A 72,089-nucleotide genomic window follows, 5' to 3' on the forward strand; every position below is an offset into this window, starting at 1 on the left:
ACATCCCACTGATGTAAAAATGATGTTTCCTGCCATTAAAGATACGAAACTTATTCCAAACACTGATGTTGCACTCTGTGAATATCATACTACATGATCTTACTACTAAATCATGCTACACAAAATGATCCAACAAAGCCCCTGAGGCAGGCAAAATACAATAGGTATGCCTAAAATTTGTTTTTTTCTTTTTCTAAATCTATATAGTTGTTGAAAACGTAGCTTTTCCTATGAATCTGTAAATCTAAATTGTGAAAGAGTTTGCTTCTCTAGCTTTATTTTCCTGACCCAAAGATTGTTGTCACAAGTTTTTTTTGTCATGAGTTTATAGTGATTCTAATGCTTGACTTTTTTAGTATTTGTAACCTGTGAATGATGTTGTACAGAATATTAAGACATATCTTTGAAAATTGCTTTGTAAATAAAATTTAAGATCATGGTTTTTGACAACCTGTACCTGCTAAAACACCAGGCAACGGTATGTAGGAAAATGCCATTTGAAATTTTTATAAATTTCTTAGTTTTGCCTCAAAAATGAACTTTTGATGTTACAAAAATACCAATCTTTGCTTTCATCCACCCATAAAACATTGCTCATCATTTCTCTTCAGTCCAGTCCGATGGTCAAATTTCTTAATTCAATTCAGTTGATTTATAAAACGCTAATTTACAAAACCATTTACAAAAAAGTCATTTCCATTCTACTTATCAAACAACGTAGCGATTTAAATGTATTAAAGTCAGTAAAAAAACAAAACGTTAAGTTAACCGAGTTAAAAATGCAGAATGCATCATGTCATTGACTCGTCATTGACTTGTTTATACGCTTCTCCCTCTTCAAATTACTTTAACCCTACAATGACTGAATTTATCCGTATTTTCAGGGGAACCAACATGTACATTTGCTGCTTTCTTTCTTTCTTTCTTAGACTAGGACCATCACAAAATGAATAACCTCGCTGATTGAACTCTGACATGAATAAAAAGTCATTCAGTTACTCATTCAGTTACTCAGAATCAGCACAACATTGACTCTTTCCATCTTTAAGATGACTAGAACAAACTTCTCACTGTTGAATCCATGGTGTTGGCATCACTTTATTACAAATGATAGTAAATAATTGGAAATATAGAAATATAATTCTACCAAGATAGAATTTAATCCGTTATTACCGGACACAACTAGAACTGCATAAAGTCTCATACTAAAAGTCACATTAAGACACATTCAGAGCGCATCATGCTAAACCGATCCTCCGCACAAAACTATCCTCTAACGTTTGTTTATCACGTCAGAGTTTTAACAAGAAAGAAAAACACAGAGTACAAGCGGTAAAATAGTTGTGTTATTAGATGCAGGTCACAACAGTTGGGAGTGAACATTTTATCTTTAGGGTTTTACGTAACACCGTAAGCTACATTATTGTTGGTGAATAATATCACAGTGAACACAGATCCTAATCATCCATCACTAGTGGATCTGTTCTTCTCTTCTTCCGCAGCCCCTGGATGATCAGGAACAATTGATGTTTGTTCGTTCTGTAGGACACAATTTCCCTTTAAGGAGAAAAAAATCAGAGTTTAGTTTGTTTTACATCGTTGTTTTTCAGCACACGCAAATGATAGAGCGCTTAATAAATTAAAATAAAAGTTGTTCATTTACATTCATTTAGACCAAAAAGGAAAGTTATTAGTTATACTCTAGAATTCAGAGTAGAATTCAATTTTTAACGAGATCCAAATTTTTTAAAGTTTTTGACCAACCTTAAAGTGTCTTCAGCTCGTGGAGCCGTTTCAGTGACGTTAGCGTTCCTGGAGGGAAACTTGCTGCTGCTGTTCTGCTCTGTCAGAATGTTGCTGATGTCAGAAAAATCTGCTGTCATGTCATGAGCTGCATAAAAAATAAAATTAACAAACATGTTTGCAAAAAGAAGTGGCAAGACCGTGTTTTCACTTAAGACTTATAAAATTGTTTCATGATTTTGGTTATGCCTGTAGAATTTAAACTGAGGTAACACTGAACAATGAATCGTTGGGTAAATAGTTTGAAAAAGAGAAGATATTAAAGACACGCTAACCTAAATGGCTGCAAATGCAACCATTGCTGGAGATGAATCAGACTCATGTAACTTAGTGTAATGTTTCACCTCTCTGCAAAACTTTGAGTCACTAAGCTTTATTCTTTTTAAACCTTTGCTATTTGATCAGTTTGATTTTAGAAGGGGAACAATGACATTTTTTATATAACAGAAACATAAAATCTAGTCTTTAAGATGACTAGAACAAGACTCACCGTGTACGCTGAGGGCGATGAGTTCAGCCAAAAGTAAAACATTCAGGATTCCCAAACAGACAGCCGCACGGAGGCAGAGCCTCTCTTTGGAGATGCTCCAACCTTAACAAAAACCTCAACCTTAGCAAAATTGAATTCAATACATGCTAAATTTCTCTGTAACTTTGTTCTTACCTGTGTGATTAGATGCAGTTTTTCCAACAGGTTCCATATTGACGTAAATTTCCTCCATCGCTTCAGACTCTGTTGGCTTTAAACATTGACTATAAAATCCACAGCAGTAGTGGAACTAAGTGGGAAAAAAACTGTGGAAAAGAGATGAGATGTCTGGTGTTCAACAAAACAAAAGGTAAACGTATTTTACCAAATAAAGAAATTCATGAACGCAGATTCAATATTATTTTCTTAAATATCTTACACAACGTAAAATTCTTGAAGGTTTCAATAGTTTCATAAGTTCATATTTGCTGATTCGGTTCTGTATCGATGAATATTTATTTATCCTTTTTCTTCGTTTTCCTTCAGCTTGGTTAATCCTACTCATAATAAACACATTACACTTTTCCATGGGTGAAAAAATAATTGACTCTTTCCATCTTTAAGATGACACAAAATTAAAAATTGTTTTAAATCACGGATAGAAGGATGAAAAAATACATCTGATGTTGTGATGTTCTTGCTTCATCTTGCTCCTGCGGATGGCTGTGTCCAAAAATATTTTACAGGTCTCATTACAGGTCTCATGCTGTACTGATAACTAGTCACAGCCTTGCTCTCGGTAAAAACAACTATCATCTTTGTATTTTGCTTTCTAAATCCTCTTTTAACCCTGTTTCTTGTCCAGTAGCAGAAACACTTACATTAAGAAACCACAGGTGTTGAACTGAAATCCTCCTTTAGTCCAGAAAATGTAAAATACCTGAATTGCATTATTACAAAACTTCTATAACCGTTGGATCGAATAATTATGGAATTGTACGTATTTATTCATATTTTAAAGATATGTACTTTTAGGACAGCCATCTAGTAAAAACAAGCTGCATGAGCCAGCTAGTACTGTCTAAAACTCAGTCACCATATCTTCTAAAACAGCCATGAGGCAGATCAACAGTTTGACAAACAGTTTGCTTTGTGAAGCACCGCCTCGCTGGGAGGGAATCAAAAGGCTAACATGCCAATCAGGTGCAAGTTGGGCGGGTTAAAGTAAGAGAAACCCGATACTGCATTCAGAGCACGATGAAGACCAGCGAGCAAAATATCAGAGTTCAGGAGATACAAGATAGAAAATTTGACTGAATCAAGACATTGCCCAGAAGTTCAGACTGGGAAGCTAACTGGCAAATTGCTAGCTAAGTATGTGGAGCAGGAAAATAGACCGTATTTACTTTAATTTATGCAAACCAATTGCCTGAAAAAGATTCAATTACTGCTACATATAAAAAACAAGTGTAGCTACACCGTGTGATTTTGGCAAACAATATTCTTAAACTCATCCAAAATATTATTCTCCATAAAACTTATTTTATTTTCTGCTTACAGCAGCAGCAATATATTTGCTACATAGATTAAAGATTCACGGTCTCATTATTTGACATGGTTGTTCTGTTCAAAACCTTTTGGTTTGCTTGAGCAGAAATGGTGTAGTGTCTGGGTTTGTTAAAATAGTTCCACTTTTACCACCTAAAATCCTCACTACTTTCAAATAATTCACTTTTTATTTTATTTTACTTGTTACATGGACTCAACTTAAATAGATTAACTTATAAAGCTTTTTTTATATATATATATCCAAATGTCCCTGCCACTTGTTTAAGATGAGTACAAACAACAAGTCGATGATAATTAAGTGATGTTCTCTTGAACTTTTTGTTTAAGTCTAATGTTTTATTTTACAGTGAGGAAGGCCGGAGTCTAGCTTTAGCAAATGGCTGAAGGCGTCTGATCCGCTTCAAACTCAGTACCTGTTTGCTCCAAGGCAAAACTTTGGTAAGGTTAAATTTAGTGGCTAAAGAAAGTCAGACGGTTTATTCTCCAATGTGAGAAATCCCTTGAGGTAGTCAAGTTTCTTGTTTGATCAGATCTTGTTAGTCAGTATGATTACTAATTATCGGTTGATTCTTTTGTATCTAGATGCAACGTAATCATTCAATTCACAATTGAAGTTTTATTATCGGAATGCAGCAGATTAAATATTTCATAGTATATTTCACTGATTCCTTTCATACAGTCTAAGTTCCCTGAGAAAAAAATAGACCTTTCAGAGAAATATAATTTTGATTGCTTTGAGTATAATGATATTTTACTTAATCTGACTGATATGATCTTCTTTAGCGCATACTGATGCTTCGCATTGATCATTTATAAGCTTATCAATCACAAGAGATGTACGGTCTGTTAGTGAACAGACAGCATCAAGGAACAAAAGCTGCAGATCATTTTAAAGGTAACAAAACAATTCACCATGTTATGAGCAACTCTTGGAGCATGGTTGTGTAGTGAGTATGTTTAATTTTTAATTTTAGGTAAAGTGTACCAATAGCAAACTTAGTCAATGTTATTATAAGTGGGGTTAGTTGTCAGAAGATGTAAGTAAGTCTCGGTGAGAGGGAGTATTTAAGAAAAAACACAAATTCACTGATTGAATTTTTGGCTGATAGCCGGCATATATTTGAATTTGTGCAACAAACACCAAAAGAATAAATACTATATAAAAAAAAAACGGAATGGCTATTCAGTTTGATAAATAAATCAATATATTATATTGAATAAATCAATATAAATCCAAGGGCACACATTAAAACATCAAATCTAAATAAATAATATGAATTATATTAATTATTTTAATACAGACTGATGGTTCACGTTGATCATTTAAAAGTTTTAATAATGAAAAATTTAAAAAATTAGAGGTGTACTATATTTTGTTAGTGAACACACTAAAGTGTGTAAGATAATAGGTGGAGGGAAAGCTGAAAGATACATAAGAGCCACCTGACCGCGGCCTGTTTAGTCCCTGTCAGATATTGTTCAGAAGTACGAGTACAGATGAGGAACTTTTACTAACATGTATTACACTAGCAACTGTTACAGAAAAAAAATCTATGAGTTTAAATGTATTTAAACCAAGATTTACTATTTTGGAGAAAACATGAAGCAGTAGGAAGATCAGTGTTGATTCAACAGCAAGAAAAAGATTGAACAAAATCATTCACAATGATGCCGGACCAAATTCTGGAAAAGTCTGGACAAATTCTTTAACTGCGGAAAGATATAAGTTAAATTTGAGCAGCCTCACGTAGGCCTGTTTACTGTCTGTCACATGTTCTTCAGAAGTACGTGTACAAATGAGGAACATTTACTGAAATGTTTCACACTAGCAAGTGTTACAGAAAAAGAAAATCTATAAGAGTTTAAAATTTAAGCGATGAAGGAAATCACAAACTCATAGTCAGCACTGACTAATCGTGCTGCCATAAATAATATAGTAAAACAGTTAAACTGTAGGTTTTCTTTAGAGGTATGTGTTTATTATTGTACCTGGACGCACACACCCCCACACGCCGACACACACCTCGCACGCATACACACATACACAGATGGCATGGATAAATCTAAACTTATCTAGGAAAGGTGACAATCTATGTATTAATCTTGATACTGATGATCACTTATTATTTTTTGTGCTCTAATTGTACTGTGTTTTTTAATTTGCTCACAAGTGGTCACATGTGCCACTGGCACACAGATGGAGTGCTGCAGATCCTGAGAGCTGATAGCTGATAGTCAACCAGTATGGTGATCAGAGGTCATCGTCCTGAGGGGCTTTTAACCCACCTCACACTTCTGTTTAAAACCAGAGGTAACTACAACAATGCCTCACACAGATGGTAAGATCCCCTCTCGGGCGTAGAATCTGGGCGCTGATAGCTGATAATCAATAAGCATGGTAACTAGAGAACGAATCTGTGATGTTTTAAATTGTACCTACCGGATCTATATCCAGACTGGATATTACTTGTCCGGAGACAGAGTATCACGCTTGCCACGTGTGGTGACCAGAGGTCATGGGAACCATCCTGAGGGGCTTTTAACCCACCTCACACAGATGGTAGGACCGTATCTCCCGCTTCACATATCAGGAAGATATTCTGTTTAAAACCAGAGGTAACTACAACACCCCAAATCTATTTAAATATACTATAATGTTATATTATTCTAGATTATCTAACACTTATTGTTTTTCATACTTTAATTGTATTATTCTTAAAACTCAATGTTTTTTCATACTTGTACTATTTTTAAAACACATAGCGGGAATAACAGATGGCGGAACAGATGGAGTGGGGGATGGGTGGGAAAAGGGGGGGGGGGGGGGGGGGATATTAATAGCAATCAATTAATTAGGGTCTTTAATTACTCATCCATCAAACTCCGATTAAATTTTGACAGAAGGGTGCCTATAGAGTCTCTTACATCAGAAAATAGTGAAGTGAAAAAGTATTCACTCCTCCTGAATTTCTTCTAGTTTTTGGATTTTTGTCACACCTAAATGTTCCAGAATATCTAAAAAAATATAAATATAAATGCTAGATTACTAGAAATAATCCCAGAATTAAAGAATTTCTTGGTCAGAACTTGTCTGACAGCATGAAGTAGGCTTACAGTTTGCAAAAAGCAACATGAAAAATCTAACAGACTAGAAACAAAGTTCAGTTCCTGCAACAATGGAGGACGGAAGATGAAGAAGAGCGAATGATGTCCATGAAATACCTGGAAATGACTCCAGTCGACCTTGGCTTCACCTTGGAACCTGGAAAGAGTTTCAGGTGGAAACGTTTACGGTGTTCCTGCACGGAGAAGAGATGGGAAGAATGTGCAGAACTGGGAGAAACATCTGGGATGAGTCCCTGGAGAGAAGACGATCTGAAGTCAAAGGAAGATGAAAAACTGAACTACGCTGTACAAAAGCTGCCGGATTGTGATTCTGGAGGACCAGAAATAAAAACCAGGCCTACAGGATTCACAGCACAGATGTTGAGGAAGATGTTTTAGTCAAATAAGACAAACTTTTTACTCGGGGTTTCTAACTACTAAAAATGAACAAGTATAAAATGATCTAACTACTAAAAATGAACAAGTATAAAATGATCAAACTACTAAAAATGAACAAGTATAAAATGATCAAACTACTAAAAATGAACAACTATAAAATGATCTAACTACTAAAAATGAACAAGTATAAAATGATCAAACTACTAAAAATGAACAAGTATAAAATGATCTAACTACTAAATATGAACAAGTATAAAATGATCAAACTACTAAATATGAACAAGTATAAAATGATCAAACTACTAAATATGAACAAGTATAAAATGATCTAACTACTAAAAATGAACAAGTATAAAATGATCTAACTACTAAATATGAACAAGTATAAAATGATCAAACTACTAAAAATGAACAAGTATAAAATGATCAAACTACTAAAAATTAACACAATAGGCTCTATGCTGCCATATAAAAGTGTCATTATGGACACCAGCAGAATTTAAAGAACAGAAAGATCGATGGGAAATATAAAATATACTAACTATACTAATTCTTCCTGAGTTTCAGGCTTTACATTTGGCTGTAACTCATTTAGAGCCAAATGTAAAGCCTGTGTTGGTTCTCTCGAAGGTTTTTTACCGCTTCCCTGAGAGCCTTTCTAATTGAACTGAAGGTCTTCCAGCGCGGCTGAAGTCGGCTTGCCATTGTTACCAGGACATTTCTCTCTAGTATCGGGGTTCCTGCCTCCAGGAGAAGGAGGATGTTCTCTACCTTCTTGCACTCCTTCATCAGGTCTTTGAAGATGGTGTTCCCCTGGAGTATAATCGTCTCTGGGCTCATTTTGAGAACTCTGGTTTCGGTTTCCGCCCAGAGTTTCTCAAAGAGTCGATCACAAATAGAATTATATCGTATTAGAGGGTAATGTCTCTTTCCTGATTTGTCAATAATCTGCTGGATAACTTCCCTGACCAGACTTCTTACAGCAGTTCTTCTCATGTTTACCTCTTCGGACTGTTCTTCCTCTGGCTCGCCGAGGGACTGGTCTACCTCTGGCTCACTGAGGGACTGGTCTACCTCTGATCAATATTAGGCTCCTCTTCCTGTAGCTCTGCGGTTGCCTTGACTTCTTGAGGAATTCTCTTTCTTATTTCTGAATCATGAGGCTTTTCACATTCCTGGGTAAAAGTTACTCAAGACATCAAAATGTACAAATAATATGAATTCTGATTTACTAGAAGTTACCTATGGAAAACCACAAGGGTCAGAACTGGGTCCTAAACTTTTCTTACTTTACATAAATGATTTATGCAATGAATCTAATTTGTTAACATTTACTTTATTTGCTGATACATTATTTTGATCTGGTCAGTTTGGAGCAGCAACAGTTTAATGGAAGGAGAATTACAAATATTAATGATGTGACAAAAATTTCAGGTAGAAGTTCTGAATGAAACAGAAAATATGAAGATTTTCCCACTTTAGGCTTCAAAGCATTGACCTCTGACCTTCATGGGATGGGAATGTTTTACTTTAAATCAGGACTTTCTGAAAGGCAGAGTTGATGAAAAAATCTTTTTAATGCAAATATTTAAATTTGAACAGGAAAAGAACAGAATGAGCAGCAAATGAACCAAACGCAGAAGAAAAATGTTTTTATTTAAAACACATGAAGAAAAACTGCAGCAAATTTACAAAAGGAAGATTTAATATTCAAATCTGACATGTTGAGAAAAATAGGAGCCGATAGAAACAGAAAATGATCAGTGATTGAGAAAAACTGATCAACATTTCAATGAAATCTGATGAATGAAAGGAAAAAATAAGAGAAACAACATCTTGATATTCAGTGTGAAGCTTTGACTGGAAACAGACAGAAAACATGTGGATCCTGGAATAATCCTGGAATAATCCTGGAATAATCCCAGCTTCCATCTTTAAAGGACTGGAAGAAGAAAAAGTTTCCAAGGACTCAATCAGAATTGTTTCACCAAGAAATAGATTGTAGAGACTGAACTATCTGTTCAACAGTGAGAGAGTTTCTCTGACAGGAGGAAAATCTTTAGACTCTTTAGACTCAACTCAGCACAGAAACACTGAGGAACCAGAACTGGACCTCCAGAACCTAAATCCAGGAATCAGAGGTTCAGTGAATGTGGTGTTGAAGGTGTGGAGGAGGATCAGTGAGTCAGAGGAAACTCTGTAGAAGGACAGAATGCCAGCAGGACAGTCCACATACACTGCTACTCTGTTAGAGACAGAGGAGGAGGAGAGACAAGTTTTTATGTCATTGTGCCAGACAGAGTAACCATCATCAGAGCAGCTCAGACTCCAGGAATGATTATTACATCCAAACCAACAGTCTCTACTGCCTCCTTTCCTCCTGATTCTTCTGTAACTCACTGATATATAAACATCTCCTCTCCACTCGACCTCCCAGTAACAGCGACCAGTCAGACCAGTTCTACACAGCAGCTGATTCCAGTAATCAAATCTGTCTGGATGATCAGGATATGACTGAAGCTCCTTCACATGTGTCACCTTCCTGTTGTCTTCAGACAGTTTGAGGTTTCTGCTCAATGTGTTTGTGTCGATGGTGAGTTGACAGGAATCTGATGGAGAGAACAAACACAATCCAGCTGCAGTTATTGATCATTTATTGACACTTTGATGATGACTCCTGAATGAGTGATGTGACAGTTTGAAGATGGTTGAATGTGAGCTGCTTTGTTGTCATGAATCAGATGAAAAACACACTTACACTTCCTAAGACCTGGTGTCAAGAATGGGACTCCAGCAGGCTCCACCCTGAAAGGAGGAGGGGGGTCAGACCATCAGTCTCTATCAGCAGCAAACATGGACATTACATGTCTCTCAGACACACATTGTCCTCCACTGAGACAGGAACAGTCCAACATTTGGATTGCAAACTGCAGTGGATGTAGGAAGGACAGTTGGTGCTGCTGCAGCACAACTCATTTCTCCAAACACAGGAAAAGCTCCAACAGAGAGGAGAAAGGAAATCCCTCAGTAACAACCTGAAGAAACTCACTGAAGCCTAAAAGGACATCAGGAAACTAAGGAAACATTTCTGGAAGCTCAACCTGATTTAATAATCAGCATTAAAATACAATCAATCTAAACTCTGACACAACACCTGGATACCTGTTCCATCCACACTCCCACACACAGATGAAGGAATGAAACACTAAACAGCCCTGCTGCTGAAAACCTGCTGTGGCCTCACTGTAATATCCAGAAATACAAACATTAAAAAGGAGAAGCTGCATCACATTCAACAAAGAGTTCAACAAGAATCAAAGATTTGATCTCTGAGCTCAGACTCACAAACCAGGGAGAGGCTTCCATCATCACACACCTCTGACAAACACCTCCAACCTTTCAGCACTTCCTCTACCAACCAACACCACCAGGTGGCGCTGCTGCACACATTTACAATGAGACCAAGAAGAAGAAGCAGCATCCTGAATCCAGCAGCTGCAGTAATGGCTTGTGAAAGTGTCCAAGGAGCATCTGGAACCAGAACCAGCAGATCCAACAGTCCAGAGAGTCTTTGTTTGCATCTTTCCTCTCAGATTTCCAAGCTGCTCTGAGAGGGAAATGACATCATCATTCTACTGATGATGTCACGCTCTGATGTCACTGATCAGGAGCTGCTGGACTTGTACATTTCCAGCATGGAGGACAGAGAAGATCTCAGCTCTGATGAGGAGCTGGCCTGCCTTCAAACTGATTCAGGGTCAAAGAAATATTTCCAGATGAAGTCAGACTAAAATGTTGGATTGTCCTGCTGTTGCAATCAGAGGCCAAGAAGAAGCTTCAAGTTCTTCTCCTGTTCAGCTCTACGTTCCTGTCAGAGACTTCAGCTCCTCATGAGGAGAACAACTAAAGCCTGGAACAGACTGACACTAACATCCTGACATCTCATCCCTGAACAAAGCTTTGCAGCATCAAGGTGACTCTTAGCGCCATATATGGACAGATTTCCTCTAAAGGGGGCGGAGCCTGGATTGGAGGAACCAGCAGCAGCTTCCAGGAACAAACCTTGGGAACCTCTGGAGGAGAACATGGAGATGAGATTCCTGCTTTAATCAGTGGATTCATTGATAGAAAACATGATGACTGAAATATCTGAGAGCTGCAGCTCCATTTTCTACAGATCTGCTGGAACATCAGATAGAAATGAAGAATTTCATCAGTTCACATCAAATCTGTTCATCTTCCACAGAAACAACTGAATTATTGACCTGAACTGGTTCTAAAGGTCTGGATGGTAAAAACATCCATTGTTTTTATGTCTCATTAGTTTCCAGAAAGAGTTGAAATGTTTCAGAAGCTTTTATCCAGCAGCTCAGTAAAGATCTCTCCTCTTTCCAACCTGATTTAGTCCATGAAGCAGAACATCTCTGCTGCTGCAGCAACAGGAGGAAACTTCTCCAGCTCTCAACTTCTACACTCTGACTGCTTGGAAACAGATCAGGGAGGAACAGCCTTTTCTCCAGGCTGCCTCCTCCTGACTCTAGCGCCACCTACTGGCTGTTCACCAGAGGTGGAGAAAGAACTCAAACAATGTACTGAAGTAAAAGTACAAATAAACAGACAAAAATGTTCTCTAGTAAAAGAACCACATTAACATTTTTACTAGAGTAAAAGTAAGAAAGCATGAAAAACATGTCTAATATCTGCTGAAGTTGTTTTAAAATCTGAACAACGAGCCTCATGGGAACCAATATTCTAATTTATTGAATATGACTGTAAATGTAAATATGAGATGGAGATTATTCACATTAATTCAGTAACCAGGATGTGGAGGAGTTTAACGTTACTGGGACATTCATGGCAGGAGACGCTGCGCTCCATGCGCCCCGACCGCAGTAATCAATGTTACTGCCAGTTCAGCTGCTTACAACTATTTAATTGTTTTATTTATTGCAGTCGATTTAAACTAGAAGCTTGGTAAGATTACATAAAACTTCTCTAACCTAAATCAGTTTAATACCCAAAACTCAGACAGCGTTTAGCAGCTTAACTTTCCTCCATAAGTTTTTCAGATTTGATGGTGAATTTTTGAAAGCTAGCAGTTCATGATATCAGGGAGGCAAAGGCGGCACCAGAATCATTGATTACTTTCAAACTAACCAACAAATCAAAAAGAGCAAAGCGACTTGGATGTAACTTGTAACGCAACGCTTTATAGAAATGCAGTGAAGTAGAAAGTACAGATACTGTAAAATGTAGTGGAGTAAAAGTTCCCACCATTAAATCTACTTACGTACAGAAACATGAAAAATGTCCTTAAGTTCAGTAACAAAGTTCTTGTCCCAACAACCAGGATCAGGTGAAGGACCTCTGCAGTCCCATGATGCTTCCTCTCCCTCTTCTAAACCATCTGATGGGCTGATATCATCCCTCTACTTTATCAATAAAATGTTTTTCTTTCTCTTATTACGACTCCATTATTTATCCTAAATGTGACGTCAGAGCTGTGGATCTGGAATCTGATTGGCCGGATGGATATTTCCCTGGTTTTCCAACATGAAGGGTCTCTGCCTTTTTCCAAGACGTTGGGAATTTTTCCCAAACTTTATTGAACAATCCCAAAAGCTTTCCCAACTACTGAAAACCTAAACACATTAGTCTTTTCTTGGATCTGTCTAATAGGTCTTATTATTGTTATTTCATTTCTACCACAGTCAACAGAGCACAATTCTACTTTTTTACCATCATTCACTGCAATTCTTCATTTCCTCTGGAAAACAAGGGATTTCCATTCTTTCCTGATTCCTTTCATTCTTTGGATCATTTTCCAGATGTCGCCCCCTGGTGGAGATCAAACTACTAAATGGATGAAACTGTTAAAATTCTCACTTTCTTTCTTTGCCTCATGAATAGTTTTCTTCAGTTTTTATGTAATTTAATTTTTTTTAAATCCTGAAAGTTGTGAGTTTTGTTTAAAATCTAAAGTTCTTTATTTTTTTCTCCCATAACTTTTAAACATCCATCTGACCAACATGGAGTTACTTTTCTTCTCATCTTTGCTTCTTGGGGCTGATTGGTCTGGAGCTCCATCAAATATTGTTTTAAAGTCCTTTCTGCCATCAGTAGATCATCTGGAAATCTAACTGAACTTCTTTTATTAATTTAGTCAGAGTCCCTATTAAACTATTAAACCCATCCCACTCTTTAATTTTCCTTGTGAGCCATTCTTAGTCTGGAGAATATTCCAGAAAACTGGGTAATGATCTCTGCCTCCAGATGAGGCGTCTAAATATTTAATTATCAAATTAAACATTCAGCTTCAAACTAAATGTTTCCCAGCAGACTGACTAAAGACATTTCTCCCTCTTCCTCCTCTATCAGACCTTCTCTGCTCCTGCAGCAGGTTCCTCCATACCTGAGAGCTTCCAGTCTCCAGTGTGGATCCTTCAGTCCAGCCCACAGCAGCTTCACTCCTGAGTCTCCTGGATGATTGTAGCTCAGGTCCAACTCTTTCAGATGGGAGGGGTTGGAGGTCAGAGCTGAGGCCAGAGAAGCACAGCCTTCCTCTGAGACCAAACAGCCTGATAAGCTGCAGACACACAATTCATCACATGATGAGAACATTGAGGTAGAACCCAAGGTCTGAACTGATCATTTTCACAAGAGGAAAAAAGTCAATAAATTAAATTGTAACTAAAATGAAATAGTAATAAAACTCTAATTCCGTTAAATGAGTAATAAAAATCAACATTTGTCACTTATAGAACGGATCAGAATAGAAACATCCTTCATTTTTCCACAGCAGGGAGTTCAGGTTTACCAGCAACAAGTTTAAGGTAAATGTAAAAATAAAACATTGAAGAAAATGTAAAAATAAAAAATAATAGGAGGCTGTAGAGTAAGTACACATTTACAATAGATGGATAATAATGCTGTACATTTAATAGAAACATCATAATCAGTTTAAAAAATGTGCAGCTGAGTAGAGCAATTTATAATCATATGTAAGAGTTTTTTGGGAGCAGTTCTGGTTAGAAAGTCTAACAACTCCTGGGAGGAAGGATCTGCAATAATGCTCTTTTTTCTTACAAAGCTGGATTGCAAGAGTCTTTGTTGCTCTGATCGTTTCACTGGCCTGGTGGAGCAGATTTATTTCTATAGATATTTTTATAGTTGATGCATTTAAACCAGGAGAGTGGACCAATCACACAGCTGGTGCCTCTACATGTTGCCTCGTGCTGCCACTGCTTGATCTCTGAAGCGTGGATCACCTGCACCTCTTTTCACTCAAACTGGACACAGGCTGACCTGTATGGACATGGGCGTAAATCCCAGGTGGGTCGGGGGGTCCAGACCCCCGCAATCTTGGAATTGTCCCCCCAAATAAATCATGAAAGAAACCTTTGTATTTAAACAATATCAATATAAAAATGTAATAGTAACAAAGAAAGAAGTAAATCTGCCATTTATCTAAGAAAAGAACAAGAATTAATTTTAAGGAACCCCCCCACCATTCTTAGAACAATGGTTCAGTCCAAAGTGTAGGAGGAGCAACAGCAGCTGAGTGGCACAGGCTCCGTTAGAGCCGCTGAAGTGAGGAGCTAGCTGTTAGCTGTGGCTCTGCAGCACAAACAAAAATCCCTCAGTAAGTAAATACTTAAAGCAAAAGATATACACAGTGAACCTTCGCTATTTCGCGGTTCACCTTTCGCGGTCTCGCTTTGCATCGTGTTTTGTGTTCTGCACTCTGATTGGCTAAACAGTCTCTCCACTTCTTCTCTACCTGTGTGTCAACAACGATGCGGTTTAATATGTACACGTACGTAAAACAGCTTGCCATATTTAACATAATCGATGGTGGCATGTCAGTTTATAAGAATCTTTTTGCCCAGAAGAAAAAAGAGCGACAACAACTAGATAACTATGTTCTTCTCTCGAAAAAACACACCTGCACCGCGGGCTTTAGAAGAAGAAAACCTCGCTACAGAGCGGAGTCAGGATGCAGTGGCTCAGTCAGAAGAGCAGTGAAATACACGAGAGTCACTATTTGTCCTACTGTACTTTGTTTTGTTTTTTATCATAATCATTTTTTATTTTCTCCCGTTCTAATCCAATGATTCAGGTCACGGTGGGGCGGCGCTGATCTCCGCAATTCGGGCACAGGAATCCGCTTTCAGTTCATATTAAAATTATTATTTTACAGTACAGTAGTTATTTGTAAAAGTAAAAACAAATGTTTATACATTACTTTTTATTTATTAAACAAATGTTTGGGCCTGTAAAAAGGTTTTGTTCAATGTATTATGGAGTATTTCATTGTATAATAATTGTAATAAAAATAAAGGTTACTATCCGCGGATTTTGATTATTACGGTTTCTTTTTGGAACGTAACCTGGGCGAAAAACGAGGATTCACTGTAACACATTTTATTTACTTTCGCTGCTCAATAGGAAAAAACACACTAAGAAAAATCAGACCACATTTTGTTAATTTCATTACTTCAGCTGAATCATGATAAACTGCATTATTATGCCTTAAATCAAAAGTAGCAAAACTGGCTACATTGCTTTCATAGACTTAGCTCCTTTTTCTGTAGAATGTTGCTAATATTTCAATTATGTTTTGCTCTCATCATCTTCAACGTAGAGCCTTTAAAACCACAAAATAAATTCTGAACATTTTTCTAGGAAACTCTGGTGCTCAGCCTTAAGTTTAAGTTATGATACTTCCAAAATATTCAATTTCTACATATTTATATGTTCTCAGTTGTCCAGGACATAAAAACCCACTTGTTGCACATCCTATCACAGTTCCACTCTGGAATTCACTGAGTTTCTGAGAGCAACACATTCTTTCACAAATGTTTTAAAACAGTCTACATGCCTAAGTGCTTAATTTCATACACCTGTGGCCATGGAAGTTATTGGAACACCTGATTACAATCATTTGGTTGGGTGGTCAAATACTTTTTTCAATCTCTGCTAGCAGCTAGTGGATAGATATAACTAGCATCGAGAAAATTTTACCTGAGAGTTTCCAGGTTGCAGTTTGGACTCTTCAGTCCAGCAGAGAGAAGCTTCACTCCTGAATCCTGCAGCTTGTTGTTACTCAGGTCCAGTTCTCTGAGACTGGAGGACTGGGAGCTGAGAACTGAGGACAGAGCTTCACAGCTTCTCTCTGAGAGGTTACAGACACTCAGTCTGAGGAGACAGAGAAAAATCTGTTATTAAACAATTCTTCAAAATTTATGTTCTTTCAAATCAACAATGTCCTTATTGGACAGAGAAGGAACTATCTTATTTTACACAACCTTTGCATTTGTTGTGAACTGGTTCATTCTATAGTTGGACCTCCAGCCTTAAAGGACTGAACTACAGGTAACAAGGAGGTTGGAAATAGCATTATAAATTTTCATAATTAACTATATTAATCTAATTTCAATTTTAACTGTGGAGAAGTTTTACTGCTTTAATATGTAACACTATTTCCAGCTGCTGAAGGAAGTCTGTTTATTTTTGAGCAACAGCCCCAATGAAGAGACAATGCACCAATATATAAACTGCAACATGAATATTTACCTCATAATTAGCAGATTCCTATCTATAAAAACTAGTGTAACAATCTGTGTCCTTACAGAGCTTTGTTGGAGGCTTTAACCACTGGCAGCAGCCTCAGAAGAGCCTCCTCTGAAGCAGAGTATTTCTTCAGGTCAAACACATCCACATCTTTTCCTGATGACACTAAGATGAAACCCAGAGCTGACCACTGAGCAGGAGATAGTTTATCTGTGGAGAGACTTCCTGAACTCAGAGACTGTTGGATCTCCTCCACTAGAGAACGATCATTCAGTTCATTTAGACAGTGGAACAGATTGATGCTTTTCTCTGCAGACACATTTTCATTGATCTTCTCCTTGATGTACTGAACTGTTTCCTGATTGGTCTGTGAGCTACTTCCTGTCTTTGTCAGCAGACCTTGTAGGAGTCTCTGATTGGTCTGCAGTGAAAGTCCCAGGAGGAAGCGGAGGAACAAGTCCAGGTGTCCATTTGGACTCTGTAAGGCCTGGTCAACAGCTCTCTGATGGAGAGATTTTAGGTCAGATTTATTAAGTAATGAAGATTCCTTAGATATTTGAGTTTCTTTCATCACGTCAGAACCAGAGTTGATGAAGGTCAGATGAACATGAAGAGCAGCCAGAAACTCCTGAACACTCAGATGGACGAAGCAGAACAGCTTGTCCTGGTACAGACCTCTCTCCTCTTTAAAGATTTGTGTGAACACTCCTGAGTACACTGAGGCTGCTCTGATATCGATGCCACACTCTGTCAGGTCTGATTCATAGAAGATCAGGTTTCCTTTCTGCAGCTGATCAAAAGCCAGTTTTCCCAGAGACTCAATCATCTTCCTGCTCTCTGGACTCCAGTGTGGATCTGTTTCAGCTCCTCCATCATACTTGACCTTCTTCACTTTGGTCTGAACCACCAGGAAGTGGATGTACATCTCAGTCAGGGTTCTGGGCAGCTCTCCTCCCTCTCTGGTCTCCAACACATCCTCCAGAACTGTAGCAGTAATCCAGCAGAAGACTGGGATGTGGCACATGATGTGGAGGCTTCGTGATGTCTTCATGTGGGAGATGATCCGGCTGGCCTGCTCCTCATCTCTGAATCTCTTCCTGAAGTACTCCTCCTTCTGTGGGTCGTTGAACCCTCTGACCTCTGTTACCATGCCAACACACTGAGGAGGGATCTGATTGGCTGCTGCAGGTCGTGTGGTTATCCAGAGGAGAGCAGAGGGAAGCAGTTTCCCCCTGATGAGGTTTGTCAGCAGAACGTCCACTGAGGTGGACTCTGTAGCATCAGTCAGAATCTCCTTGTTGTGGAAGTCCAGAGGAAGTCGACTCTCATCCAGACCATCAAAGATGAACAGAACCTGGAAGTGTTCAAAGCTGCAGATTTCTTTGGTTTCACTAAAGAAATGATGAACAAGTTCCACCAAGGTGAACTTTTTCTCTTTCAGCACATTCAGCTCCCTGAACGTGAATGGAAATATGAACTGGATGTTCTGGTGGGCTTTGTCTTCAGCCCAGTCCAGAGTGAACTTCTGTGTTAGGACTGTTTTCCCAATGCCAGCCACTCCCTTTGTCATCACTGTTCTGATTGGTTGATCTCTTCCAGGTGGGACTTTAAAGATGTCTTCTTGTCTGACTGTTGTTTCTGGTCTGTGTGTTTTCCTGGATGCTGTTTCAATCTGTCTGACCTCATGTTCATCATTGACCTCTCCAGTTCCTCCCTCTGTGATGTAGAGCTCTGTGTAGATCTGGTTCAGAAGGGTTGGACTTCCTGCTTTAGCAATTCCCTCAAACACAGACTGGAACTTCTTCTTCAGACCAGATTTAAGTTGATGTTGACAAACTGGAGCAAAATGTCCTAAATTAACACAATAACGATAATCAGATATGAAAAAAATCATTTTTTGAATTTGATTACATCACTTCTGAAGATGTTTTGTGATTCCATCTCTTCAAATTTCAGTAAATGTGTAATTTATCTATCATTTCAAATCTTTGAAGAAATCGTCTTACTGCTCTGCAGACAGTCAGCCAGCTTTTCCTGCTTCATCCTCCTCAGGAAGTTCAGTGTGATCTTCATCACTGCCTCTCTGCTGCTCCTCCTCTGTTCTTCATCATCAGCTTCCAACACATCGTCATCTCTCTGACTCTCTGAATGTTCTGGGTAATCTGGACTCAGATCTTTCTGGATCTTCTTCAGTTCTTTCTTCACAAAAGTGACAATATTGTCCTCCAGCAGCTGGAACAGAATTATAGATGAAGGAAACATCATAAGCCAAACACCAGATGGATGTTGGACAGACTGACAGTCCTCTGGTCTACAAAGAGCAGCATGAAGGTGACTTTGAACAGAACTCATGGAAAAGTAGTTCTTGTACAGACCATAAATATGGAGTCAAACACAGCATGAAGCTGTGTTTGTTTCTGCTGGGCAGACAGACCACTGGGAACCTCTGAGCTCTGCTGGTCCACTCTGTGGAGGAACCAGGAACAATTAGGAAGTCAGGAAATATTCATTCATCAGTATTCACAGATTGAATCACCAAGACTTTGACATTAAAATTCCATAAAGCAGAAAAACAGAGCATCACATAAAAATAATACAAAGAAGTTAGGTGGAATATTAACTACAACAATGGAGACCAGTAACACCAGAAACACCCAGTAGACATTTCAAAAAGTTGGTACTGAAAGTGGACTTCTAACAGTCCACACTGTCAGCAGATCTGATGCTGGTGGAGACATTTTCCCAGAGGTTGGGGACAGTGGAAATGAAGGCTCTGTCCACACAGATCTTCAGGACAGTGTGGGACATCCATCAGGTTCCTATGAATAGATCTGAGGTGATGTGGACATGGAGGAGGTCATGGAAATGTCTTCCACAGTCTGACATGGAGCCAGGAAGCAGCAGAACATCATCATCAACACCCCAGTGATGAAGATAAGATGGTGTTTTCATTAAAACAGAGCAGCTGATTTTTGTAGATAATAGATCAAACCTCTCTGTAAATATAACTGGGAACATCTGAGTTCTTACTGGTTCTATTTCTACAGTTACAACAATTAGTAACGGTGCACCTCTCTGATGATGGCGGTCCAGGAGATTTAAAGTCAATCTTATGATCCATTGAATTGTTGCTTTTAAAGGACACACAGATGGGTTCTGGTTCTTCTTCTTGTGTGAAACTCTGATGGAACCTGGTAAAAAAAAACTCTAAGAACTTTCTGTGGAGTTCTGTTTTAAAGATTAATTTTATTGTGACCGTTTGTAAAATAAAGAGCTGTGAGACACAACAGAACCAGACAGATCATGAACCTGATGTTCTAAATGATTCCTATCAGAACCGGTCCAATCCTCCAACATGTTCCTGATCATTGATCCTCCTGAATAATGTCCAGCCTTCTTTAAAGAGCAGAAAGATTTGTTTCTGAGACCAATATGTTGGTTTGAAATGACTGAGAGAAGTTTGGTGATCTTAGTGTTGAGCTCTGATATGGAGAAAAACCAGGAATCATTTCCACTCTGACCATCCAAGGAGGATCTGATGGAGCTTCAATCAGAACCAGATGGTCCGTTAGAGACACTGAAGCCCACTGCTCAATCACATCTACAAGATAATTTATTTAGTTTAACTGCATTATATTGGATGATGTTTGAAACACGGAGATGTAATTATAATCATGAAATTAATTCATAGAAACTGTTTTGTCTTAATTTTAATATTGTACAAAATAAATGAATAAATTTGTTTTGAAAAAAATAAGTTGATGCGAAACAGAATAAAATGCAATTAAATGTTTGTTATTCAAAGGTCATGTCAACATAATAGTTGATGGAATTGTGTCCTGGTTTAAAAGTGAGTTTATTCTGGTTCATTTTTTCCGGGATTCATCAGCAGTAATTGCTTATGTATGGTGTCAATAACTGGCCAGTAGGGGGCAGTGTCATTACCTGAATGATCGTTAAATTGATCTCAGGGAAACATCAGATCGAATTTTAAGACTTCTGTAAACTAGATGGACGTGTAGAACCTCTGGGTAAAGATTGTTGATCTAAATGGACCTGATTAATACTCAAGTTATTTAAATAATTTTTGCAGTAGCAACAATCCATTTGGACTTTACTGTCTCCATGGTATCACGTTATTATGGAGACATCAATGTTATTTATGTAATGCATATGAACAAAAAATAACCTGAAATTCAGTCCAATGTTTTCATGACAACAGAACCCAACAGAACTTGTTATCATCACATGGCCACAATAACAGATATAAACTGAACAGTTACAGCAGTTAGAAACAGCTCACCTCTCTGATGGTGGAGATCCAGGAGATTTAAATTCAATGAGATGACCCTTTGACATGTCGCTCTTAAAGGACACACAGCTGGGTTCTGGTTCTGGTTCTGGTTCTGGTTTGAGTCTCTGATGGATCCTGACAGAAACATGATGATTAAAACTTAATCAGCAAAGAGGAGCAGCAGCAGCTTCATCACCACGTCTGTTCTGGCCTGATATAGTGAACGCTGTGTGAAAAGGGCTGTGGACAGTTAGAGATGGTGACCTCACCTCTGACCTTTGCTCTGGCTCTCATCTTCCCCACACAGAGTGGTTTTAGAGGGAGGGACTCCCTCCTCTCTGTCCTCACACTGATCCATGCTGCAGAATTCACATCAGCTCACACACACTTTCTACCTTGACCTGCAGAGGAAACACACATCATTCATCTGCACATCAACTCTGATCATCCTTTACATCATTAGAGCTGGAAAAAGATCAGCTGCTCCTCCTCTGATTGGCTCTTCTTCTCTGCTTCATATCAGTGTCAGGTGAATGCAGTCAGACAGCAGAGAGGCAGAGGAAGCTGCCATCAGCTGCTGCACTTCTACTATCAGTCCACTAGATGGAGACATGGAGCAACATTTACATTCACTGATTCAACCTGAACAGGAAATATTTTAGTTAGTTATTAATCTCTACAAGTGGATTATCTGCTCTATCAAATATTAACTATTCAATAATCCAACTGAATTAAACATATTTTTAAAATAACATTATTTTATTTTGAAAGGAAGCAACAGGACTGTCTGACTTTAATGGTGGAGACCAGAGTTTGATTTCAGGAAATAAAACCAAGAAGCAGTTAGTTCAGAGAAGAAAATAAATAAAACCAGCTGTTCAGCAGAGAACTTCAAACAGCATATTTTAGTTTTTTAGCTGAAATCAGAAGTGAACATTTTCTCCAAACATCAGAGAGCAGAAACAATCAGGAATATCCTGATGACAAAGTTCAAGTAGGAAACAAAGCAAACTTACAGTTTGTTCAAATTATCCAAAGAGTTGATGAAGAATATCTGAACAACAAGCTGAGACCCAACAGAACCACGGTAGATCCAGAGTGGTGCCACAAATAAACAGGTTAGTTTAAACTGAAAGTGTTATGAGGAGAAATGAGCCCAGACTGGTCTGACTGGTCAGACTGACTGGGAGTCAGAGGAAAGTTATTCTGTTGACGTCTGAAGACAGGATCACTTCTCATAAATCTGGATCCGCTGTTATTCTGCTGATCCAGGTTCTGTTCAGCACCAACTGAACCAGAACCTTTTTTAACTTGGAACCAACTGAACACTTTATTAGTGGGGGTTTGTCTCCCTCTGCTGGTGAAACTCTTACCTGCATATTGTCTGGTTATTAATAACAGATTAAGTGATTTTTAAATGATCCAAATACAGCTCTTGAAAAGATTAAGAAACCTCTTAAAATGACCAGTTTCTCTGATTTTACTTTTTTATACATACATGTTTGAGTAAAATGAACATTGTTTTTTTTCTATGTGTAGGAGTTATTTATCTATTTTCAGTTAAAATTTAGATTATTTAGTTCATTTTTATTTGATTATTTTCTAGTTGATTTGTAGTTAGAATTTTTGTTTAATTTGTTATTTTAAATAAGTTCTTTGGTTAGTAATTCACTTAATTAGTTAATTAATTTCAGTTTGGGAAGTGGGTGTTTCACCGTATAAATAGGTCTTAGGCAGGCAAGTACAGAGGGGGGGGGGGGGGGCTTGAGCCTCTGCCCTTTTTATCCTTTTTTAAAAAAAAATTATTTTTAATCTGTATGTCAGAGGGTCTGTTTGTGCCCCTCAGCCATAATATTTAGCTAAATATAATAATGTAGTAAAAATAAACTATTCTGGCTGCCTTCAGTCTAATAATGACTCTCAGAGCCTCCATGTTGTTCAGACTCCGGGTCCATGGTGAGGAGGAGGAGGATCTGTGTCCTCTAACTATCAAGTTATGGGCAAGAATATTTCTTCATGCACTGGTTTGTGAATAAAAACGTAGGTCTGATGTTGACGTTAGAAAAGCTGTTTCTATTTATATTTTCATAATCGTCCTTGCAATAGTGGGACAAAACCCGCCTCGCCACTAAACACAGAAATGCTGCAGAGAAACGTCTGACTTTAACTTCATCATTCTGCTAAAGGCCCGGTTCACTACAGGCAGCTTGAGTCGGTCCACTGACAGATAGAAAGAATATCTGTCTTTATATCAGACATCCTGATATAAGACACGGTACCGACTGTCACCGCGAGTCGCAACGCAGATCAAAGCCCTGGTACCACCTGGTACCAGCCGGTACCACCTGCTCTCTGCTCGCTCTGCTTCTCCTTAACGTTTCTACCAGGCGAGTTAAAGCCGCTGCTGACAGGATCTGGGCTGAAGGTTCTGGGCCGTAAATAGAAGTTACTGCAGAACCTCAAGTGTTAAAGGAAGATTCGGCCCATTTAGAGTCACAAAATAAACATCAGAGAAAATATTGTAGCAATAATTAGAACCGCAGCAAAAAGCCAAACATGCCACAATGAAAAGAATCAAAATATCCCCAAAGCATCGGGGGACTGACAGGGGCCACCGGGATTCCAGGTAGATTCCAGGTGGATTGCAGGTAGATTCCAGGTGGATTCCACGTGGATCAGTCTGCAGCCAGGTTGTTCTAGAGGTTAAATAGATATTATTAGGGCTTAATTAGTAAAATGGCAGCAATTTTGCTTATTTCATAACTTCATAACCTTTGACCTTCTCTCCTGTGGTCTGTTTAACAGCTACAGTCTCAGATCAGCTCAGCCCTCCAGGACTGTCAGCAGCAGAAACAGAAACTTTATACCTGTTGGGGAAAATATAGACTATATTTGCTTTGCATTTCCCAGCATGATGGCAATGATACAGTAGGATCCAATTAGATTCTTGATTAATTTGGGTTGTTGCTATGTTGTTGTACGGAGTTTTTGTTCAATGTGCCATTTTTTACATTTGAGCCCCTGCCCCTCCATAGGTCTCTGCACGGCCCTGCTCATCGGCAACAAGCACCAAACTGTCATGTCTCTCATGAATAACCGAGAGTTTTTTTGTTTTTCTGCCAGGTAGAGAGAAATATGGGAATGTGAGATGAGAAAACGTTAGACCAACTGCCAATGATTTAACAGGAACTAAAAGGAAATCTTAAATATGAGATCAAAAAATGGACAAATGGGTAAATGTTCTTCCTGCACCTGGATTGTCTCCGTTTGTGATATTTATCACAACATTCTTGCAGTAAAACATTTGTCCACCTCAACTCTGACCTGCCTTTCAGAACCCAAACTCAGTGCTACAGTACTCCGTTTTCTCAAAGTTACCCTGACATCCTAGTTCATTTCTTCAAGTCTCCCTTTATGCTCAGTCCTGTAAATAAGACAATAAAAGCAACAGCTTACTATCTGCAACATATAAAAAGTTATAAAGCAATACAGAAGATGTGTATTTTCTGAAATGTAGCAGAGAAGTTTTACAGATTCCTTCCATATACATGATGTTTATTGCTATATAAATACAAAAAAAGCATATTTGAGTGAGTTCTGGTAAAATTGTACTGTACAGAGTAAGTGCCACATTCAATGCTCAGATTTATCTGGATTTCTTTGTTACTTTGGAACCAAGTATGAGTTTGTGTTACTTGTTTGCATTAGCAGCTTGGTGTTGGAGTTCGTTATCGTTGGCCAATGGGTTATGTTTTTACCAGTGGAGTGATTGTACATAGTTTTGCTCTTTTTTTTCTGAACACTTAAAATGCAAACTTCTGTGTGTTTTTCTGCACTTGTTAAATTTGTTTGTTTGAACAAGTTGAGGAAAAAGGTGCTGAACTTGCAGGAGATTTTGATGTGGAAACATTTCCAGCAGACCTTAAAATGCACAAGGAAGAGCAGTTTACAGGAACATGTGGGAAACTGATTTTCTCTGTTACCGTAATTATTATAATAAAACTTGAATTGTTGAATATATGAAACCAAGTGAAACAATTAATTTAAAGTATTGCAAAAACATAAAATGTAAGGTTTATTCTTTATGTTTAAATGAAACAAAAAACAGTGACTAAGATGATATTTGGAGGAGCTAAGATAAGATGTTAAATCTACAAACACTGTACCAAATATCAAACATGGCAGTGGCAGCATCATTCTGTGGGTCCGTTTTTCTGCCACTTTCATCCACTTTTATAAAGTGGATGAAATAATAAAGGATGATGCTTTTATATTCTTTAATATTACCTCAGCGAAGTTCCCAAATTGTGATTTAAAACACTCATAACCTTTGCATAAAGCTTCCTGATGTCAAGCTTGAAGAAGCATCCTTACCTGAAACCTAATAGAAACATGTGCACAATGTTTCAAAAGCAGTTCTGTTTAAATAAATAAATAAAGGTCCGGGTTTACCTCCAATGTATTTTTCCTTCCACATTTCATTTTGTTTCTCTGTATGTTCACTTAATCTTAATGTTTTTTATTTGTTTATATCACAGTTTAAAAGGTTTACTGTACCTGGAATCAGCATGTTTTAAAACATGTATTGGTGCTTTAAGAGGACAATGATCTCACACACACTTCTAAAGTGGTTTTGATATTAATACTTTACATAAGCAATAAGCTCTTGGAGAGCCATGAACTCTGATACTGAAAATATGCCGTTGTTTAATATGCCAGTGACGTTTACATTGGAATAAACCTATGTTGTCATCTGTACACGTTACCAGGCAACACCAGTTACCTTCAGGTGTCGTATGTTTCGTACAGCTGACAGTGTTGGACTGACCTGTTCCTGTTATTTTTACTAAATGACTAAAATGTCTGAAATATAGTCAAGTGTTTTTTATTTCACATTTTGTTACAATAAAACCACAAACTTCATAGCATTTTATTTGGAAATTTATATAATAGACCAACTAAAGTTGGTGATTTTATACTTTTTTTTACTAGGAAACATAAAAAAATGTGTTATGCATTTTTGTATTCAGGCTCTTTAATACGTATATGATCCATGCATCTTAACTGTGAATAATAAATGTGAATCACTTATTTCTTTATTTTGGGAACTTGGTGTCAAAGCAATTTTCTGACTTTTCTTGCATGTCATTAAAAGTATTTGATTGGAAATGGTTTTAAATGTTTCATACAGGCATAAATAAGTAAATGTTTCATGTTTTATCTCTAAACTTTACCTTCAGTATAAATTATGTTTCGCCTTTAATTTCCACTTCTGCCTTAATGTTAAAGAGAGTTACTGGTGTTACAGGAGCATGTTTTCTATAAGTTTATTCTGCCCCTTCAGCTCCACCAGCACACATGAAACTTTTGGTGCAATTTGACGAGCATTAAAAATAAATGGTATGGTGAAGTTTTAATGATTTAAAAACATTTAAAATTGCATCCAGCCAGAGCCAGGGAGACGATCTGTACTTGGAAAGCTTTTGTTCATTTGAGCTTGGATCAAAGGTAAATGTTTCATACAGGGGAAAAAAACGTGATTTATAATTTATAAGGAAGTTGTGATTCATGCTGTGCTTTTATAATGTTTTCTACCACTTTGTCAGCTCTGAATCCCATGTTTTATGCCTATTTTTAACCTTTTTCTTATTCAGAGCACTTTGAAATGAAAGTTACAATCTTTCTGTAACTTTTACACCGTTAAACTTGCTATAGTAACTGTTTATTCTTGCAAGGAGTCTGTTTTTAAGCTACATTTGAGATGTACAAAATTAATAAGTAATAATTAGGTGCATTTTAAAATTGGTGTCTGAATTTTCTGGTTAGTTTTCTTAGTATGTATCATATTTCTATATATCTTTATCCTGATATATATTGATACTGTTTACTGGTGGTTATATGAGTGTAATTTATTCAGGATTAAACTATATTAGTTGTTCTACCTTGTGCTTGTCTTTATTGATCTGTATTGTTCCTATAGTCATAATCCTGCTCTAGGAAGATGTTAAGATGTTCTGGTAAAGTTGTTTCATTCCCCAAATGACATATTTATGTTGCATTTAGCAAACAGAAATTGTTTTGGTTATCCTAACTTAATGACTTAATGTTTGAAAATGGCAACAACTTTTTATACAGTTTGTAAATATCTGGTTTCTACTGTACACTATCTATGGGTGAGTAAAAACCCAAATAACTCAAGATGTGGATCAGAAAAATCTGCCATGAATAGATTAAATTTGGTCTCAATGAATGTCAAAAGAACCAAAAAAACATTTATTTAGACCAGAATTAATCACTTTGTTTTGTACATTTAACATGATGCTACCATTATAAAGAATATTCCTTCAGAGTTAAAGAATTTCTGCTATTTTTTCTTTCAGTAAGTCTCTCCATGAGGATTAAAATATTGCAGCAGAGTTTCTGACAGGAGTTAGAAAGACGTCAGTACGCGCAGTCCCAAAGATCTTATACAATCTTATTTCAGCACTGCACATTGAATTAAATCCCCAAAAGCAGGACTGGAACCAGAACCCTCAAGTTTTTGCCTCTTATAGAACCAGCTTCAAGTTTAGATGGGAAGATATGAGCTTTGCTTCTAATTTTGCTCTAAAATTGTTCCCCAAAGCTGCTCTGTGTTCTCTCAGTGTGCCTTACTGCAGCCATTTCTGTGTTTATACTCACCCTCATACTGTTGGCTCTGTTTTTCTCTTCTTTCTTCCTGTGCCCTCTCTGCAACTGGTCCAAACAGACGGCGGCATCTTGGTTTTTTGGCTCACTTTCTGTGAGAAGTTTTAACTTTAGGGATGAAGTGAGAGCTAAACCAGGAATAGATCATTACAAGGTAAAAGACATAATCTATACCCAAGTTTTTAAGCACACGCTTTATGCATGAGGCCCCTGAGCTCCATGTTGGCTAATGATGGCTAACTGTTTTCCTTACAGTACGACGGTTTCCGTGTAGCAAATGAAAACACACATTGAGGTAAGACAGCTTGGTTTATTGTACTGCACTGAAATGTTTAATTTGTACATTTTACTTGTGGTTTTGGGTCGGCTGTAGTTTTTGGTCTTTGCTGTTGTTGACGTGTGATGCTAACTGAGCTAATTTGCTGATTTTAGGGGATTAAAATGGCTGAAAGCAGATTTTTAACGCAGTACTTTGATTTTATAATACAGGCATGTAAATAACGAATGCTTTGAAACATTTTCACGTTATGTTTTAACCTCAAACTGAAATGTTTGTCTTGGGATTTTATGTGATAGAGAAACAAAGTAACACATAATTGTTGTGAGGTGGAAGAAAAGTAAAATAATGCTGTTGTTTTTTAATTATTTCGTTTTTGTTATGTATAAATAATCTGAAAAGTGTGTTGTGCATTTAGTTCAAATTGTTTCCAGGCATGCATAAATATGGAAAAACAAAGCAAAAATACAAAAATATATTATTTCTTTATTTCTGTCCATCCTTTCATTCTAGTGTCTGCCCTTCTTTCTCGTTTGTATTTTAACTTTTCTTCCTCTCTTCTTCCCTATGTGCCTTCACTGATTTTCTTTCATGTTTTTTGTTAGAAAAATGTGCAGCAACCTTGTTGACAGTTTAAAGTTTTTAGCTGCCTCTTTTCTTAGTCTTGCAAAGCTCTGTCCAATATTTCAATAAAATATATTTCAGTTTGTGGCTTTAAAATACAGATTTGAATCTAAGATACTGGATTGTTAATTTACTCTGGGCCGTATTTTGAATTGTAACGGTTGAATGTTTTCCACTTGACTTTAGGTGAACATTTGACAAAAATTTAGTTTCTTTTTATCTTTTTGCTGTGATTATTGAAGCTATGATTTTAGTCATTAATGCTTGAATAATTAGAGTGAATTCGAGTAAAACATAATGACTATAATGAATCTTAACCTTCTGAATGGTTTGCTATAAAATATTTTCTTCTAAATGTGCAGGAAGCACATTATATATGATTTGCTGGGTTTCCTATAAACTAATGTTAATTAAATCAACTCCTATTAACTGCTTGTAAAAGATGGGAATCAATGACAAACTACTAAGTTGGAGCTTAAAATGTTGTACATTTTTGTTTTTAAAAAATCAGTCATAAGAAAATGAATCCGGACTATTTCTGTAGCGTTGTTCCAGGGTAAAACATGGCTGCCATGACCTTGCCTCCTGTTTTCTACCAAGAGAACCAGCTAAATAAATAAATCAATCAATCAATCAAATTTTATTTGTATAGCACATTTCAGCAGCAAGGCATTTCAAAGTGCTTTACATCATAACAAAGACAGAATCACAATGCAATATAGAATCAATCATTAAGTCAAGTTACATCCATAAATTTGTAATTGATTACATTTCAAATACAATTCTAAACAGGTGGGTTTTCAGTTGAGATTTAAAAGAAGTCAGTGTTTCAGCTGTTTTACAGTTTTCTGGAAGTTTGTTCCAAATTCGTGGTGCATAGATGCTGAAAGCTGCTTCTCCTCGTTTGGTTCTGGTTCTGGGGATGCAGAGCAGACCAGAACCGGAAGACCTGAGAGGTCTGGAAGGTTGATACAACAACAGCAGATCTTTAATGTATTGTGGTGCTAAGCCGTTCAGTGATTTATAAACTAACAACAGTATTTTAAAGTCTATTCTTTGAGCTACAGGGAGCCAGTGGAGGGACTTTAAAACTGGTGTTATGTGCTCTATCTTCCTGGTTTTAGTGAGAACGCGAGCAGCAGCATTCTGGATCAGCTGCAGCTGTTTGATTGATTTGTTGGACAGACCTGTGAAGACGCTGTTGCAATAATCAACATGACTGAAGATGAACACATGGACGAGTTTCTCTAGATCTGGCTGAGACATTAGTCCTTTTATCCTGGAAATGTTCTTCAGGTGATAGAAGGCCGACTTTGTGACTGTCTTTATGTGGCTCTGGAGGTTCAGGTCAGAGTCCATCACTACTCCCAGGTTTCGGGCCTGATCGCTAGTTTTCAGTTGTAATAACTGAAGCTGTGCATTGACTCTAGATCTATAACTCTAGATCTATAACTCTAGATCGTTCCTCTTTAGGTCCAAAAATAATAACTTCAGTTTTGTTTCTGTTCAGCTGGAGAAAGTTTTGGCACATCCACACATTTATCTGTTCTAAGCATCTGTTCAGTGATTGGATGGGCTCTGAGTCACCTGGTCACATCGTAATGTAGAGCTGTGTGTCATCTGCATAGTTGTGGTAGCTAATATTATTTCCTGTTATAACCTGAGCTAGTGGGAGCATATAAATATTGAATAAAAGGGGTCCTAGGATTGAACCTTGGGGTACCCCACATGTGACCTTTGACCTCTTTGATGAAAAGTTTTCAATTGAAACAAAGAAATCCCTGTTCTTTATGTAGGATTCAAACCAGTTAAGCACTGGACCGGAGAGTCCGACCCAACTCTCCAGTCGATTCAGTAATATGTCATGGTCAACAGTGTCAAAAGCTGCACTGAGGTCCAACAGAACCAGCACTGTGGTTCTCCCACAGTCCATATTTATATGGATGTCATTGAACACTTTTACGAGGGCGGTCTCTGTGCTGTGGTGAGCATGAAAACCAGACTGGAAGGAGTCAAAGAGGTTGGTTATAGTTAGGAAGCTAGTTAATTGTTTACACAGCTTTTTCAATAACTTTGCTGATGAATGGGAGGTCAAAGGTCGGCCTGTAAATCTGAATTAGTGATTTGTCCAGATTGTTCTTTTTTATAAGTGGTTTGATTACTGCTGTTTTCAAAGCCTGGGGGAAAACGCCTGATGAGAGCGATGAGTTTACTATTTGGATCAGATCAGCAGCAATAATAGGCATGTTAGGAAAATTATCCTCCTGTTCATTTACTCATGAGTTTATTTTACAAGTTATCTTTTCATATTACTCTCATATTATTCTTCTTTTTATATTTACTTAACTTCTCTTTCTTTTGTAGTATGTTATTAACTTTGTTTAGGATGTTTGCTTGGAAGCTAAAAACGTTAAACATTCATGTGTTATTAGTTCCATCTGTAACTGATTAGTTGTGGTCAGCCACATGCCCTTATAAGGGCATGTCCACAGAGGGTTCAGAATGTAAAGACGGTTGGTCAATTCTCTGTGTGACTGTGTGAAGAGAAGCCCAACCTCCTTTTTCTATACAATAAAGAGAAATGCAAAGAAAGAACTGGCAGAATTGAGTCCAGACAGTGTTTGACAGCGATTCGTCGCGTCTGTTCTCAATTCTCCTATTCTGCAGAAAAGAAATCAAAAGAAACCTAATCTCTGTCTCTGGCTGATTCTTTGCAGGTTGTGACAAAATAAACCTATCAAGGCAGGACTTTCTTAAAGAAATGTGAGGGTAAAACATCCAGACAGCAGGAACTGGAGCTTAGTTGACTTATAATTTCCTGTAGGGTTTTATAATTGAGTAGTTGAAATTGGGTCATTTTTCCTGTATTTGTTTTGTTTGGGCACAGCATTGGTACTGACTTTATAGTGGATGTACAGATTAATAATCAGATTTTTTGAATTTTCTCTGAAAAGAAGCTGGAAAACTGGTTGCAGGCGGCAATACATTGGAATTCAGGCGGTAACGTCACAGGAGGGTTTGTGATTCTGTCAACTGTTGCAAATAAAGCTCGAGCATTGTTAATGTTTTTGTTTATGACATCTGCAAAGAAAGCCTCTCTTGCATGTTTAGTGTTAAATGATAGTTACGTAGTCTTTCTTTATAGATGTCACAATGAACGTGGAGTTGAGTTTTACGCCATTTTCGTTCTGCCCTACGGCAGAGTTGTCTTGCAGATCTAACTGTTTGTGTATTTCTCCATGGAGATTTCTTCCTACCAGACACAACCTTCATTTTAATTGGGGCAATGGAATCAATAATATCTGAGACTTTAGACTGAAAATCATTTACCAACTTATCTACATCATTACAGCTCAAGGGTGAGGAAGAAGAGTAGATTTGATTAAAAGTTTCTGCTGTGTTTTCAGTGAGAGAACGTTTTGTGATGGTTGCTGTTTGTCCAAGTGGGTTAAAAGATAAAGAACTTTCAAAGATAACAGGAAGTGATCCGACAGGCGACATCAGTTACAGAGACATTGGAAATATTCACACCCTTACTGATAACCAGGTCCAGTGTGTGTCCTTGAGTGTGTGTTGCTTGTTTGACATGTTGTGTTAGACCAAAAGTCTCTAAAATATTAGCGAGCTTTTTTGCCCCTCTGTCTTGGGGATTGTCAACATGAATGTTGAAATCACCGACAATTATTAAACAATCATAATCAATACATATGAGAGATAGAAGTTCATTCAAGTCAGTAAAGAAATTTTCCACAAAAGTTGGAGTTTTGTATAGAGTTACAGTCAAAGTTCGTTTGTGGCCTTTAACCTAAATTCCAAGATACTCAAAAGAGGTGAAGTGACCCAAAGAGATTTTACTACAATTTATGGTATTCTTAAATATTGAAGCCACGCCTCCTCCTTTTTTATGTTTTCTATTCTCACTGAAGAAATTGTAGTTAGGAGGCGCAGATTCAATTAGTACGATCGATTCATTATTATCATTCAACCATGTTTCTGTCAGAAACATAACATTGATATTATGCTCAGTGATGAAATCATTAATTAATGGAGCTTTAGCACAGAGAGATCTGGTATTTAAAAGAGCTAGTTTAAGTGACTTGGAGGCCAAGAAATCTTCAGTCTGAGGTTCCTTTAGGCAGGGGATCAGTCTGATGTTTGAATTAGGTCCCCTATATTTTATGTTTCTGTTTCTTGTAGATTTTCTTGTAGTGATCCGGACAGGTAATGTCCTGTTCTGCAGTGCCGAGGGGCCAGACACATTCTGGAGCAAGAAGGGCGTAAAGATTAAGTCTGGACCCCGGCCTCTGACCTCAGAAACGCAGAGTGATGGATCCTCTGGGACGTTAGAGTCAGGTGGCTTAAATGAAGTGAGGTCTGCTACGTGAGCGCTAAGGAGAGACGTCCCAAGTACAACCTGTTGATTCATTCCATCTGTAAATTTAAGAAACTCCGGTCCAGAAGACATTTCTTCATGTGTATCTTGTGAATCCTGTGAATAAGTGGGTGAGCAGAGAGGGAGGGGAGAAGGAGGAAGGGAACTAGTCGCTCCGTCTCCAGTCGATGTTATATCAGCTGTTTTTGCCTGATAAGCCGACGGTTCCTTCCTAGTCAGAAATCCTTGAGCCCTAAATCTGCCCTAAATCTGTCCTGCATAAATTTAGAAAGTCGATGAGCTGACACACACCCACACACACCCCCCCACACACACAGCGGCAGTGTGTGTTATCTGGTCAAAACAGGACCACATTAGTTGCCTACTCCCTGACACTGAACTCGGAGCCATTTATCTTATGGGGTCTCTGGTTACTGTTGCTGCACTTAGAGCATTGCGACTGTCAGGTTTGGGAAACTATCAGCCACGGTGCAGCACTCTGAGCAGATATATGATGGGGGAATGAAAAGTTGATGTGTGTGTCGCTTTATTTACTGTTTGTGGAGTGATAAATAGTCATGACTGTTATGCTGCGTTGTAGATTCGGTGCGATACACTATAGGATTAAGCTTGAATGATTCAGAGTGCTGTGATACTCAGACTGATACTATGCACTTGTTTTTTTTCAGAGGATTTTCTTTTCTAAGTCCATTCACAAGGCAACAGGAGAAATAAGTGAGAATGTTTACTTGGTTCTGATTAGATCTTGTTTGCTGTTCACACCTTTTGTGTGATTCTAGTTTTTTCTTTCTATAAAGTTGGAGGAATACTGATTTCTGCAACTTTTTCCCCACTACTTCTTTTGTCAGTTTGCCTCAATCATTCAGTCATTCACACACTTTGAAATCTCAACAGAAGTGGTTTTCAGTTTCTAAGGCCTGGCTGAGGTGTCTGTGCTAACCTCATAAATTCAGCTTATTCTGGCCTAATTAATCTTTGTCAAAGTAATTACAGCTATCTGGAGTTAGCGACATAGATGCAGCAATCTCAGATGTTTGTTGTGGTGTAAAAAGCTGATCCAATGCGAATTCAGTTTGCATTTAATTGTGGTGCAGAGGAGATTAATATCTTAAAGTTACAATTTGGTACTTTTAAATATTGATGCACCATATTATCGGCATTGTATCGGTATCTGCTGACATTAGCTGTAAAATTTAATATAACTCACAGATATAAAAGCCATTGTTCTGATGAACCAGTGACAATGAGTGTTTGAGTGTTGTCATCGTCTTAGAGAGAGCAAATGTCAAATAAAGGTGACATTAAACACAATGCAAGTTGAAAGTGTATCATTTTAGCATTTGCATTTGGTAGCTTGCTAAATTGATCAAATTAATGCAGTATTTTATTTCCACAGTAGAGAAAACCATATAGTTTCAGTAAGTAGGTATAGGACCAAAATATTGGCATTGGTATCGGTTATTGGTTATTGATTATCTGCCAAACGAGTTTTAGTAAATCAACATTTAGGCCAAAAATCCAATATTGTGCATCTCTAGTTTTAAATTAGATTTTGAGATTTATTTTAAATTCAGATTATAATCTCCACCTGGAAAACATGTTTATTTAAAAAAAATACTTCAGCCAAGTTAATTAGTCACTGGAGCAGCAGTGAGTTTTCAGAAATGCAGAATAATGGAAATATGAATCTGTAGTCACATTGGGACTAAAGAGGATTTAAAAAGGTTTTGTTTCCAGCTTCCTGTCTGCTGTCTAACACCTATTCTGCTCTCTTTTTGTTCCGCTCACTCACACATTCTCATTCATTTTTCACTGTTTGCTATCTCTCAAGCTGGTGGCTAAACAAACTACTATGACCCAACTAACGGTCTGAAGCCACACCTGAACAGGTAAATTCAAACCTAAAGTCAATGTGACTGATGTTGCATAACTGATGACATCACAGCTCACCTGGTTTGTAGTTTTTTCCTTCAGAGCAACAGAACCAGGAAGTAGAAGCTCTGAGGTGAAATCAGAGGCAGGTTGATAAAATCTTCATGAGGAAGGAGAGAAGTTCTGATAAAAATTTGGAAATAAAACTTTAACTAAATATTTACCTTCAAAATAAATATTTATTTTGCAAACTAAATATTTATTTTCCAAACTAAACATTTAATTTTCAAATCCAATATTTATTTTCTACATATTTAATGATCTATTTTCATGTCTAGTTGTTCAGTCAGACGCTCCATCATGTTGTCATGTTCCAGTTTTTCTCCACTCAGCAACAGTTGGTGAACAGGATTTAATCCAGTTTAGTGTAATTGTCTTTCTTGCTACTAGTAGCAGAAGGTGCAACAATATGTAACATTGATCTTTAGTGAGTAAATCCTTGGTGTTTATGTCCAGCAGAAATAGAAGAGGCTCCATGGGGAGATCTGTCCTTAGAATGTCCTCAATCTCCTGTTTCATTTCCTCCCAGAAGGTCTTTATTTGTGGTCAGTCCCAGAAGACGTGTGTGATGACCGACCATTCCACAAATTCCTCCAACATCTATCTGTGGTTGGAATCCTGGAAATGAAACTTTTTAATGGAGTTCTATTAAATCTGGTTTTTACTTTCCAGTCAAACTCTTTCCAGATTTGGTTTCCAATCCATTTATGGCACAAAAATGCACAGAAGAAAACTCCACTCCGTGTTTTATCAATCTCCAGTTCAGTCCAGTAAATTGATGCTCTCAGTTTTCCCATCAATCCACCAATGGAGACACCAAACTGTGCAGTAAGAGACTGGTGTATTCAGTGTTTCTGTGCTTTGAACCCTCATCCATTTTACTTCTATGTCAACGGTGGAGCAGGAAGTGGAAAATCCCACCTGATTAAATGTATTGACTCTGAAGCAAGCACTGCTCTGGATCATCAGATCCATCAGTAGCCTCTTCTACTGATGGAGAGGAGGCTGACATATCAAATCAAACTGTCATGTTGACTTCATTTACAGGAACAGCAGCTTTTTCTATCAATGGCTGTTTGTTACATTCACTGCTCAAACTACCCAGGAGTCTAAAACCTCCCATTCAAGGACTTGATACTCAACTAGATGAAGTCAGATTTGAGCTTTTAAATGCTGAAATTATTGCTACTGATGATATTTCAGTGCTTTCAAAACCTCTTTCTGCTGATGTGGATGCAAGACTGAAAGAAAAGGAAATCACTGAGATTTTGGAGGAACGTCTGTTTCAGGGTCGTTGACGTATCAGGATTTCCATCAGGGGAAATTAAACATTTAAAAATATGTTTATCCATTGCAATTATTAGAACATTTGAAATGTTGTGCACACAGAAATTATAATTAAAAATTAAAATGAGACGTTTTCAGAGGTTTTTTATCAATATGATTCGGCTGTGGTCTTAAAAAATGTCATGTGGTGCGACCGTGATTTATCTTAAAATAAAGTATTTTCCATCATTTATTAAACATTTTTTTATAAGTTTAATTTTACTGAAGGTGTTTAAAAACAAAGTTTTTAATTTTCTTTGTATTTTTCTGACAATTATGACAGTTTTTCCCCAAAAATGAACCAGTTCCATTTATAATTGTCTTATATTTTTCTTCACCATTTCATCAAACTGTGTTAAAAATAAATAAACTCCAGTCACTTGAGGAAACTGTATTAGTGATTAATATTTCTGCTCCAGAAATTAGATATTCCATTTTTAGTTCAATACATTTACTTTTTAATTGGTCACCAAATGATTTATAGAATAAATGTCGGCCAGTAAACGGGTCAAAATCCTTTAAAAAATAAAAATAGTATTACATCCAGTAACAGTACATTACAAAAAACACAAATTAAACACACCAATTTAATTCACATCAAAATTAATGCAGTAATCAACTTTGTAACAAACATTTCAAACAGATCCTCATAAAATCAGAAAGTTCAGTAGATTGATTTTATTTTCTGAACTTTTTAAAGTTTTATTTTAAAAACTTAATAAAAACAGAAATGTTCAATCTCCCAAATGTAAGAACAATAATGACAATAGAATAATTCAGTTGAATTGAATTATTTTAAGCAGAACCAAGTATGATAAATAATGTAATCATTCACAAGTTCCCCAAATGTGAGCTTCTTTCAAAACGGAAAAGATTTCAATGAACTTCTAAACCATCATATTACTCCTGGGTAGAGACGCTCCCATCAGGGTTTTTCCTGCCGGTTCTGATCACCATGAGGTCCGATCACTGCCGATCACAGATACCGATCACATGGATTGGCTGTTAATGTTTGGCTTTAGGTAGAAATGCTACTATGTGATCTGGCAAAATGGAGCCATAAAATCACCTCATTTAGACAAAAACATGTCCAATACTTGCAGGCTCATGGCTAATTGTTCTGGTTCTGATGGCTTGTTTCTGACCCAGTAGAGTAATTCAGCAGAACACAGGGAGGAGGCAGAGGAACTCCATTTGTTCTCTCAGATTATCTCATGTTAGGACATAGAGAAAGTTACATTAAAACTTTTATAAAGTTTCCTCCTCAGTACCGCGTAGCGATGGTCCAACAAAGAATTATTGTGATGATTAATCAGGTTAAAAATTGGCTCATTCTGAAGATTTTTAACCATTTACACCTTTTTTATACAGTTTTATACATTAAAAGATACAAAAAAAAGATAATTAAATCACTTGTTAGAATATATTTACAAAGTTTTTTCCATCTATTTTTAAACTTTCTAACTTCTTTTCTGCAGTTCCAGGGTGAGTCTTTCTTCATGACTCTTTAAGGAATGAGAAGCTCAGCTCAATGTTTTTATCCAACCTTGTTATTAATCAGTGAAATAAGTTGGAGGAGAGACGTTTGGTTCCTGTTGCAGCTCAGTGTTAATCTGGTTAATCTGAGAGATGAGCTCCAGTCTAACACTGCAGTGAGGATTAAAACCGGCCAGACAAGGTGAGGGACGGAGGAGAGGTCACCATCAGGAAGTTTGAACCTCTGCAACAAACTGCATTTTAATCACAACCAGCTGCTGATTTTACTGGGTTTTGCTTTTTCCAGTTAAATCCTTTATTTTCCGGTTTGGGTTGAATCAGGTGTGGCCCACGTTGGCGCTGTGGCGGGTCATATCCATGTTGGTTTATTCACTAAAAACAGGTTTACTTTTTGTTATCAGATTTAAATGTAAAATATAGCAGAGATGCAGCGATCAGACCTTTTCTGTCCAACACTGATCTCCAGTTTTCATTCTGCTCTGATCTTCCAGTTCCTGGGATTTTTCCTCCAAAGAGAAAAATGTTCTGCAGGTTCTGAGTTTCAGGTAGAAGTTCTGAATGAAACAGAAAATATGAAGATTTTCCCAATTTATGCTTCAAAGCATTGACCTCTGACCTTCATGGGATGGGAATGTTTTACTTTAAATCAGGACTTTCTGAAAAGTTTGACTGGAAACAGACAGAAAAACATGAGGATCCTGGAATCATCCTGGAATAATCCTGGAATAATCCCAGCTTCCATATTTAAAGGACTGAAAAAGAAAAGGTTTCCAAGGACTCAATCAGAATTGTTTCACCAAGAAATCGATTATAGAGACTGAACTATCTGTTCAACAGTGAGAGAGTTTCTCTGACAGGAGGAAAATCTTTAGACTCTTTAGACACAACTCAGCACAGAAACACTGAGGAACCAGAACTGGACCAGAACCTAAATCCAGGAATCAGAGGTTCAGTGAATGTGGTGTTGAAGGTGTGGAGGAGGATCAGTGAGTCAAAGGAAACTCTGTAGAAGGACAGAATGCCAGCAGGACAGTCCACATACACTGCTACTCTGTTAGAGACAGAGGAGGAGGAGAGACGAGTTTCTACGTCATTGTGCCTGACAGAGTAACCATCATCATCAGAGCAGCTCAGCCTCCAGGAATGATCATTATATCCAAACAAACAGTCTATACTGTGTCCTTTCCTCCTGATTCTTCTGTAACTCACTGATATATAAACTTCTCCTCTCCACTCGACCTCCCAGTAATAGCGACCAGTCAGACCAGTTCTACACAGCAGCTGATGATAGTAATCAAATCTGTCTGGATGATCAGGATATGACTGAAGCTCCTTCACAAATGTCACCTTCCTGTTGTCTTCAGACAGTTTGAGTTTTCTGCTCACTGTGTTTGTGTCGATGGTGAGTTGACAGGAATCTGATGGAGAGAACAAACACAATCCAGCTGCAGTTATTGATCATTTATTGACACTTTGATGATGACTCCTGAATGAGTGATGTGACAGTTTGAAGATGGTTGAATGTGAGCTGCTTTGTTGTCATGAATCAGATGAAAAACACACTTACACTTCCTCAGACTTGGTGTCAAGAATGGGACTCCAGCAGGCTCCACCCTGAAAGGAGGAGGGGGGTCAGACCATCAGTCTCTTTCAGCAGCAAACATGGACATTACATGTCTCTCAGACACACATTGTCCTCCACTGAGACAGGAACAGTCCAACATTTGGATTGCAAACTGCAGTGGATGTAGGAAGGACAGTTGGTGCTGCTGCAGCACAACTCATTTCTCCAAACACAGGAAAAGCTCCAACAGAGAGGAGAAAGGAAATCCCTCAGTAACAAGTTGAAGAAACTCACTGAAGCCTAAAAGGACATCAGGAAACTAAGGAAACATTTCTGGAAGCTCAACCTGATTTAATAATCAGCATTAAAATACAATCAATCTAAACTCTGACACAACACCTGGATACCTGTTCCATCCACACTCCCACACACAGATGAAGGAATGAAACACTAAACAGCCCTGCTGCTGAAAACCTGCTGTGGCCTCACTGTAATATCCAGAAATACAAACATTAAAAAGGAGAAGCTGCATCACATTCAACAAAGAGTTCAACAAGAATCAAAGATTTGATCTCTGAGCTCAGACTCACAAACCAGGGAGAGGCTTCCATCATCACACACCTCTGACAAACACCTCCGACCTTTCAGCACTTCCTCTACCAACCAACACCACCAGGTGGCGCTGCTGCACACATTTACAATGAGACCAAGAAGAAGAAGCAGCGTCCTGAATCCAGCAGCTGCAGTAATGGCTTGTGAAAGAGGCTGCCTCCTCCTGACTCTAGCGCCACCTACTGGCTGTTCACCAGAGGTGGAGAAAGAACTCAAACAATGTATTGAAGTAAAAGTACAAATTAAGAGACCTGCAATTTGCCTACCAGCCCCACTTAGGAGTGGACGATGCCGTCATCTTCCTGCTGCAACGAGCACTGTCGCACCTGGATGGTGGAGGAGACACTGTGAGAATCACATTCTTTGATTTCTCCAGTGTCTTCAACACCATCCAGCCTCTGCTGCTGGGTGAGAAGCTGCGGAGGATGGGTGTCAACGACTCAGTGATCTCCTGGGTGACTGACTACTTGACAGGCAGGCCACAGTTTGTCCGTCTGGGCAGTGTCCAGTCTGATGTGGTGGTCAGTGACGTAGGAGCTCCACAGGGAACTGTGCTTTCTCCCTTTCTCTTCACCCTGTACACCACTGATTTCCAGTACAACTCTGAATCATGTCAGCTACAGAAGTTTTCTGATGATTCAGAGGTTGTCGGGTGTATAGGGGATGGAGGGGAGGGGGACTACAGGACACTGGTGGACAGCTTTCTGGAGTGGTCTGAGCAGAATCACCTGAAACTCAACATTAGTAAGACCAGAGAGATGGTGATTGACTTCAGAAGGAAGAAGACACCTTCACGGCCACTGAAGATCAAAGGGGAAGTGGTGGAGGAGGTGGAGGATTACAAATACCTGGGAGTTGTAATCGGCAACAGACTGGACTGGGCATCTAACACTGACGCTGTGTGCAAGAAGGGGATGAGCAAAAAATTCCTATTTTTTAAGGAAGCTGAGATCCTTCAATGTGTGCAGCAAGATGTTGGAGACCTTTTATCACAGTGTTGTTGCCGGTGCCATCTTCTTTGCTGCTGTGTGTTGGGGAAGCAGCATCAGAGCCAGCAACTCTAATAGACTGGACAAAATCATCAGGAAAGCTGGCTCTGTACTGGGACTAAGGCTGGAGTCCCTGGAAACTGTGGTGGAGAGGAGGACACTGAAGAAGGTTCTGTCTATTATGGACAATAAACAGCACCCTCTCCGCCACATAGTGGACAGACAGCGGAGCACCTTCTCACATAGGCTGCTCCAGCTCCGCTGTCATAGGGACAGATACAGGAAATCCTTCCTGCCACATGCCATCTCACTGTACAATAAAAGCTAAATCATTGTTCTGCACTAATCAGTCCAATTTTGCACAACTGCACTGTGACACACTTGCTGTACATATATTTACATATACATATCTGCATTTTTTGAATCTTTGCAAGGACTGCTCTTAAGTTGCTTTTTATATTGACAGCATGTTATATTTTATTTTTATTTTGTCTACAATTGCTACTCAGTGGTGGTTGTTGTGTGTCTTGTCTCTATGCTGCTGTAACTGCAAAATAATTTCCCTGCTGGGATGAATAAAGTAATTCTATTCTATTCTATTCTATACTAAAATGTTCTCTAGTAAAAGAACCACATTAACATTTTTACTTGAGTAAAAGTAAGAAAGTACTGACTTTTATAAATACTTAAAGTATTAAAAGTAAAAGTACTTGCTGAATGTATTACCTAATGGCTAATACAATATCATTATGTGTACCGATCATATTTAATTTTAATACATCAGTAATGAGCCATTTAACGATCAATGCTGCAGATAAATCATGTTTTATTGTGTTTACTCTCTCTGACAGTTTAAATTTAGATTTGTGATTCTATGCATCAGAATTTCAGGATGACCTGCGTCTCTCTAGCAGTCCTTAACTACAGTCATTTTCAATAAATTAGAATATTTATGAAAAGTATTTCAGTAACTCGGCTCACAAGTTAAACACATCATACAGATTAATTCCCCACAAACTGTTTTAAAGCTTTTATTTGTTAATGATGATGATTTGTTGCTTACAGTTAATGAAAACATGACATTTCTGATCAGATTACAGATCAATAAAAACAATTAATGCAGAAATGTGGGTCTAATGAAAAACATGTTTAATATCTGCTGAAGTTGTTTTAAACCTGACAAACGAGCCTCATGGGAACCAATATTCTAATTTATTGAATATGACTGTAAATGTAAATATGAGATGGAGATTATTCACATTAATTCAGTAACCAGGATGTGGAGGAGTTTAACGTTACTGGGACATTCATGGCAGGAGACGCTGCGCTCCATGCGCCCCGACCGCAGTAATCAATGTTACTGCCAGTTCAGCTGCTTACAACTATTTAATTGTTTTATTTATTGCAGTCGATTTAAACTAGAAGCTTGGTAAGATTACATAAAACTTCTCTAACCTAAATCAATTTAACACCCAAAACTCAGACAGCGTTTAGCAGCTTAACTTTCCTCCATATGTTTTTCAGATTTGATGGTGAATTTTTGAAAGCTAGCAGTTCATGATATCAGGGAGGCAAAGGCGGCACCAGAATCATTGATTACTTTCAAACTAACCAACAAATCAAAAAGCGCAAAGCGACTTGGATGTAACTTGTAACGCAACGCTTTATAAAAATAAAAGTAGTGAAGTAGAAAGTACAGATACTGTAAAATGTAGTGGAGTAAAAGTTCCCACCATTAAATCTACTTACGTACAGAAACATGAAAAATGTCCTTAAGTTCAGTAACAAAGTTCTTGTCCCAACAACCAGGATCAGGTGAAGGACCTCTGCAGTCCCATGATGCTTCCTCTCCCTCTTCTAAACCATCTGATGGGCTGATATCATCCCTCTACTTTATCAATAAAATGTTTTTCTTTCTCTTATTACGATTCCATTATTTATCCTAAATGTGACGTCAGAGCTGTGGATCTGGAATCTGATTGGTCGGATGGATATTTCCCTGGTTTTCCAACATGAAGGGTCTCTGCCTGTTTCCAATACGTTGGGAATTTTTCCCAAACTTTATTGAACAATCCCAAAAGCTTTCCCAACTATTGAAAACCTAAACACATTAGTCTTTTCTTGGATCTGTCTAAAAGGTCTTATTATTGTTTTTTCATTTCTACCACAGTCAACAGAGCACAATTCTACTTTTTCACCATCATTCACTGCAATTCTTCATTTCCTCTGGAAAACAAGGGATTTCCATTCTCTCCTGATTCCTTTCATTCTTTGGATCATTTTCCAGATGTCGCCCCCTGGTGGAGATCAAACTACTAAATGGATCAAACTGTTAAAAATCTCACTTTCTTTCTTTGCCTCATGAATAGTTTTCTTCACTTTTTATGTAATTTATATTTTATTAAATCCTGAAAGTTGTGAGTTTTGTTTAAAATCTAAAGTTCTTTATTTTTTTCTCCCATAACTTTTAAACATCCATCTGACCAACATGGAGTTACTTTTCTTCTCATCTTTGCTTCTTGGGGCTGACTGGTCTGGAGCTCCATCAAATATTGTTTTAAAGTCCTTTCTGCCATCAGTAGATCATCATGGAAATCTAACTGAACTTCTTTTATTAATTTAGTCAGAGTCCCTATTAAACTATTAAACCCATCCCACTCTTTAATTTTCCTTGTGAGCCGTTCTTAGTCTGGAGAATATTCCAGAAAACTGGGTAATGATCTCTGCCTCCAGATGAGGCGTCTAAATATTTAATTATCAAATTAAACATTCAGCTTCAAACTAAATGTTTCCCAGCAGACTGACTAAAGACATTTCTCCCTCTTCCTCCTCTATCAGACCTTCTCTGCTCCTGCAGCAGGTTCCTCCATACCTGAGAGCTTCCAGTCTCCAGTGTGGATCCTTCAGTCCAGCCGACAGCAGCTTCACTCCTGAGTCTCCTGGATGATTGTAGCTCAGGTCCAACTCTTTCAGATGGGAGGGGTTGGAGGTCAGAGCTGAGGCCAGAGAAGCACAGCCTTCCTCTGAGACCAAACAGCCTGATAAGCTGCAGACACACAATTCATCACATGATGAGAATATGAGAACATTGAGGTAGAACCCAAGGTCTGAACTGATCGCTGGCAGATGGATGGATGGATTTGTAACATGTTGAATAAATAAGAAAGCCAAGCAACTGCTGGGATCTGTAATAATGTTTCATTTTGCACCTAAGATGCAGCAATTTGTCAAGTGCCCAGAGTTACCTGAGAGTTTCCAGGTTGCAGTTTGGACTCTTCAGTCCAGCAGAGAGAAGCTTCACTCCTGAATCCTGCAGGTTGTTGTTACTCAGGTCCAGTTCTCTGAGACTGGAGGACTGGGAGCTGAGAACTGAGGACAGAGCTTCACAGCTTCTCTCTGAGAGGTTACAGTAACTCAGTCTGAGGAGACAGAGAGAAAAATCTGTTTTTAAACAATTCTTCAAAATGTGTCTTTTTTCCAGTCAACAATGTTCCTCTTTACTGATTTAAGGGACTGTTTTATATATAATTATGTTGCCTTTTGTTGTGAACTGGTTCAGTCTATAGATGGGCCTCCAGCCATGAAGGACTGAATTAAAGGCAACAAGGAGGCTGGCAAGAGAAATATTAAATTCCTCTATGAACTTAATTAATCCCATGTCAGTTTTAACAGAAAGAGTCCAATGAAGCCTGAGAATCAAGGCTCGGCTGAAGATCAGCATCAGGCTTAGTTTGAGGATCAGCATCAGAGCTGGTTTGAGGGAAAACAGCAGCTTGAATCAAAGCAGAGCAAATCTGGAATTCAATCTTTCCATTTTTTAATTGTTGGGTACAGAGATGGAAAACTGAGCAGCAACTGACAAAAACTATTTTTGAACAAAAATTACAAAACTAATGTGAGAACAAATAGAAACAAATTTGCTCCTAAAACAATCCACAAACAAGCACTAGCCAAACATTAAATACAGAGAAATTTAACCCAGTATTTAAATTAAAGAGTTCTGAAAACACCCCACCAACCTGACACTAAATGTTACTAAACACATAGAAAACACACTTTCAGAAGTCACCACAATTAAAACTGCATTCATAAATATCACAACATTGAACGGCCCTCCAAATATGTTTTAAATATTTTGTTGGAATAGGATGGGCCACCAATATGTTACGATCCTCATGTCATCACACAGAACTCACAAAATACAAAGTCCAGACCAGATGATTTTTTTAACAAAGAGGTTTTATTAAACCCAAGTCTGGACACAAAGTGGTTCTGGCAGTCTTGGTAAAATAAAAGAGTGAGAGAACGAACAAATAAGGCAGCAGTTGGCCGTCGGATTCAGGCCGCTGTGGGGCTCATACTGATTCTAATACAACTTTTATATTTATGTCTCGTTAATTTCAAATAATTTCTTACTCTTTCAGTTGCTATATTTAAATTCAACTTAAAAATGCTTATTGAGCCAAACACAAAATTAAATCTTCTTTCAACTCATATAAATTCAAATTCTTCAAAGGGCTATTTTAGACAGTGATATCTGTTAGCTTAAAATATCTCCTGTGGTCTGTATAGCAATGAATATATAAAATACAGACCAAAAGTTTGGACACACCTTTTAATTCAATGAGTTTCCTTTATTTTCATGACTATTGACATTGTAGATTCACACTGAAGGCATCCAAACTATGAATAACACATGTAGAAATATGCACTAAACAAAAAAGTGTAAACCAACTGAAAATAGCCCTTATATTCTAGTTTCTTCAAAGTAGCAACCTTTTGCTGTGTTTACTGCTTTGCACACACTCTGCATTTTCTTGATGAGCTTCAAGAGGTAGTCACCTGAAATGGTTTTCACTTCATAGTTGTGCCCTGTCAGGTTAATAAGTGGGATTTCTTACCTTATGAATAGTCATGAAATAAAGAAAACCCATTGAATTAGAAGGTGTGTCCAAACTTTTGGTCTGTACTGTATATATACTGTATATATGATATTCTTTTTTTGAATTTTGAAGATTATTTTAACATGTTGCTCATCCTCATTTTGTCTCGTATTTTTTAATCTCTATCCCACCTCTTGGTTCCACATCTAGTTATATTTGCCATGGTTGTACCCTAAATATTTAATTATCAAATTAAACATTCAGCTTCAAACTAAATGTTTTCCAGCAGACTAACTAAAGACATTTCTCCCTCTTCCTCCTCTATCAGACCTTCTCTGTTCCTGCAGCAGGTTCCTCTATACCTGAGAGCTTCCAATTTTTTAGGTAATAAATATAAACATTAGTCACATGTTCAACAACTGCTGGAAGGAAGGATCTTTTTGTACTTAGGATGCAGCAATCCGTCAAGTTTCCAGTTTCCAGAGTTTTACTATCAGTTGATACCTGATGCCCATCATTCTAAATAACATCTCATCCTGGTTATTTTAGCCTGGAATTAATGAAAACCAACAACATTTATATGTTGCGGCGTAGCACGGTTAGCCACGTCTCAGTCAGGCATAGATTATTATTATTATTATTATTATTATTGAAATAACATTTACATCATATCTGAGAGAGGCTAACGGACAGAAATTTGGTATCACTTGGATTGAGAAAATTTTACCTGAGAGTTTCCAGGTTGCAGTTTGGACTCTTCAGTCCAGCAGAGAAAAGCTTCAATCCTGAATCCTGCAGGTTGTTGTTACTCAGGTCCAGTTCTCTGAGACTGGAGGACTGGGAGCTGAGAACTGAGGACAGAGCTTCACAGCTTCTCTCTGAGAGGTTACAGCCACTCAGTCTGAGGAGACAGAGAGAAAATCTATTATTAAACAATTCTTCAAAATTGATGTTCTTTCAAATCAACAATGTTCTTATTGGACAGAGAAGGAACTATCTTGTTTTACACAAACTATGCATTTGTTGTGAACTGGTTCATTCTATATTTGGACCTCCAGCCTTAAAGGACTGAACTACAGTTAACAAGGAGGTTGGAAATAGCATTATAAATTTTCATAATTAACTATATTAATCTAATTTCAATTTTAACAGTGGAGAAGTTTTGCTGCTTTAATATGTAACACTATTTCCAGCTGCTGAAGGAAGTCTGTTTATTTTTTGAGCAACACCCCCAATGAAGAGACAATGCACCAATATATAAACTGCAACATGAATATTTACCTCATAGTTAGCAGATTCCTATCTATAAAAGGTACAGTAACAATCTGTGACCTTACAGAGTTTTGTTGGAGGCTTTAACCACTGGCAGCAGCCTCAGAAGAACCTCCTCTGAAGCAGAGTATTTCTTCAGGTCAAACACATCCAGATCTTTTCCTGATGACACTAAGATGAAACCCAGAGCTGACCACTGAGCAGGAGACACTTTATCTGTGGAGAGAATTCCTGAACTCAGAGACTGTTGGATCTCCTCCACTAGAGAACGATCATTCAGTTCATTCAGACAGTGGAACAGATTAATGCTTTTCTCTGCAGACACATTCTCATTGATCTTCTCCTTGATGTACTGAAACGTTTCCTGATTGGTCTGTGAGCTACTTCCTGTCTGTGTGAGCAGACCTTTTAGGAGTCTCTGATTGGTCTGCAGTGAAAGTCCCAGGAGGAAGCGGAGGAACAAGTCCAGGTGTCCATTTGGACTCTGTAAGGCCTGGTCAACAGCTCTCTGATGGAGAAGCTTTAGTTTAGATTTATTAAATAATGAAGACTTCTGAGATCTTTCTTCCAACAGGTTGACCCCAGATTTGATGAAGGTCAGATGAACATGAAGAGCAGCCAGAAACTCCTGAACACTCAGATGGATGAAGCAGAACACCTTGTCCTGGTACAGACCTCTCTCCTCTTTAAAGATCTGTGTGAACACTCCTGAGTACACTGAGGCTGCTCTGATATCGATGCCACACTCTGTCAGGTCTGATTCATAGAAGATCAGGTTTCCTTTCTGCAGCTGATCAAAAGCCAGTTTTCCCAGAGACTTGATCATCTTCCTGCTCTCTGGACTCCAGTGTGGATCTGTTTCAGCTCCTCCATCATACTTGACCTTCTTCACTTTGGTCTGAACCACCAGGAAGTGGATGTACATCTCAGTCAGGGTTCTGGGCAGCTCTCCTCCCTCTCTGGTCTCCAACACATCCTCCAGAACTGTAGCAGTGATCCAGCAGAAGACTGGGATGTGGCACATGATGTGGAGGCTTCGTGATGTCTTCATGTGGGAGATGATCCTGCTGGCCTGCTCCTTATCTCTGAATCTCTTCCTGAAGTACTCCTCCTTCTGTGGGTCATTGAACCCTCTGACCTCTGTCACCATGCCAACACACTGAGGAGGGATCTGATTGGCTGCTGCAGGTCGTGTGGTTATCCAGAGGAGAGCAGAGGGAAGCAGTTTCCCCCTGATGAGGTTTGTCAGTAGAACGTCCACTGAGGTGGACTCTGTAGCATCAGTCAGGATCTCCTTGTTGTGGAAGTCCAGAGGAAGTCGACTCTCATCCAGACCATCAAAGATGAACAGAACCTGGAAGTGTTCAAAGCTGCAGATTCTTTTGGTTTCACTACAGAAATGATGAACAAGTTCCACCAAGCTGAACTTTTTCTCTTTCAGCACATTCAGCTCTCTGAAAGTGAATGGAAATATGAACTGGATGTTCTGGTGGGCTTTGTCTTCAGCCCAGTCCAGAGTGAACTTCTGTGTTAGGACTGTTTTCCCAATGCCAGCCACTCCCTTTGTCATCACTGTTCTGATTGGTTGATCTCTTCCAGGTGGGACTTTAAAGATGTCTTCTTGTCTGATTGTTGTTTCTGGTCTGTGTGGTTTCCTGGATGCTGTTTCAATCTGTCTGACCTCATGTTCATCATTGACCTCTCCAGTCCCTCCCTCTGTGATGTAGAGCTCTGTGTAGATCTGGTTCAGAAGGGTTGGACTTCCTGCTTTAGCAATCCCCTCAAACACAGACTGGAACTTCTTCTTCAGACCAAATTTAAGTTGATGTTGACAAACTGCAGCAAGATGTTCTAAAATAAGACAAAAAGTAAAATCAATAACTGGATAAAATCATCTTCTGAAGATGTTTTGCATAAATGTGATTCCATCTCTTCAAATTTCAGTAAATGTGTGATTTATCCATCAGGTAAAACCTTTGTAGAAATCCTCTTACTGCTCTCCAGACGGTCAGCCAGCTTCTCCTGGTTCATCTTCCTCAGGAAGTTCAGTGTGATCTTTATCACTGCCTCTCTGCTGCTCCTCCTCTGCTCTTCATCCTCACCTTCCAACAGCTCATCATCATCTCTCTGACTCTCTGAGCATTCTGGGTCATTTGGACTCAGAATCTTATGGATCTTCTTCAGCTCGTTCTTCAGAAAAGTGACAATGTTGTCCTCCAGCGTCTGGAACAGAACAATAGATGAAGGAAACATCAGACTGAAATCAAGGAACCAAACACCAGGTGGATGTTTGACAGACTGACACTCCTCTGGTCTACAAAGTGCAGCATGGAGATGAATGTGAGAAGAACGCTTGGAAAAGTTGTTGTTCATGTACAGACCATAAATATGGAGTCCAGCTGTGTTTGATGTTGCTGGGCAGACGGACCGCTGACAACCTCTGAGCTCTGCTGGTCCACTCTGTGGAGGAACCAGGAACAATTAGGAAGTCAGGAAATATTCATCCAGCAGTATTCAGAAATGAAATCACCAAGACTTTCACATTAAATGTACTTGAAGCAGAAAAACAGAGCATCATATGAACAAAATGGAGTGAAGTTAAAAAGAGGAAGATGAACTACAAGGATGAAGAGCAGTAACACCAAAATCACCTAGAAGACATTTTTAAAGGTTGATGCTGAACTTGGACGTCAAACAGTCCAAACTGTCATTAGATCTGATGCTGGTGGAGACAGTTTCCCAGAGCTTGGGGACAGTGGAAGTGAAGGCTCTGTCCACACAGTTCTTCAGGACAGTGTGGGACATCCATCAGGTTCTGATGACTAGATCTGAGGTGATGTGGACATGGAGGAGGTTTGAGATATGTGGGTGTGTGTCCATGTGGGGTCCTCTGCTGGATGTTATAGAGAGGATTTTAAAATTGATCCTGTAGATCCCTGGAAGCCAGTGAGATCACATTGTATCTGTCCACACAGAGACAATCAGAAGGTAAAGGTCCATGATGTAATATCTGGATGTGAGCAGTGAACCAGGTGATCCAAGTAGTTATAAAAATTTAATGTTCCTGCTGATCCCATTAAGAACCAGCAGAACCTCTGATGGTTCACATCAGCTCAGTTTGGTTGAGTTCCAGCAGATCTCACCAACCACATCATGAAGCTTTCCTTCCCTGCTGAACTGCTCTCACAATGCACACAGGAACCAAGTCCTGATGGACCAGACTGGCTTTACCAGGTATTTCCCAGTGGAAATGTGTTTGATGTAAAAGCTCCTTTCATAAATCATAAAAATATACTTTAAAATAAACATTAAATCAGGCTTTTTTATGTTTCTGAATCATTCTTTAAACTTTGCATACAGTCCAACAAATATTAGTCTAATATTTGCTGTTATTATAAAAAAATCATAACAATGTATCAAGTAACGGTTGAACCCATTGTAACAGTTGACCAGACTGTAACGGGGTTGAAGATTTTTACTAAAAGTTGCCATAAGTCCTCATTAGCTAGGTTATGGAGCAACACATGATATGATGAAAACAAGAATTAATATGTTTCAAAGACCATTCTTTACTTTTTCCCAAACAACAATAATTATCATTTACATGCCTAAAGGTGTTGAAAGGTTGAGCTTGACAATGACGATGTTTGGATAAAAAAATAATTAAATATCGGTAAGAAACTATATTAACACTTAAATCTCTTGACAGTGTGAGCGGGAAAAAACTTGAGTAATGTCACTTTCAGGATGCTGAGGAAATTGGACTGAACCATTATTTATAAAAAGGAGGGATTGGTCTGCTGTTACAGGGTTAAACAAAACTGGAGGGACATGATTAAAAAGTGATATTTTATAAATAATTCATGTATTTTTCTCATATTTCTTTTATTTAGGTTAAAGTATACCTAAAATGTTTAAAATGGTACAAATAAGTTGCAGTTACTGGTTAGTTTCATTTGTTTTATATTCAGTGAAAAATTAACATTGGTCAGTGGGGACATGCTCATTTGGCTGACCTCTACGCTTCAACAACCCATCAAATCTTTCAAAACATAATTTTTAAAATATATTTGCATGTTATAATACCAAGACACATGGATATTTCCAATACTTGATTTTTGTCAAAAAATGTGGGTTGAATTATATGAAAATATTTGAGATAAACCTGAGAGACACAAAATGAAACGAATTCAGAGAATGACCCAGTTGCTTATTTATGGTGTCAGTTAGAGACCATCTGGTTCTGAAAGATATCCACATGAGATATTTTTTATCTTAACTGTGGAAATGGTTAATAATCCACTATGTTGGATGATGTTTGAACCACAGAGATGAAACTTTAATCATAAAATTAATTCATAAAAGCCTTTTTCTTTCAGCATTACTCTGTCTGGAAAATAAATTACATTTAGATTTAGAGAACAATCCAAATATCAATCTAGAAATTAAACTCACTTCTGACTTTTGTGTTTGTGTGTTAAATTAATATTGGATGGTCATAATAACAGATATAAACTGAACAGTTACAGCAGTTAGAAACAGCTCACCTCTCTGATGGTGGAGATCCAGGAGATTTAAAGTTTAAGGGAAGACCCTTTGACCTGTCGCTCTTAAAGGACACACAGCTGGGTTCTGGTTCTGGTTTGAGTCTCTGATGGATCCTGACAGAAACATGATGATTAAAACTTAATCAGCAAAGAGGAGCAGCAGCAGCTTCATCACCACGTCTGTTCTGGCCTGATATAGTGAACGCTGTGTGAAAAGGGCTGTGGACAGTTAGAGATGGTGACCTCACCTCTGACCTTTGCTCTGGCTCTCATCTTCCCCACACAGAGTGGTTTTAGAGGGAGGGACTCCCTCCTCTCTGTCCTCACACTGATCCATGCTGCTGAATTCACATCAGCTCACACACACTTTCTACCTTCACCTGCAGAGGAAACACACATCATTCATCTGCACATCAACTCTGATCATCCTTTACATCATTAGAGCTGGAAAAAGATCAGCTGCTCCTCCTCTGATTGGCTCTTCTTCTCTGCTTCATATCAGTGTCAGGTGAATGCAGTCAGACAGCAGAGAGGCAGAGGAAGCTGCCATCAGCTGCTGCACTTCTACTATCAGTCCACTAGATGGAGACATGGAGCAACATTTACATTCACTGATTCAACCTGAACAAGTCTTATAGTTCACAGTTATTAATTTCTACAAGTGAATTATTCGCTCCATTAAAGATGAACTATTTAATCATCTGACTGAATCAAACCCATTTTAATAATATTTTTATTTTGAAAGGAAGCAACAGGAAACTGTTGCTGACGTTAATGGTGGAGACTAGAGTTCGGTACCAGGAAATAAAAACATGAATCAGTTCGGAGAAGAAAACAGTGAAACATCAGCTGTTCATCATGTTGTTTGATTCCAGTTCATCAATAATCTAATAATCCTGTAGATTAGCCTTCAAACAGCAGAGATATTAAAGTTTCAGCTGAAATCAGAAGTGAAACTTTTCTCCAAACGTCAGAGATTAGAAACAATCAGGAAAAAGTTAAAGTGATGAAAAATTCAAGAAATAAACAAATTAAACTTACAGTTTGTTCAAACGATCCAAAGAGTTAAAGAAGAAAATTTAAACAACAGACTGAGACCCAACTAACGAACTGGAGCCACACCTGAACAGGTGAATTCAAACCGAAAGTAAATGTGACGGATGTTGCATAACTGATAACGTCACAGTCCACCTGGCTTGTAGTTTTTTCCTTCAGAGCAACAGAACCAGGAAGTAGAAGCTCTGAGGTGAAATCAGAGGCAGGTTGATAAAATCTTCATGAGGAAGGAGAGAAGTTCTGATAAAAATGAGGGTGTACTTACTTTTGATCATGACTGTAGTGATGATTGATAGTAACAAAAACTGAAGAACAGTATTTTAGTTTATTCATCATGTCATAGAGAAAAAATGTGAAAATGCATTTTTCAAACTAATATTTTCACCATGTCATCCATACGTTCATTCTAAACTAAATATTTAATTCACAAGCTAAATATTTAGTTTGGAAACAACATTTTTGAAAATAAAAATTTAGCTAAATTTTTAACTTCAAAATAAATATTTATTTTGCAAACTAAACATTTAATTTTCAAATTCAGTATTTATTTTCAAAACTACATATTTAATTATCTATTTTCATGTCTAGTTGTTCAGTCAGACCAGGGGCCCCAAAGTCGGTCCTGTAGGGCCGGCATCCTGCATGTTTTAGTTTCTCCCTAGTTTAATGCACCTGGATCCAATGACGGCTCGTTAGACGGCCTAAGAAGAAAACTGACACGCTGAAAAGGTTGTTGGTTCCACCAGGGAGAGAACTAAAACGTGCAGGATGCTGGCCCTCGAGGGCCGACTTTGGGGGCCCCTGTTTTAAAAGGACAAATTGAAGGTTTTCTTTAAAAATCTGCCATATGTGTAACATGACGTGGTACAGTGCACCATTATTGTTCTTACTTCACAGGGAAGTTTCTCCAGAGAGTGAGAGACCACCATCTTCATATTGTCATCATATCATTCTGTGGACGTCACAGCTTCACATTTAATGAAATCTCCAACAGAAAGCAGAGACTCTCATCTGTTTCCTTACCTCGCTGAAATCAAATGATGCTCCCATCACAAAGTAGTGCATACTGTTGAGAAAAATTTGATTATTACGTCTATACAAACCATACATAAGATAAGATAAGATTTATTGTCATTGTCATCAACAGATTACAACGAGATTGAGATTTGCTCGACTCGAGTTAAGATGCAGGTTATGTGTATATACATAATATACAAAGATAAAGAAATAAATAGTACAAAATGAGAAATAAATAGACATCAGAAGATGATTGCAGTGCCTGGAGGTGTCGCAACAGAATTTACATTTTTAACAAAGTGGTGTCTAGAGCAGAAGTTCTTATGCCTTTGAATTTAGTGCCATGATTGCCATCAGGTAAAAACTGTTTTTTAGGTGATTTGTCCTGGTTTTTATTGCTCTGTATCTCTTGCCTGATGGCAGCAGCTGGAAGAGACCATGGCCAGGGTGTGAAGAGTCATTTAAAATGTCCAAAACTTTCTTGTGGAGCCTGGAAGTGTAAATCTGTTCCATAGTGGGGAGGGGGCAGCCTATGGTTCTCTCTGCTGCCCTAACAACCCTCTGGAGCGCCTTCTTGTCCCCGGATGTGCTGCTGCCGTACCAGACACACAGACTGTACGTGAGCACACTCTCTATGGAGCAGTGATAGAAGGCCTGCAGCAGGTCTGAGGGGAGACGGTTCTTCTTGAGTATTCTCAGAAAGTACAGTCTCTGCTGTGCCTTCTTCAGCAGCTCCTTGGTGTTGGTGCTCCAGGTTAGCTTGTCCTCCAACTCCATGCCCAGAAACCTGAACACTGGGACCCTCTCCACACAGGTCCCACTGATGGTGAGAGGCTGGATGTCCGTTTTGTTCTTCCTGAAGTCGATCACCAGCTCCTTTGTTTTGGAGGTGTTGAGGAGCAGGTTATTGACTTTGCACCACTCTGACAGCCGCTTCACCTCATCCCTGTACTCCAGCTCCCCCTTCCCGCCTGAGATGAGACCAACAACAGTCGTGTCATCTGCAAATTTTATGATCTTGTTGCTGAGGTGGTTGGAGATACAGTCATGAGTGTAGAGGGTGTAGAGAAGTGGGCTGAGCACGCAACCCTGTGGCGATCCGGTGTTCAGGCTCAGAGCAGTAGAGGTGTGGGGGCCCAGTCTGACCCTCTGGGAGCGACCTGTTAGGAAGTCCAGGATCCAACTGCAGGTGGCTGATGGGAGCCCAAGGTTTGCTAGCTTGGACACCAGACGTTGGGGAAGTATAGTATTAAATGCTGAGCTGAAGTCCACAAAGAGCCTTCTGACGTAGCTCCCCTGCTTCTCTAAGTGGGTCAGGGCAGCATGAAGTGCTGTGGATACAGCATCCTCTGTGGACCTCTTTGCTTTGTAGGCAAATTGGAGAGGGTCCAGCTCAGCAGGCAGGCCAGCGAGGATGTGACTCCGCACCAGTCTCTCGAAGCACTTCATGATGATCGGTGTGAGTGCCACTGGACGGTAGTCGTTCAGGGTGTTGATGTTGGTTCTTTTCGGCAGGGAGGGACAGTGGCTTGAGACAGGGACTGGTTAAAAATCTTTGTGAAGATTCCAGCCAGTTGGTCTGCACAGTCTTTAAGCACCCGTCCCAACACACCGTCAGGTCCCGCAGCCTTCCTTGGGTTCACCTTCCTCATCACCTGCCTCACCTGTGAGGCAGGTGAGGCCTCACAGGTGAGAGCAGAGCTGCTGTGGACAGGCAGCTGTGATGGAGCTGTGTAGGTGTCGCCTCAAAGCGGGCAAAGAAGATATTCATCTCCTCTGCCAGGGAAGTGGTTCCCTCCGTGCATGGCTGGTTGCTGGATCTGTAGTTTGTGATGTGCTGGACACCCTACCACACCTGCCTGGTGTTGTTGCTCCTGAGCTGCTTCTCTATTCTCCCTCTGTATGATGCGTTAGCTTGGCAGATGCCTCTTCTCAGGTTGGCTCTGGCAGCACTGTAGAGTGCTTTGTCCCCAGACCTGAAAGCAGCGTTCCTGGCTTTCAAGAGGCCCCGGACCTCCTTAGTCATCCAGGGTTTCCTATTCGGATAGATCCTCATGAGTCTGTTTCTGGTGATATTGTCCGTGCAGAACCTGATATAGTCCAAGACTGCTGAGGTGTAGTTCTCCAGGTCCTGATGTGCAAAAACCTCAATACAACAATATGGTGGGTGGAGGCGGATGTTACCATCACTACAAACATTACACAATTGTTGGACAGTCCTTGTTTAGGCAATCCCTGTGGTGTTTAAGAGAAAATTTAAGAAGGGGGAAGAAAATTAATGTGTCATTACTATAACAATCAGATTGAGGTAAAGGACAACAGCCTTACCCACAGTATTGATTATAAACATTTAAAGCAGGAATGGTTGGAAATAAGCATCTTGTAGCTCTAAAGAACCACAAGTGTCCCATCAGAACATCTCACCTTAACATCATTGCCAACAAATTCTGTCCATGGTCCAGATGACATCTGAAGACAGACTTCTCTGATGATACAAAGTTTTTAAGTTAAAAATTAGCAAGGGTATATTTCACAACATAAAAATTATAAACATGTGTAAACTGACAGTGGTCCGTCCCGCCCCTTTCTGTTTGCTGCAGCGAGGTCCATCCCATAACTGTCTCCATGGGGACGGTTTCGTTTCAGAGCTCCGCCATCTTTAATCCTGTATTAACAGATCCGTTTATTACGACCAGCGGCGCCCTCTGCTGGATGGCGACCAAACTGCAACACTAAAAGTCTAAGCGGAGATTATTAGCTAATCGATTGGAACTAATTTTAATCTAATAAATTCATTAACAATTAAATGTAAGTCGGTTATTTGTGTTACTAATATACATGTTTTGTTTTGTTTGTTTGATCTACCTGTAGTTGAGATCCCACATTTTCTGCAGCTTTTTCACCGTCACGTTTTTGTAATCTGTACAGGATGTAAAAAGGTTTCAGTGCACACAGAACCAGAGGAACTGCTTTTGTGGCTTTAAGTGGCCAAATACCAAGCGCCTCGTTTACCACAAAGTTGTTAAAGTTTCATCTTTGCTCCGGTTCAGATGGACTTAAACCGAGAGCGCAGAATGAAAATAATATACACAAACATCCTGATTTAAATGCATATATATCTATATATCTATATCTATATCTATATCTATCTATCTATATATATATACAGTATATATACTGTATATATATATATATATATAGTACAGACCAAAAGTTTGGACACACCTTTTAATTCAATGAGTTTCCTTTATTTTCATGAATGGAAATATGCACTAAACAAAAAAGTGTAAAACAACTGAAAATAACCCTTTATATTCTAGTTTCTTCAAAGTAGCAACCTTTTGCTGTGATTACTGCTTTGCACACACTCTGCATTTTCTTGATGAGCTTCAAGAGGTCGTCACCTGAAATGGTTTTCACTTCATAGGTCAACCTGCCCTGTCAGGTTAATAAGTGGGATTTCTTGCCTTATAAATAGTCATGAAGATAAAGAAAACCCATTGAATTAGAAGGTGTGTCCAAACCTTTGGTCTGTACTGTATATATATATGTATGCATGAAGTAGGCTTACAGTTTGCAAAAAGCAACATGAAAAATCTAACAGACTAGAAACAAACTTCAGTTCCTGCAACAATGGAGGACGGAACATCTAGAAGAGCGAATGATGTCCACGAAAAACCTGGAAATGACTCCAGTTGACCTTGGCTTCACCTTGGAACCTGGAAAGAGTCTCAGGTGGAAACGTTTACGGTGTTCCTGCACGGAGAAGAGATGGGAAGAATGTGCAGAACTGGGAGAAACATCTGGGATGAGTCCCTGGAGAGGCGACGATCTGAAGTTAAAGGAAGATGAAAAACTGAACTACGCTGTACGAAAGCTGCCGGATTGTGATTCTGGAGGACCAGAAATATAAACCAGTCCTACAGGATTCACAGCACAGATGTTGAGGAAGATGTTTTAGTCAAATAAGACAAACTCTTTACTCGGGGTTTCCAACTACTAAATATGAACAAGTATAAAATGATCTAACTACTAAATATGAACAAGTATAAAATGATCTAACTACTAAAAATGAACAAGTATAAAATGATCTAACTACTAAAAATGAACACAATAGGCTCTATGCTGCTATATAAAAGCGTCATTATGGACACCAGCAGAGTTTAAAGAACAGAAAAATCGATGGTAAATATAAAATAAACTAACTATACTAATTTTTCCTGAGTTTCAGGCTTTACATTTGGCTGTAACTCATTTAGAGCCAAATGTAAAGCCTGTGTTGGTTCTCTCGAAGGTTTATTACCGCTTCCCTGAAAGCCTTTCTAATTGAACTGAAGGTCTTCCAGCGCGGCTGAAGTCGGCTTGCCATTGTTACCAGGACATTTCTCTCTAGTATCGGGGTTCCTGCCTCCAGGAGAAGGAGGATGTTCTCTACCTTCTTGCACTTCTTCATCAGGTCTTTGAAGATGGTGTTCCCCTGGAGTATAATTGTCTCTGGGCTCATTTTGAGAACTCTGGTTTCGGTTTCCGCCCAGAGTTTCTCAAAGAGTCGATCACAAATAGAATTATACTGTATTAGAGGGTAATGTCTCTTTCCTGATTTGTCAATTATCTGCTGGATAACTTCCCTGACCAGACTTCTTACAGCAGTTCTTCTCATGTTTACCTCTTCGGACTGTTCTTCCTCTGGATCGCCGAGGGACTGGTCTACCTCTGGCTCACTGAGGGACTGGTCTACCTCTGGCATGCCGAGGGACTGGTCTACCTCTGGATCGCCGAGGGACTGGTCTACCTCTGGCTCGCCGAGGGACTGGTCTACCTCTGGCTCGCCGAGGGACTGGTCTACCTCTGGCTCGCCGAGGGACTGGTCTACCTCTGGATCGCCGAGGGACTTGTCTTCCGCTGGCTCGCCGAGGGACTGGTCTACCTCTGGCTCGCCGAGGGACTGGTCTACCTCTGGCTCGCCAAGGGACTTGTCTTCCTCTGGATCTCCGAGGGACTGGTCTACCTCTGGATCTCCGAGGGACTTGTCTACCTCTGGATCTCCGAGGGACTGGTCTACCTCTGGCTCGCCGAGGGACTGGTCTATCTCTGGCTCGCCGAGGGACTGGTCTACCTCTGGTTCTCCGAGGGACTGGTCTACCTCTGGCTCGCCGAGGGACTGGTCTACCTCTGGCTCACCAAGGGACTTGTCTACCTCTGGATCTCTGAGGGACTCGGTTTCTGATCGTTCCAGTTCCAGCTCAGCAGGAATCATATTCTCACAGATTTCTGCTGGAGGTTTTACTGGATGGGAATCTGTCAATCTGTCTGGCTCAGGAGGTGAGATCTGATCAATATTAGGCTCCTCTTCCTGTAGCTCTGCGGTTGCCTTGACTTCTTGAGGAATATCGGCTGCCATGGCCGTAGTTTCCTCGTTGTCTTTGGCCGGCTGAGCTACAGACTCTTTAATGTCCAAAAGAGAAGCCTCTCCTGCCGACATTTTTACATCTTCCACCTGAATGATCAATGGAGCCACCTTCGCTGAACGTCTACCAATGAAATTCCTGAAAAACCTCTTTATCTTTCCTGTCAGGCCTTTAGTCGTAGGTTTTGGCTCACACGTTTCACTGTCGGCTTGTTCCTTGAATTACTCAACAAATGAGGGCGTTCTACCCAAAAGGTCCTTTATAATCAAGATGGTTTCATCCACCATAAGTCTGACTATTGACGAGCAAGGTGCTTTCTCATCATTATCTGTTGGAGTAGCACCTGAGTCCAAGCTGTGTTTCCCTCTGGCCAGCAGATATTTTACAATCAGCCTGTTTAAATTATGTGTGTTCTCTGTAATTATGTCTTCTTCGATCTCCAGGATTTTCGCGAAGCATTCGGGAACTTTGTTCCCCACGACCGCCTTCAAGTTCTTCATGGTGCAACTTTCCTGACTAAGCAGAAGGTTGCAGGTAAACATCTCCAAAATGAATCCAAAAGTTTCCTGCAGAGCTCTGGTGGTGGTGGCGTCTGCGTTTCCGTTTGCCAGTCTTAACCAGTCCTTTGGGATGAGGGTTCTGACAAACGGGTCGACCGCAGCCATCAGGGCTTCCACGGTGACGTTGTGGATCTCGGATGGTGAACTCTGACTACTCATTATTTGTCAGGTTGAAGATAATATTTGGTTTTTTGCAACAATAGCGAGATCAACAGGCTCTACCAGGAACGAGTGCAAAGTGACGTTTAGGGGGAAAAAAGCAAAGAAAGACCCTGACCTATGACGTCTGTCCACACGTCATAGACATCAAACCGCCCACACAGCAGCGTCATGTCCTCACGTACGAAGTCACGTTGCGTCAGGAGCCACTTTACTGCGCATGTCAGACTATCTATTTAACTATTTACAGTTGGGATCATTAAATCATTTACAAGCGGAGCCGCCGCAGATCGCCTCTCTTCGCCCAGCGCAATTCCCGCAGCTTTGCGGCGACCGCAGCCGTCAGGTTTATTTTTAGCGCCTCAACCTGCTGCTTTTTTTTATTTTTTATTATTTCTGAAGTTTTAGTTTGTTAAATGCCGTGATGGAGGAAGCTACAGCTTCATTTCCCTCTGGTTGTGACCAGAATAGGGAGGAATGATTTTATTTGTCCTTTGCTCTTAGTTTTTTCATGCAAACGGAACTCGGTTTATCGGTAAATATATCTCTGATTGATGTTAGTGCGAACAAAATGGCTTTAATATCGCTAGTTAATAGCTAATATCCAACGTTTGGGGCATTTTCTCTCATTTATAGACTTTATAGACATTTAATGCTTCCGGCTCATTAAGACAGTAGCGAGAGATGCGAGTTAGAATAAATCACTTTGTTACTGTGATAAACTGACTGACAACATGCTAGCTGATGCTAACTTGTTCATTCAACGGTGTAAATACAAACATCTGTGTGAGTGTGTGATGATCCAGTCCTGCTTCTCTCAATTATCAATTTTAGGGAAAAATAATTATCATTCAAATAAACAGAGTTAATAATGTTGGTTCTCTGTTCCCATGTTATGAAGGGGAACAGCTTATTCTTCACCTGACCCGGATGATGGAGGCGAGTCCGGATCCGGGATGCTGCCGACAGGTAAGAGGACTCACCTGTGGAGGAAACTCACCGGAAATAACGCTTTTTCTGTTTGTTGCTATTTTATAATTTCTACCTCTGAATTGTCAGCTATTTTGAAGTAAGTCTAAAATAAAACCATTTTAAAAAAGCAAAAAGTAAAAAATATGACATAAATATTCATAAATGGGAGTTATACTTACAATAACTTAAATATTTTATGTCATTTTAGAGTTTTGTGTTAAACATGAATTTATTAAACAGTTTTTATCAGTAATCAGTGGGCGGGGCTAACTTTATTAACTAATCAGGTGTAAAGTTTTGTTTCTCCATTAGTGACATATTTAATACATTAAAACAAGTTTTGAATATCTGCACATTATAAATATAGTTTCAATGTACATTACTATTTAAATCTATTTATTTACCAGGAAAGTTTGTAGAAAATGTTCCCCATAATTTGAACTCAAAGTTTAACCTCTCTTCCTTTTGAAAGTTAATCTACAGGATTATTAGATTACTGATGAACTGGAATCAAACAACATGATGAACAGCTGATGTTTCTTTGTTTTCTTCTCTGAACAAACTGCTTCATATTTTTGTTCCCTGGTATCAAATTCTTGTCTCCACCATTAAAGTCAGAATCAACAGTTTCCTGTTGCTCCCTTTCAAAATAAAACAAATATTGTTAAAATGTGTTTGATTCAGTCAGATTATTAAACAGTTAATCTTCTCCACTTATAGAGTTTAATGATTGTGAACTAAAATACTTCCTGTTGTTCAGGTTGAATCAGTGAATGTAAATGTTGCTCCATGTCTCCATCTAGTGGACTGATAGTAGAAGTGCAGCAGCTGATGGCAGCTTCCTCTGCCTCTCTGCAAATCTTTTTTAGCTGCTGTTGCCAACAGCAGACATGACTCAGTTTAATGTGCCATGTCTGCACCATGTTGGAGGAAGAAGAGAGGAAAATATTCTGCTTCTCTGACCTGAAGAACAGGCCTTCTGATGGTCGGCATTTTATTACCAATTTGGTCAGAAAACGTTAATATTTTTGTAAAGACCGTCACCGGTTCTGTAAGAAGGAATGGACCAGAACTCCAGCAATGTATCATGAGAACCTTGTGGAAGGAAACCAGAACATTTGACCCAAATTAGACTGAAGGAGATTCTGACAAAACCTGAGGAGATGGAAGCAAACTTCTGAATATTAAGTTATGAAACTGTCTCCAAAATACACTGCCTGGCCAAAAAAAAAAGTCGCCACCTGGATTTAACTAAGCAAATAGGTACAAGCCTCCTATTGGATAAGTACTGCATAGGCGATTATTTTTCAGCTGGCAACAAGTTATTTAACCCCAGCAGATGCAATGAGTAACTCCTCATTTCTTAAACAACCATGGCAAAAGACACATCCTGTGGTCGTGGAAAAGACGTTAGTCTGTTTAAGAAGGGTCAAATCATTGGCATGCATCAAGCAGAGAAAACATCTAAGGAGATTGCAGAAACTACTAGAATTGGGTTAAGAACTGTCCAACGCATCATTAAAAACTGGAAGGATGGTGGGGAACCATCGTCTTCCAGGAAGAAATGTGGTTGGAAAAAAATCCTGAATGATCGTGATCGGCGATTACTTAAACGTTTGGTCAAATCAAATCAAAGAAAAACAACAGCAGAACTCAGGAGTATGTTTAATTGTGAACGCAAAAGCATTTCCACACGCACAATGCGAAGGGAACTCAAGGGGTTGGGATTGAACAGCTGTGTAGCCGTAAGAAAACCTCTAATCAGTAAGGCTAACCAGAAAAAAAGGCTTCAGTTTGCTAGGGAGCATAAAGATTGGACTCTGGAGGAATGGAAGAGGGTCATGTGGTCTGATGAGTCCAGATTTACCCTGTTCCAGAGTGATGGGCGCATCAGGGTAAGAAGAGAGGCAGGTGAAGTGATGCACCCATCATGCCTAGTGCCTACTGTACAAGCCTGTGGGGGCAGTGCTATGATCTGGGGTTGCTGCAGTTGGTCAGGTCTAGGTTCAGCAACATTGTGTGCCCAAAGAATGAGGTCAGCTGACTACCTGAATATACTGAATGACCAGGTTATTCCATCAATGGATTTTGTCTTCCCAAATGGAACGGGCATATTCCAAGATGACAATGCCAGGATTCATGGGGCTCACATTGTGAAAGAGTGGTTCAGGGAGCATGAGACATCTTGTTCACACATGGATTGGCCACCACAGAGTCCAGACCTTAACCCCATTGAGAATCTTTGGGATGTGCTGGAGAAGGCTTTGTGCAGTGGTCAGACTCTCCCATCATCAATACAAGATCTTGGTGAAAGATTAATGCAACACTGGATGGAAATAAATCTTGTGACACTGCAGAAGCTTATTGAAACAATGCCACAGCGAATGCGGGCTGTAATCAAAGCTAAAGGCGGTCCAACAAAATATTAGAGCGTGTGACCATTTTTTGGTGGCAACTTTTTTTTTTGGCCAGGCAGTGTATATTCTTATATAATTATTCTCTTTCTTATTTCTGAATCATGAGGCTTTTCACATTCCTGGGTAAAAGTTACTCAAGACATCAAAATGTACAAATAATATGAATTCTGATTTACTAGAAGTTACCTGTGGAAAACCACAAGGGTCAGAACTGGGTCCTAAACTTTTCTTACTTTACATAAATGATTTATGCAATGAATCTAATTTGTTAACATTTACTTTATTTGCTGATACATTATTTTGATCTGGTCAGTTTGGAGCAGCAACAGTTTAATGGAAGGAGAATTACAAATATTAATGATGTGACAAAAATTTCAGGTAGAAGTTCTGAATGAAACAGAAAATATGAAGATTTTCCCACTTCATGCTTCAAAGCATTGACCTCTGACCTTCATGGGATGGGAATGTTTTACTTTAAATCAGGACTTTCTGAAAGGCAGAGTTGATGAAAAAATCTTTTTAATGCAAATATTTAAATTTGAGCAGGAAAAGAACAGAATGAGCAGCAAATGAACCAAATGCAGAAGAAAAATGTTTTTATTTAAAACACATGAAGAAAAACTGCAGCAAATTTACAAAAGGAAGATTTAATATTCAAATCTGACATGTTGAGAAAAATAGGAGCCGATAGAAACAGAAAATGATCAGTGATTGAGAAAAACTGATCAACATTTCAATGAAATCTGATGAATGAAAGGAAAAAATAAGAGAAACAACATCTTGATATTCAGTGTGAAGCTTTGACTGGAAACAAACAGAAAAACATGAGGATCCTGGAATAATCCTGGAATAATCCTGGAATAATCCCAGCTTCCATATTTAAAGGACTGGAAGAAGAAAATGTTTCCAAGGACTCAATCAGAATTGTTTCACCAAGAAATAGATTGTAGAGACTGAACTATCTGTTCAACAGTGAGAGAGTTTCTCTGACAGGAGGAAAATCTTTAGACTCTTTAGACCAGGGGTATTCAAGAAAACTGTGAGGAGGTCCTGTTCAAAGAAATTTCCTCAAGCAGAGGTCCGCAATATCGTCTATTTGCAGTATGACAATATCGGAATACATGGTGTTAAAAAAAATAATACAGGTTAAAATAATTTCAAAGAAGTTTATTAGCACTGAAACACAGGATAACATTGTGTGGCTGCAGTTTAAATTAAAAATAACTAAATTATGTATTCAAAAAGAAAGAAAGTGCTTAAGACAAAATAGCAGCTTCAGTTTCCTTTTGTTTGAACAATCTCAATATTTCTGCTCAACAAAACAACTCTCAAAACACCTGAACTATTTCTCTTACAGATTTCTCTTACATCTGTCTTCCCCCAATTTCCCTTGCTCAGTGTGAGAATTGAGCTTTGGCTTGCCCTGCCAACATTTTAAATCTGGGCTTGAAGGAGGTCAGGGCCATTCTCATGCACATGTGCAGATGCTCATTGGTGAGCTTGGAACGATATTTTTGTTGTGTATGTTTGTTGTGCGCTGAAAGCACGGCTTAATACCCTGGTGGACTGATCATATTGGGCAGTGAGACTTCGAATTTTCTGCGTCCGGAGTTCGGACTTGGGGGGGTATGATTGGTCAAATGCTTTGTGCTTAGTCTCATAGTGACGCTTGACATTGGCACTTTTAATAAGTGCCACGGTTTCGGAGCATGTGAGGCACACTGGTTTCGTGCTCGCGGGTGGAAGAATGAACATGTATGCATCCGTCCATTCCGTGTTGAACGCTCGATTTTCGGCATCTACTTTTCTCTTTTTAGAAAGCGCCATAGTGTTTGCACCTCTTCTGACTGTAATTCACGCCCTGTCTTCCTGTATCACCTCCCTGCGTTTCTCGCTTCAATCGCTTTTCGCTCGCCTTTCACCTCCTCTTCCTTATATCACACTGCGTGGATGTCTGTGCCTGGCTACAAACCTCTGCTTCGGTTTGCTCATACAACTCGCTCTGAGTTCAAGCTGGCGATTTGATTCGCTAGTTGAACCACGTGGTTAGTATGACTCGCACGCGATTGGTTTGTAGCTTCCAATCCTTGCTCAGTGCAGTGCTGGTAAAAGCACTTGTGTCAGATAGGGAAAAAAATAAATGCTCCTGTTTAAAATTAATTCTCCCGTCAAAATTAACAAATATTTTAACAATTTATTCCGGGTCCTGATGGGATGGCATATGGGTCCGTATCCGGACCGAGGTCCGTTGGTTGCGGACCACGGCTTTAGACTCAACTCAGCACAGAAACACTGAGGAACCAGACCTGGACCAGAACCAGAATCCAGGAATCAGAGGTTCAGTGAATGTGGTGTTGAAGGTGTGGAGGAGGATCAGTGAGTCAGAGGAAACTCTGTAGAAGGACAGAATGCCAGCAGGACAGTCCACATACACTGCTACTCTGTTAGAGTCAGAGGAGGAGGAGAGACCAGTTTCTATCTTATTGTGACAGACAGAGTAACCATCATAATCAGAGCATCTCAGACTCCAGGAATGATCATTATATCCAAATGCAGAGTCTATACTGTTTCCTTTCCTCCTGATTCTTCTGTAACTCACTGATATATGAACATATCCTCTCCACTCGACCTCCCAGTAACAGCGACCAGTCAGACCAGTTCTACACAGCAGCTGAGGTAAATCAAATCTGTTTGGATGATCAGGATATGACTGAAGCTCCTCCACACGTGTCACCTTCCTGTTGTCTTCAGACAGTTTGAGTTTTCTGCTCACTGTGTTTGTGTCGATGGTGAGTTGACAGGAATCTGATGGAGAGAACAAACACAATCCAGCTGCAGTTATTGATCATTTATTGACACTTTGATGATGACTCCTGAATGAGTGATGTGACAGTTTGAAGATGGTTGAATGTGAGCTGCTTTGTTGTCATGAATCAGATGAAAAACACACTTACATCTTTTCAGTCTCCATGGACCTGGTGTCAAGAATGGGACTCCAGCAGGCTCCACCCTGAAAGGAGGAGGGGGGTCAGACCATCAGTCTCTTTCAGCAGCAAACATGGACATTACATGTCTCTCAGACACACATTGTCCTCCACTGAGACAGGAACAGTCCAACATTTGGATTGCAAACTGCAGTGGATGTAGGAAGGACAGTTGGTGCTGCTGCAGCACAACTCATTTCTCCAAACACAGGAAAAGCTCCAACAGAGAGGAGAAAGGAAATCCCTCAGTAACAACCTGAAGAAACTCACTGAAGCCTAAAAGGACATCAGGAAACTAAGGAAACATTTCTGGAAGCTCAACCTGATTTAATAATCAGCATTAAAATACAATCAATCTAAACTCTGACACAACACCTGGATACCTGTTCCATCCACACTCCCACACACAGATGAAGGAATGAAACACTAAACAGCCCTGCTGCTGAAAACCTGCTGTGGCCTCACTGTAATATCCAGAAATACAAACATTAAAAAGGAGAAGCTGCATCACATTCAACAAAGAGTTCAACAAGAATCAAAGATTTGATCTCTGAGCTCAGACTCACAAACCAGGGAGAGGCTTCCATCATCACACACCTCTGACAAACACCTCCAACCTTTCAGCACTTCCTCTACCAACCAACACCACCAGGTGGCGCTGCTGCACACATTTACAATGAGACCAAGAAGAAGAAGCAGCATCCTGAATCCAGCAGCTGCAGTAATGGCTTGTGAAAGTGTCCAAGGAGCATCTGGAACCAGAACCAGCAGATCCAACAGTCCAGAGAGTCTTTGTTTGCATCTTTCCTCTCAGATTTCCAAGCTGCTCTGAGAGGGAAATGACATCATCACTCTACTGATGATGTCACGCTCTGATGTCACTGATCAGGAGCTGCTGGACTTGTACATTTCCAGCATGGAGGACAGAGAAGATCTCAGCTCTGATGAGGAGCTGGCCTGCCTTCAAACTGATTCAGGGTCAAAGAAATATTTCCAGATGAAGTCAGACTAAAATGTTGGATTGTCCTGCTGTTGCAATCAGAGGCCAAGAAGAAGCTTCAAGTTCTTCTCCTGTTCAGCTCTACGTTCCTGTCAGAGACTTCAGCTCCTCATGAGGAGAACAACTAAAGCCTGGAACAGACTGACACTAACATCCTGACATCTCATCCCTGAACAAAGCTATGCAGCATCAAGGTGACTCTTAGCGCCATATATGGACAGATTTCCTCTAAAGGGGGCGGAGCCTGGATTGGAGGAACCAGCAGCAGCTTCCAGGAACAAACCTTGGAACCTCTGGAGGAGAACATGGAGATGAGATTCCTGCTTTAATCAGTGGATTCATTGATAGAAAACTTGACGACTGAAATATCTGAGAGCTGCAGCTCCATTTTCTACAGATCTGCTGGAACATCAGATAGAAATGAAGAATTTCATCATTTCACATCAAATCTGTTCATCTTCCACAGAAACAACTGAATTATTGATCTGAACTGGTTCTAAAGGTCTGGATGGTAAAAACATCCATTGTTTTTATGTCTCATTAGTTTCCAGAAAGAGTTGAAATGTTTCAGAAGCTTTTATCCAGCAGCTCAGTAAAGATCTCTCCTCTTTCCAACCTGATTTAGTCCATGAAGCAGAACATCTCTGCTGCTGCTGCAACAGGAGGAAACTTCTCCAGCTCTCAACTTCTACACTCTGACTGCTTGGAAACAGATCAGGGAGGAACAGCCTTTTCTCCAGGCTGCCTCCTCCTGACTCTAGCGCCACCTACTGGCTGTTCACCAGAGGTGGAGAAAGAACTCAAACAATGTACTGAAGTAAAAGTACAAAGAAACAGACAAAAATGTTTTCTAGTAAAAGAACCACATTAACATTTTTACTTGAGTAAAAGTAAGAAAGCATGAAAAATATGTTTAATATCTGCTGAAGTTGTTTTAAAATCTGACAAACGAGCCTCATGGGAACCAATATTCTAATTTATTGAATATGACTGTAAATGTAAATATGAGATGGAGATTATTCACATTAATTCAGTAACCAGGATGTGGAGGAGTTTAACGTTACTGGGACATTCATGGCAGGAGACGCTGCGCTCCATGCGCCCCGACCGCAGTAATCAATGTTACTGCCAGTTCAGCTGCTTACAACTATTTAATTGTTTTATTTATTGCAGTCGATTTAAACTAGAAGCTTGGTAAGATTACATAAAACTTCTCTAACCTAAATCAGTTTAACACCCAAAACTCAGACAGCGTTTAGCAGCTTAACTTTCCTCGATATGTTTTTCAGATTTGATGGTGAATTTTTGAAAGCTAGCAGTTCATGATATCAGGGAGGCAAAGGCGGCACCAGAATCATTGATTACTTTCAAACTAACCAACAAATCAAAAAGCGCAAAGCGACTTGGATGTAACTTGTAACGCAACGCTTTATAGAAATGTAGTGAAGTAGAAAGTACAGATACTGTAAAATGTAGTGGAGTAAAAGTTCCCACCATTAAATCTACTTACGTACAGAAACATGAAAAATGTCCTTAAGTTCAGTAACAAAGTTCTTGTCCCAACAACCAGGATCAGGTGAAGGATCCTCTGCAGTCCCATGATGCTTCCTCTCCCTCTTCTAAACCATCTGATGGGCTGATATCATCCCTCTACTTTATCAATAAAATGTTTTTCTTTCTCTTATTATGATTCCATTATTTATCCTAAATGTGACGTCAGAGCTGTGGATCTGGAATCTGATTGGTCGGATGGATATTTCTCTGGTTTTCCAACATGAAGGGTCTCTGCCTTTTTCCAAGACGTTGGGAATTTTTCCCAAACTTTATTAAACAATCCCAAAAGCTTTCCCAACTATTGAAAACCTAAACACATTAGTCTTTTCTTGGATCTGTCTAAAAGGTCTTATTATTGTTTTTTCATTTCTACCACAGTCAACAGAGCACAATTCTACTTTTTCACCATCATTCACTGCAATTCTTCATTTCCTCTGGAAAACAAGGGATTTCCATTCTCTCCTGATTCCTTTCATTCTTTGGATCATTTTCCAGATGTCGCCCCCTGGTGGAGATCAAACTACTAAATGGATGAAACTGTTAAAATTCTCACTTTCTTTCTTTGCCTCATGAATAGTTTTCTTCACTTTTTATGTAATTTATATTTTATTAAATCCTGAAAGTTGTGAGTTTTGTTTAAAATCTAAAGTTCTTTATTTTTCTCTCCCATAACTTTTAAACATCCATCTGACCAACATGGAGTTACTTTTCTTCTCATCTTTGCTTCTTGGGGCTGATTGGTCTGGAGCTCCATCAAATATTGTTTTAAAGTCCTTTCTGCCATCAGTAGATCATCATGGAAATCTAACTGAACTTCTTTTATTAATTTAGTCAGAGTCCCTATTAAACTATTAAACCCATCCCACTCTTTAATTTTCCTTGTGAGCCGTTCTTAGTCTGGAGAATATTCCAGAAAACTGGGTAATGATCTCTGCCTCCAGATGAGGCGTCTAAATATTTAATTATCAAATTAAACATTCAGCTTCAAACTAAATGTTTCCCAGCAGACTGACTAAAGACATTTCTCCCTCTTCCTCCTCTATCAGACCTTCTCTGCTCCTGCAGCAGGTTCCTCCATACCTGAGAGCTTCCAGTCTCCAGTGTGGATCCTTCAGTCCAGCCGACAGCAGCTTCACTCCTGAGTCTCCTGGATGATTGTAGCTCAGGTCCAACTCTTTCAGATGGGAGGGGTTGGAGGTCAGAGCTGAGGCCAGAGAAGCACAGCCTTCCTCTGAGACCAAACAGCCTGATAAGCTGCAGACACACAATTCATCACATGATGAGAACATGAGAACATTGAGGTAGAACCCAAGGTCTGAACTGATCATTTTCACAAGAGGAAAAAAGTCAATAAATTAAATTGTCACTAAAATGAAATAGTAATAAAACTCTAATTCCGTTAAATGAGTAATAAAAATCAACATTTGTCATTTATAGAACGGATCAGAATAGAAACATCCTTCATTTTTCCACAGCAGGAAGTTCAGGTTTACCAGCAACAAGTTTAAGGTAAATGGAAAAATAAAACATTGAAGAAAAGGTCAAAATAAAAAATAATAGGAGGCTGTAGAGTACGGACACATTTACAATAGAGGGATAATAATGCTGTACATTTAATAAAAACAGCATAATCAGTTTGAAAAAATGTGCAGCTGAGTAGAGCAATTTATAATCATATGTAAGAGTTTTTTGGGAGCAGTTCTGGTTAGAAAGTCTAACAACTCCTGGGAGGAAGGATCTGCAATAAAGTTCTTTTTTTCTTACAAAGCTGGATTGCAAGAGTCTTTGTTGCTCTGATCGTTTCACTGGCCTGGTGGAGCAGATTTATTTCTATAGATGGGTTTATAGTTGATGCATTTAAAACCAGGAGAGTGGACCAATCACACAGCTGGTGCCTCTACATGTTGCCTCGTGCTGCCACTGCTTGATCTCTGAAGCGTGGATCACCTGCACCTCTTTTCACTCAAACTGGACTCAGGCTGACCTGTATGGACATGGGCGTAAATCCCAGGTGGGTCGGGGGTCCGGACCCCCACAATCTTGGAATTGTCCCCCCAAATAAATCATGAAAGAAACCTTAGTATTTAAACAATATCAATATAAAAATGTAATAGAAACAAAGAATGAAGTAAATCTGCCATTCATCTAAGAAAAAACAAGAATTAATTTTAAGGAACCCCCCCACCATTCTTAGAACAATGGTTCAGTCCAAAGTGTAGGAGGAGCAACAGCAGCTGAACGGCACAGGCTCCGTTAGAGCCGCTGAAGTGAGGAGCTAGCTGTTAGCTGTGGCTCTGCAGCACAAACAAAAAACCCTCCAGTAAGTAAATACTTAAAGCAAAAGACATGTACAGTGAACCTTCGCTATTTCGCGGTTCACCTTTCGTGGTCTCGCTTTGCATCGTGTTTTGTGTTCTGCACTCTGATTGGCTAAACAGTCTCTCCACTTCTTCTCTACCTGTGTGTCAACAACGATGCGGTTTAATATGTACACGTACTTAAAACAGCTTGCCATATTTAACATAATCGATGGTGGCATGTCGGTTTATAAGAATCTTTTTGCCCAGAAGAAAAAAGAGCGACAACAACTACCGATAACTATGTTCTTCTCTCAAAAAAACACACCTGCACCGCAGGCTTTAGAAGAAGAAAACCCGCTACAGAGCGGAGTCAGGATGCAGCGGCTTAGTCAGAAGAGCAGTGAAATACACGCGAGTCACTATTTGTCCTACTGTACTTTGTTTTGTTTTTTTTCATAATCATTTTTTATTTTCTCCCGTTCTAATCCAATGATTCAGGTCGCGGTGGGGCGGCGCTGATCTCCGCAATTCGGGCACAGGAATCCGCTTTCAATTCATATTAAAATTATTATTTTACAGTACAGTAGTTATTTGTAAAAGTAAAAAAAAATGTTTATACATTACATTTTTATTTGTACATACATACATTGCTTTTTATTTGTTAAACAAATGTGTGGGCCAGTAAAAAGGTTTTGTTCTTTGGTCTCAATGTATTATGGAGTATTTCATTGTATAATAATTGTAATAAAAATAAAGGTTACTATCCGCGGATTTCGCCTATTACGGTTTCATTTTTGAACGTAACCTGGGCGAAAAACGAGGATTCACTGTAACACATTTTATTTAC

At 39.0% G+C, this 72,089-nt stretch overlaps 1 protein-coding gene and 3 long non-coding RNA genes across 4 annotated transcripts; 1 reads left to right on the forward strand and 3 right to left on the reverse strand.

The window, feature by feature from the left end:
• Positions 1–1,078: 1,078 nt before the first annotated feature.
• On the reverse strand, positions 1,079–1,885 carry LOC116724649 (uncharacterized). The gene is made up of 2 exons (XR_004340205.1): positions 1,765–1,885; positions 1,079–1,557 (listed from the first exon to the last, which is right to left on the reverse strand). It is a non-coding gene; the product is annotated as an uncharacterized LOC116724649 (long non-coding RNA).
• A 5,117-nt stretch (positions 1,886–7,002) lies between these two features.
• Positions 7,003–20,672, reverse strand: LOC116724904 (NACHT, LRR and PYD domains-containing protein 4E-like). The gene is made up of 9 exons (XM_032570683.1): positions 19,294–20,672; positions 18,925–19,150; positions 16,978–18,769; positions 16,370–16,543; positions 13,758–13,931; positions 10,104–10,150; positions 9,440–9,954; positions 8,057–8,221; positions 7,003–7,140 (listed from the first exon to the last, which is right to left on the reverse strand). The coding sequence occupies exons 1-9, from the start codon at positions 19,294–19,296 to the stop codon at positions 7,003–7,005; spliced, it is 3,234 nt and encodes a 1,077-aa protein (XP_032426574.1). The 5' UTR covers positions 19,297–20,672.
• Positions 20,673–26,587: 5,915 nt separating this feature from the next.
• LOC116724682 (uncharacterized) lies at positions 26,588–28,251 on the forward strand. Its single transcript, XR_004340238.1, has 3 exons — positions 26,588–26,720; positions 27,961–28,053; positions 28,155–28,251. It is a non-coding gene; the product is annotated as an uncharacterized LOC116724682 (long non-coding RNA).
• Positions 28,252–56,094: 27,843 nt separating this feature from the next.
• Positions 56,095–56,564, reverse strand: LOC116724658 (uncharacterized). The gene is made up of 3 exons (XR_004340214.1): positions 56,455–56,564; positions 56,313–56,373; positions 56,095–56,123 (listed from the first exon to the last, which is right to left on the reverse strand). It is a non-coding gene; the product is annotated as an uncharacterized LOC116724658 (long non-coding RNA).
• Between the last annotated feature and the right edge of the window lie 15,525 nt (positions 56,565–72,089).

Source organism: Xiphophorus hellerii, chromosome 8, assembly GCF_003331165.1.
Source record: "Xiphophorus hellerii strain 12219 chromosome 8, Xiphophorus_hellerii-4.1, whole genome shotgun sequence".
NCBI classification, from domain to species: domain Eukaryota; kingdom Metazoa; phylum Chordata; class Actinopteri; order Cyprinodontiformes; family Poeciliidae; genus Xiphophorus; species Xiphophorus hellerii.

Excerpts from the sequence above, each read along its gene's own strand:
- LOC116724904 (XM_032570683.1), bottom strand. Across the intron at positions 16,544-16,977 it reads AAAGCCTCCAACAAAGCTCT|ACTGAGTGTCTGTAACCTCT; the intron begins GTAAGGACACAG and ends CTGTCTCCTCAG. Across the intron at positions 9,955-10,103 it reads GACACCAGGTCTTAGGAAGT|ATTCCTGTCAACTCACCATC; the intron begins GTAAGTGTGTTT and ends TCTCTCCATCAG.